Genomic DNA, 72,089 nt, shown 5'->3' with positions numbered 1-72,089 from the left:
CTCGGCCATGTTTTCCTGGACACTTATGAGTTACACATGCTGCAGGGTGTGCAGAGGGGAACATGAATTGCACTACTGGACATTACAAGAATAGTGACCCTGGACAGCACCATTCATGTTCCTCCCTGCACACCCTGCAGCATGCATAACTCATAAGTGTCCAGGAAAACATGCCCGAGGTGGCAACCCTAGCTGTAATACCGATCGATGGTACACTACTACTAGTGGGTCAGTGTGACTTCAGACTTTTTTGTTGTGCTATGCCTTAAGTTCCTGACACTGCTAGTGAAGTAGTCAGCGCTGCTTTAGCACACTCACTGGGCTGTAAGTTGCAGAGGCATGTGGGATAATGTGTGCGATTATCATTATGTACTTCCTGCCGCTCGCCCGAAACTGCTAGCTCATTTATGCGTCGGCACGCTGCAGGAAGTACATTTTGAGAATCACACACATTGTCCTACGTGCCTCTGTCTGCTTACAGCCCAGATGAGTGTGCTACAGCAGCGCTGACTACTTTTCTAGCAGTGTCAGGTCATGGTGTGAGCCGGTTATCTTGTTCACTCCCTGCTGGTTGTAACTGCTTCCTGGCTTCAGTACACTAGCCTTGCTGAATTTGCTGCTGTTAGTTTTCCTTTGGTGTGGTCAGGGGTCATAGTGCAATTATTTTCTTGATCTTGAGCAGTAGCTGTGTCTGCCTTTTATTAACAGATGTTTGTGGTGCACCTAGCCCTCCCTCCTCCCACTCACTTATCCACGCAGCAGCTGATTAACCCTCTAGAGGCAGGTTGGGACTCTGGCTTTCAACCTCTCTCTTCCTAAAGAACCATCATTACATTGTTTCACTGTGTGTGTTGTCCTAATAAAATGTTAACCCATTGGGCAAGATCACATTCCAGATGTCTCCTTAACAACTGTCAGTAATAAAAATATTTTTAGACTTAGTGAGTATTGTTGTTATGTGTACAACTGGAATGTGATGTTACCCATTTTGTTTACAGAACTGTATATATTTTGGTACCATGCTAATTCTTACAGATTGCTGTATTATTTGTATATAATATTGGGTTACATCATTTGAGTCCTATGGTGATTTTAAAATATACACATTTAATTATATGGTGATATAATAAAAATAAACAGATGTCATAAACATTTGCACAAATTGATGAATGTGTAAGCCCAGCACACTGCTTTTCCTCATAATCTCAGACAGTGCCACTGCTTACAACAGAGCTCCACCTCCTATGACTTGTTGTTCCTCAAGATAAGAGTGTTGATGTTCATATAAACAGAAGTATAAATGTATATATTTTTTATTTTAAATAACTGTCCCCAGACTCTCCACTGATAACTATTTATACTTGGTCCAATCTTAGGGTACCTGGTGGTGAACTGCTGCTCTAAATATCAATATATCTAACTACCTCAACTAGATTTAGTGTATGTGTGCATATGTGTTTGTATGCCTGTGTATGTGTGTATTTGTGTGTGTGTGTGCCTTTGTGTGTGTATGTATGTGTTTGTATGCCTGTGATGTGTATGTATTTGTGTGTGTACCTTTGTGTGTGTATGTATATGTGTGTATATGTGTGTCTGTGTGTGTGTAAGACTGCGTCTGTACATTTGTATATGTGTATGGGTGCATATGTCTTTATATCTGTATTTGTGTGACTGTATGTGTGTGTTTTATTTGCCTGTGTGTGTATTTGTTTATGTGACTGTGTGTATATGTATGTATGTATGTATATATATATATATAAAATGTCTCTCTCTCTCCCCCCCTCTGTCTCTCTCTGTCTCTCTCTCTCTCACCTATGTTTCTCTCTCTCTCCCCTCTGTCTCTCTCTCCTCTCCCCCCCCCCTCTCTCTCTCTCTCTCTCTCTCTCTCTTTCTCCCCCCTCTGTCTCATGTAGCTATAGTATTTCATTTAAACCAGTGATTCCTTAGGTGTAGGTTGGACAACAAATAACAATTTATTAATGCTCCCATTCATATGTGCTGTTCTTTTTCAGATATTTAAAATAGATTGTATACTATTGGCATTTGATAGTCACTTAAAATATTACTTAAAAATTCAGTGGTGTCTCCCCCCTTTCAGTGGTCCCTCTTCCCCCCTTGTGTGTCTCTCTATCCATCTCTCTTTCTCTATCCGTCTGTCTCTCTCTCTAGCTATCTCTCTATCCATCTCTCTCCCTGTCTCTTCCACTCCCTCTGTCTCTCTCCTTATATGTCATTCTCCCCTATGGTCTCTTTCTCTCTCTGTTTCTCTTCCTCCCCCTCTGACTCTCTCATCCCTTATGTATCTCTCTAACCCTCTGTGTGTGATTGTGTCTCTCTCTCTTTCTCTCTAATCCTCTGTGTCTCTCTCTCTCTCTTCCCCTGTCTCTCTCTCCCTCTCCCCCCGTCTCTCTCTCCCTCTCCCTCCGAGTGCTTTTCTGTGTTTCTGTCTACCTTTTATTTATTTAATTAATTAATTGGTGGTGCCATCTGAAGATGTGGCTTTATTTAAAGGGGTGGGGTCAAGCACCCCACCATCTTTAAATTTCACCAGCCGCCACTGGATCAAGACATTTTTATATTTACTGAATAATGAAGGAATCTATAAGCATAATTTGCAGCATTAAAGTAAAAAGTATGTTTTAAACATATTTTAATGGGCTTGGATTTCTAGATCTCATAATCAGAGCAAGCATTTTGTTATCTGGCAAGAGTTTCTGTTACAATCCTTTAGACTAAAATCAGATGTTTACTAAGTGTACCAGTTTTCCAAGACACCATTTAAAGGGACATGAAACCCATATGTTTTCTTTCATGATTTATAAAGAGCATGCAATTTTAAATAACTTTCCAATTTACATCTAATATCTAATTTTCTTCTTTCTTTTGATATCCTTTGTTGAAAATCATATCTAAATATGCTCAGTAGCTGCTGATTGGTGGCTGCACATAGATACCTCATGTGATTGGCTCACTCATGTGCATTGCTATTTCTTCAACAAAGGATATCTAAAGAATGAAGGCGTATCCTAGCCACTACCTCACCAGCCTCTGACGTCACCGCACGTCACTACGTGTGTGTGCCTGTGGGTATAACTGACTGTATTTGCTAATAAAAAAAAAGTCTGTGGACATATGTCTAAATAGGCACACTGAGAATCTACTTTTTATCAATTTACACAACGTCTGCAAAGGTGTACTAAGTGTTCTTGGTGGTTAGGTGGGGTAAATGTGACTTTTGAATCTTCCAGCTTTTTAATTTGGTGAAACATATCTACTGTTGATAGTTGAACATATAGATTTCAGACTGAAGAAAAGAAAACATACCTTAGTTTTTATTCTACTAAAATGTTTTTGTATGTTTGTGAGAGAGATCATTTGTATGTATAAGTATGAGAGCATGTGTGACTGACGAGTGTGTGTGTGTGTAAGATAGATCATGTATATGTGTAAGTATGATAGAGCACCTGTGTGTTGTGTGAGTTACAAAGCATGTGTGTGTGAGAGAGATAATTTGTATGTGTAAGTATGAGAGAGCATGTGTGTTTGTGCATATATATGTTTCTTGGGCGTATTATAGTCACTGCCTCACTAGCCTTTGACCTCACCGCAAGTCACCCATAAGGTAGACAAAGCTATTTCTATCTTGGCAAAATGTACAACAATTCCTCTGGGAGACAGTACTTCTTTCAAGGATCCAATGGATAGGAAATTAGTCCTACCATAGAAAGTTTTTTTAAATTCAGACCAGCTGTTAGTATTGCCTGTGTCGCAGCAGCCACTACTCTATGGTATGACAGTTTGTTTAAACAGATTTCAGACAACTCTATGAACGAGGAATTTCAACATTGCCTGGATCTGATTAGATCGGCTAATGCATTGATTTGTGATGCAATTGTTGACATTATCAGGATTTATAATACAGACCAATATGCAGGAATATATCCAAAGTGAACAGAGTTTTTAATGGAAACCGTCCCACAAATAAAAATAGTTCAAACAATGTTATTGAAAGGAAGAAACACATCATAGCATAATACTGTGTAAATCTTCACTCCCCAGATGGAAGGCAGACCAAGAATATCACATTAGTTAGAGCTTCAACAGCTCAAGATAATTAGCTCTATTGTGCAGACCCCAGGCAGACTGGATACAGACAATGATGCTTAAAGTAAATATACAATTTATTAAAAACAAAAGCCAAAGTTCTTTTAGATCACTAAGGGAAACTGGTACAAACATACAAGGATACTATGCATGCAATAGTTTGTTGTTACAGACTAAGGGTAACAGGTACAAACATACATAGATACTATGGCATCTATTTATCAAGCCGTCAACTTACTTGCATTCGACGGCACCAATACACTCACCTAAGATTGCCTAACATCGCTGTCGCGGACCTGAATACGTTCTCCAAAATGATCAAACAAGCTGTCAAAAAGCCATGCACCAAGTACGGTGCGATGGGCAGCGGACTGTTGTTAACTAACAGTTAGACATGTGCGATTCGGTTCGGAAATTCGGGAAATTCGGCAAATTCGGCGATTCAGATCGAACCGAATTTCCGAATTAAAATTTTGCCGAATTTTCCGAATCGAACCGAATCAATTTGTAAATTCGGTTGGCCATTGGATTACACTTGTATTATACAGTATGTTAGGTTAATACCTAATATACAGTATAATACTAGTCTGATCCCACCTAACACTTACCGAATTGCCGAATTTACGAACCGAATCCAGCCGAATTTCTTTGAATCCGAATGAATCCGAAACGAATCGATTCAAAATTTTCAGAATTCGAATCGATCCGAACCGAACTTCGAAAAATTCCGAATCGATCCGAACCGAACCAAATTTTTTCGCCATGCACATGTCTAGTAACAGTCATCGATCTCGCTGCTCTATGACTTTTTTACAGCTTTATTGTTACCCTGTCACTAAACACCGCCACTATACTATACTGTTTACCCCCTATACCACCACTCCCGGACCCCGCCGCAACTCTAATAAATCTATTAACCCCTAAACCGCTGCACACGGACCCCGCTGCAACTAAAGTGTTTAACCCCTAAACCGCTGCTCCCGCAGCCCACCGCCACCTACATTATACTTATTAACCCCTAATCTTCCGCCTCCTACACCGCTGCCACCTACATTAGATTTATTAACCCCTAATCTCCTGCCCCCTACACCGCTGCCACCTACATTATATTTATTAACCCCTAATCTGCCCCCCTACACCACCGCCACCTACATTATATTTATTAACTCCTAATCTGCCCCCCTACACCGCCGCCACCTACATTATATTTATTAACCCCTAATCTGCCGCCCCCTACACCGCCGCCACCTACATTATATTTATTAACCCCTAATCTTACCCCCTACACCGCCGCCACCACCTACATTTATTAACCCATAATCTGCCCCCCTACACCGCCGCAACCTACATTATATTTATTAACCCCTAATCTGCCCCCCCTACACCGCCGCCACCTACATTATATTTATTAACCCCTAATCTGCCCCCCCTACACTGCCGCCACCTACATTATATTTATTAACCCCTAATCTGCCCCCCCTACATCGCCGCTACCTACATTATATTTATTAACCCCTAATCTGCCCCCCCTACACCGCCGCCACCTTACCTACATTTATTAACCCCATATCTGCCCCCCTACACCGCCGCAACCTACATTATATTTATTAACCCCTAATCTGCCCCTCCTACACCGCCGCCACCTACATTATATTTATTAACCCCTAATATGCCCCCCTATACCGCCGCCACCTACATTATATTTATTAACCCCTAATCTGCCCCCCTACACCGCCGCAACCTACATTATATTTATTAACCCCTAATCTGCCCCCCCTACACCGCCGCCACCTACCTACATTTATTAACCCCTAATCTGCCCCCCTACACCACCACAACCTACATTATATTTATTAACCCCTAATCTGCCCCTCCTACACCGCCGCCACCTACATTATATTTATTAACCCCTAATATGCCCCCCTACACCGCCGCAACCTACATTATATTTATTTATGTTTGTAACAAATATACAAGGATATTATGCGTGTGATAGTCTGTTGTTACAGACTAATGGTAACAGGTACAAACATACATGGATACTATGCGTGTGATAGTCTGTTGTTACAGACTAAGGGTAACAGGTACAAACATACAAGGATACTATGCGTGTGATAGTCTGTTGCTACAGACTAAGGGTAACAGGTACAAGCATACAAGGATACTATGCGTGTGATAGTCTGTTGCTACAGACTAAGGGTAACAGGTAGAAACATACATGGATACTATGCGTGTGATAGTCTGTTGCTACAGACTAAAGGTAACAGGTACAAACATACAAGGATACTATGCGTGTGATAGTCAGTTGTTACAGACTAAGGGTAACAGGTACAAACATACATGGATACTATGCGTGTGATAGTCTGTTGTCACAGACTAAAGGAAACAGGTACAAACATATGAGGATATTATGCGTGTGATAGTCTGTTGTTATAGAATAAGGGTAACAGGTACAAACATACTATGTGTGTGATAGTCTGTTGTTACATACTAAGGGTAACAGGTACAAACATACTATGTGTGTGATAGTCTGTTGTTACAGACTAAAGGTAACAGTTACAAACATACAAGGATACTATGCGTGTGATAGTCTGTTGCAACAGACTAAAGGTAACAGGTACAAACATACAAACATACTATGTGTGTGATAGTCAGTTGTTACAGAATAAGGGTAACAGGTACAAACATACAAGGATACTATGCGTGTGATAGTCTGTTGCTACAGACTAAAGGTAACAGGTAAAAACATACAAGGATACTATGCGTGTGATAGTTTGTTGTTACAGAATAAGGGTAACAGGTACATACATACAAGGATACTATGTGTGTGATAGTCTGTTGTTACAAACTAAGGGTAACAGGTACAAACATACAAACATACTATGCGTGTGATAGTCAGTTGTTACAGACTAAAAGTAGCAGGTAAAAACATACAAGGATACTATGCGTGTGATAGTCTGTTGTTACAGACTAAAGGAAACAGTTACATACATAAAAGGATACTATGCGTGTGATAGTCTGTTCTTACAGAATAAGGGTAACAGGTACAAACATACAAGGATACTATGCGTGTGATAGTCTGTTGTTACAGACTAAGGGTAACAGGTACAAACAGACATGGATACTATGCGTGTGATAGTCAGTTGTTACAGACTAAAGGTAACAGGTAAAAACATACAAGGATACTATGCGTGTGATAGTCTGTTGTTACAGAATAAGGGTAACAGGTACAAACATACAAGGATACTATGCGTGTGATAGTTGTTACAGACTAAGGGTAACAGGTACAAACATACTATGCTTGTGATAGTCTGTTGCTACAGACTAAGGGTAACAGGTACAAACATACAAGGATAGTATGCGTGTGATAGTCTGTTGTTACAGACTAAAGGTAACAGGTACAAACATACAAGAATACTATGCGTGTGATAGTTTGTTGTTACAGACTAAGGATAACAGGTACAGACATACAAACATACTATGCGTGTGATAGTCTGTTGCTACAGACTAAGGGTAACAGGTACAAACATACAAGGACAGTATGCGTGTGATAGTCTGTTGTTACATACTAAGGGTAACAGGTACAAACATACAAGGATACTATGCGTGTGATAGTCTGTTATTACAGACCGCATGAAGCTACACACCGTATCTGTAGTCTTTCTGTACCAGTTAGGTACCCTTCCTTGTGACCAATGTGAACAATGCTTAAAAGACTAAAACTATTGTTTCACCAGCTACTGTTAGTTCATTCTACCAGATCTGTTTCCACCTCCTGGGCTTTTAAATGAGGCTTCAATAGAACAAATTTACAAGGCAGCAACATGGCCATCCCTATATACCTCTACTAAATTCTGCCATTTTCTTGTTTTTGATTCTTCAGAAACGGCTTTTGGTAGGAAAGTCCTCTAGACAGCAGTGTCTGGAAATTAGGTGCCTGCCTTTTTGTTCATGGGCTTGGGTATTAGTTTCTCAGAAGTAATGAACTTGTGGACTATCACAACCGTACAAAAGAAACCAACATTTATGCTTACCGGATAAATTAATTTCTTGTGAGGTGGTGAGAATCCTCTAGGCCTGCCCTATTTATTTTAATTTTAATTGTCTTCTGGATACAGTTCTAGGTTTGCACCTTATTTCCTTGTCTTCTGGTGACAGCTCTAGGTTTGCACCTCATTTCCTTGTCTTCTGGTGACAGTTCTAGTTTTGCACCTCATTTCCTTGTCTTCTGGTGACAGTTCTAGTTTTACACCTCATTTCTTTGTCTTCTGGGGACAGTTCGAGGTTTGTGCCTCATTTCCTTGTCTCTGGTGACAGTTCTAGTTTTGCACCTCATTTCCTTGTCTTCTGGGGACAGTTCTAGGTTTGCACCTCATTTCCTTGTCTTCTGGGGACAGTTCTAGGTTTGCACCTCATTTCCTTGTCTTCTGGGGACAGTTCTAGGTTTGCACCTCATTTCCTTGTCTTCTGGTGACAATTCTAGGTTTGCACCTCATTTCCTTGTCTTCTGGTGACAGTTCTAGGTTTGCACCTCATTTCCTTGTCTTCTGGGGACAGTTCTAGGTTTGCACCTCATTTCCTTGTCTTCTGGGGACAGTTCTAGGTTTGCACCTCATTTCCATGTCTTCTGGGGACAGTTCTAGGTTTGCACCTCATTTCCTTGTCTGCTCCTTTCCTACCTATCTACCTTTCATTACTTGGCTATACATATGACTGGCTTATCAGTGAGGTAGGAGGGATAGAATACTCTTATGGTTTTTCGGAATCTCAGTCAGATGTAATCAGGTGGTTGGCAGTAGAACAGGGATAGCATTAGGGTCAGTGGGTACCTACCTTACTATTTAGACTGCCTGCTATTTGCAGCTAAATGAAATTACAAGGCTGGCAGTATGACAATATCACAGGGGTGATATCCCATTAAAATAATTGTGTGTGACACCTTGGGCATGTGTGCAATAGGGTTACCACCCCTGCTTTTAGTATCAATGTACTAAACAAAATAATGCTTAGAACTGATCAGATAAAATTAGATTATCAATCCAATGCCTCTCTGTACCTACAGGCCTGTCAGTTCTGATTAGTCACAATATTTTATCCCTTATTTTATCTCATTATTACTGAGATTGCTTATACTAAGCAAACCTCAAGGGAGAGAGTCACCCACAGATGAAACCCCCAGGAGATACAATGTCAAGTCTTAGTGAATCTAGATGAATTATTGTATGTGTTCTCTCTTCTTACCGAGTCTTGTAATCCTGTTTATGTTTTTCCATGCCTTGTGTATGTTTAAATATTCTTTGTGCTAAATTATAAAACACAAATAATACATTTATCCCATTTCATCATCATATATGCACATGACTGGTCTTATTCATTGTGACATCTCAATTGTGCAAATGACAGAGATCCAGTTATTGACTTCTATGTTTTGAATAATAATGAAAAAATCAAAAGTTATTGAAGATTTCCTGGAACAAGTTTTAATCTAATTTATTAATAAATTGATTACACTTTATACAAAACACATTCTTATTAAAAAGCCCAGAAAATAAACTCTAATATTTAATAACGTTTACATATTTTGGTTTGCATGATGAGTCACATTATAGCTGAGATAAATGATGGTTTATGGAATCAGAAATTCCAACTCTTGGACATACATTTATAAATTAATTTGACATTTTAAAGGGAGAATAAAGTTGTTAGAAGTAGACTTTCATGATTCAGGTAGCGTACACAATTTTCATATTATGTTTATGTTCAAATTTGCTTTGTTTTCTTGGTATCCTTTGTTGAAGAATAAAGATTGGGACAGCAATGCAGTGGCTGAACACATCTGGTGGAATAATGACATTATATATATGTGTGTAGCGACCAATAACAAGCTAGCCCCCAGCAGTGCATTACTGCTCCTGAGCCTACCTAGGTATGCTCTTCAACAAAGGATACAAAATTCATTTTGATAATACAAGTAAATTGGAAAGTTGTTTAAAGGCATAGTAAAGTCACAATTAATCTTGCATGATTCAGATAGAGCATGTAACTTTAAGACACTTTTAAATTCACTTCCATTTTTAATATTACTTTGTTCTCTTGGTGCTAGTTGTTGAAAAAGAATATGTACATATCCTACACTATTGGGAGCTAGCCGGTGATTGGTGCCTGCACACATTTGTCTCTTCTGATTGGCTGACTAGACGTGTTCAGCTAGCTCCCAGAAATGCATTGCTGCTTTTTCAGCAACGGATTTCAAGAAAATAAAGCAAATTTGGTAAAAGAAGTAAATTGGAAAGTTGTTTCAAATTATATTTTCTCTCCGAATCATGAAGCAAAACATTTTTTGTTTCACGCCAATTTAAAAACTGCATGCTCTATCTGAATCATGATAGTTTCATTCAAAGTAAGTTGTCCCTTTAAGTATGTATTTTGTTTCACATCCAAAGAATTTTAGACAAAGGGCTAGATTACAAGTCAGGCGAAAATGTTTTTGCGCAAGCAAGATCATGTTTGCGCAATACGCTTTAATTGCGCTTATATTACAAGTTGAGAAAAATCACAATATGCTACAATTCTCACCGCAATCTCAGAGCTGTGGTTAACTGTTTTGTATCACAAAACACATCAAAAATACATTACAAAGTACAGTTAAACTCATAATAACAGCATCTAATAAAATTTATGTTTAAAAAAATATTGCACAAAAAAGTTATAAGGGGGTATATTTAACATAGTGCGAGCGGACATGATACGATGTAGCGTATCATGTCCGCTGCTGGTGCAATGCCGCCCCCTGCAGATTCGCGCCCGAATCGGCTGCTAGCAGGGGGTTGATTTCTGTCTGCGGCTTCAGAGCAGACGGATAAGTAATGGTGCAGCGGTCTTTAGATATGATATCTCGGGTGTTAGAAAAAAAAAAGCCTCCAAAGTACTTTAACATAGAGACACATACAGATACATTGCTAAAGATGTATATGTATGTGTGTGTGTATATATATATATATATATATATATATATGTTTAACTGTGTAATTACTGTAAATATTTCACATTCCAATGTTTTGCACATAGCAGAATATGTTCTATCTATCTATCTATAAATAGGTATAAATATATATTGTACCAAATAAACACCAGATATGTAGAAATATTTAATTATGAATAAATAGAACATATTCACTTATATTAATAATATTGGAATATGAAATATGAAATATTTTCATGTTGAGTTAGCGCAATTGCAAAACTGCGATCGTGTTTGCGCGATAGTCGTGTGTTCGTTTTTTTTCCCACTTTATTTTCTCCATTGACTTCTATGTGGGAATACGTGAATGTGCACACGATATTGTAAGTTCAGATTTTTGCGCTAGTTACTGCTTGCGCAATATATGTTTTTTTTAAACTTGTAATACGAATGAACCCCGACTAGCGCAAAAGCCTTAACGCTAGTGGAGTTTTTGCGATCGCGAAAATGCGATATACCGCGCCACTTGTAATCTAGTCCAAAGACTGGTATATGCCCATGCTGCTGAATATAACCAGCCATCTAAACAAGTGCTGAAATGTATCCAGACCGCTGCCTTACTTATATAAAATATACACAGGCATTTCCTATTATAGTCTATAGGTTTATTGAAAATTCTTTGAAATGCATCTAATCAGTTTAAATTCATATACCTAAGGCTTTGGGCTGCAGGCATTTACATATAAATGGGTTTTAACCATATCATCTGAAGACAACTATAAGATCTACATAACAGTACAAATTGCTTCAAATCATATCTGATGTGCGCAATATGTTAATCAGCAACCATCTCAGTATATGACAATGGAGATCTATGATAATACCTTAATATAAATAACTTCCCCCGTGCTGTATCCAAAACATATACAGGGATAAAGAAGGATAGTGAGGGTTTCAATAAATAAAGACAGGAATGGGACAAACTTGCTCTTTTTCTGTAGTGTTCTGTGCCACTGATGTTTAACTTTGTGGTCATCTATATTAATGCCACCAATTTTTATGGCCACTGTTTAGATATGCTTCTATTTTTATTAATTTGTCAACTGTACACAATCTCCTGCTTAAAGGGCCATGATACCCAAATGTTGAAACACTTGAAAGTGATGCAGCATAGCTGTAAAAGGCTGACTAGAAAATATCATCTGAGCATCTTTATGTAAAAAAGAAAGATATTTTACCTCAAAATATCCTGAGGCCTCTATTTATGATCAGGTCCGCAAGACCTCGCTGAATACGGAGAGCAATACGCTCTCTGTATTCAGTATTGCACCAGCAGCTCACAAGAGCTGCTGGTGCAATGCCACCCCCTGCAATCGGCCGCCAGCAGGGAGGTGTCAATCAACCCGATCGTATTCGATCGGGTTGAATTGCGGCGATTCCTGTCCGCCTGCTCAGAGCAGACGGACAGGGTTATGGAGCAGCAGTCTTTAGACCGCTGCTTCATAACTGCTGTTTCTGGCAAGTCTGGCAAGTCCATTCGGAGCTTGATAGATAGGCCCCTAAGTATTCACAACCCACTGTAAAGGACTTTAAGCAGCAAATCAGTATACCTGTCCTGGGACCGGCAAGGGAGTGAGCCTCATGCACACTCATGTTATTTCCCTATTCAGTTTAAGGAAGTTTACTATGAAATCTCATGAGAGTTAAATGAAATCTCATGAGATCACAGTAAAAGAGTTCATGACCTCAGCATTGTTGATGCTGATTGGCTGCTGTTAATTTCTTCATTTTTTTTTCACCTGCAGCTGGACAGCAGATGAGTATACCTTTTTACACAACACTTACTCTGGTGAGCTGAGGAAATTGTGAGGTAAAATATCTTCCTTTTTTACATAGAGATGTTCAGGTGATATTTTCCTGTCAGCTTTTTACAGTTATGATTCATCATTTTCAAGTGATTTAGCATATGCGTATTATGTCCCTTTAAGCCAGTGATATGCTAAACTGCACACCCAAAATATTAGTGACAGCCAAAAGATGAAGTGATAAAATTATTTCATTAAAACATATCTCCCTAAAGAATATTAAACTAATGTCAGGGTTGTCAGGTGTCTTGTATTTCAGTTGTCCGTCCAGTAAAATATATGTAAAACATCTGGACACTAAACTGATTGGTCCTGATGTGAGGATATAAATGACAGTGGCTTCAGAGTCAGTTGTCTTATTTGGGGGTGAATATGGGTATCTAATTTACAAGATATAGCAAGAATGCTTCTTCCAAACTGCCAGCTTGTAGTGTTGCTACCAGGATGCTTACACCAGATTGAAACTGCTTGCACTGAGGGTGAGTTCTAAACCATATTTGGGGGTAGCATATGTTGACCATAAGGCTAAATATCAGGGGCACAGGAGTGCTGGTGAGGGTCCTCATATTCTATTAATTATTTGTATCTTTACTTTTTTTATTTTCCTCTTTTAAAAGCACTTTTAGTGCAATGATACATGGAGGCCGAATTATCAAATGTCTGTCGGATCCAACAGACATCGCTGAATGCGGAGAGCAATACGCTCTCCGTATTCAATATTGCACCAGCAGCTCACAAGAGCCGCTCCCTGCAGACTCGTGGCCAATAGGCCGCCAGCAGGGGGTTGTCAATCATCCCGATCGGGTTGAATTGCGGCGATTCATGTCCGCCTGCTGAGAGCAGGCGGACAGGGTTATGGAGCAGCGGTCTTTAGACCGCTGCTTCATAACTGCTGTTTCTGGCGAGTCTGAAGACTCATGCCTCATGGTCTCATGGTCTAATGTGTTAAAGTTTTGCTTGGAAGCTGTAGTCATTGCAAGCTCCTAAACAAAACACAGCGACTGTTGCGGCTGATTGGCTGTGGTTCCCAAGTTAAACTTTAACTATGGATTTAATCCTTTTTTTCAGTGTTCCAGTGTTTCAGGGTCAGTAAAATAAATGCTATAACAAAAAGAGTATGCGAGTTTTGCTCTGCATAAAGCACTTAATAAACATACACTACTTTGCAAACTATGGGTAGGTGGTACTTTTAAAGGATATGAGTGCTACAGTAATAAATGCGGCTGCATATAATCTCCCAGGATCACTCCAGAACCACCACTACTTGCACTAAAGAAAGGGTCCATTTAAGTTTATTCATGGAATAAACTTCCACAAGAGGTGGTAATGACAAACACTGTGGGGACTTTAAGAATGCCTGGGATAAGCATAAGGCTATCCTATGTACTGATTAATACCTGGGAGAAGCATAAGGCTATCCTATGTACTGATTAATACCTGGGATAAGCATACGGCTATCCTATGTACTGATTAATACCTGGGAGAAGCATAAGGCTATCCTATGTACTGATTAATACCTGGGAGAAGCATAAGGCTATCCTATGTACTGATTAATACCTGGGAGAAGCATAAGGCTATCCTATGTACTGATTAATATCTGGGCGAAGCATAAGGCTATCCTATGTACTGATTAATACCTGGGAGAAGCATAAGGCTATCCTATGTACTGATTAATACCTGGGATAAGCATACGGCTATCCTATGTACTGATTAATACCTGGGAGAAGCATAAGGCTATCCTATGTACTGATTAATACCTGGGAGAAGCATAAGGCTATCCTATGTACTGATTAATACCTGGGATAAGCATACGGCTATCCTATGTACTGATTAATACCTGGGATAAGCATACGGCTATCCTATGTACTGATTAATACCTGGGAGAAGCATAAGGCTATCCTATGTACTGATTAATACCTGGGAGAAGCATACGGCTATCCTATGTACTGATTAATACCTGGGATAAGCATACGGCTATCCTATGTACTGATTAATACCTGGGAGAAGCATGCGGCTAGGCTATCCTATGTACTGATTAATACCTGGGAGAAGCATACGGCTATCCTATGTACTGATTAATACCTGGGAGAAGCATACGGCTATCCTATGTACTGATTAATACCTGGGAGAAGCATAAGGCTATCCTATGTACTGATTAATACCTGGGAGAAGCATACAGCTATCCTATGTACTGATTAATACCTGAGAGAATCATAAGGCTATCCTATGTACTGATTAATACCTGGGATAAGCATAAGGCTATCCTATGTACTGATTAATACCTGGGAGAAGCATACGGCTATCCTATGTACTGATTAATACCTGGGAGAAGCATACGGCTATCCTATGTACTGATTAATACCTGGGAGAAGCATAAGGCTATCCTATGTACTGATTAATACCTGGGAGAAGCATAAGGCTATCCTATGTACTGATTAATACCTGGGATAAGCATACGGCTATCCTATGTACTGATTAATACCTGGGAGAAGCATACGGCTAGGCTATCCTATGTACTGATTAATACCTGGGAGAAGCATACGGCTATCCTATGTACTGATTAATACCTGGGAGAAGCATACGGCTATCCTATGTACTGATTAATACCTGGGAGAAGCATAAGGCTATCCTATGTACTGATTAATACCTGGGAGAAGCATACAGCTATCCTATGTACTGATTAATACCTGAGAGAATCATAAGGCTATCCTATGTACTGATTAATACCTGGGATAAGCATAAGGCTATCCTATGTACTGATTAATACCTGGGAGAAGCATACGGCTATCCTATGTACTGATTAATACCTGGGAGAAGCATACGGCTATCCTATGTACTGATTAATACCTGGGAGAAGCATAAGGCTATCCTATGTACTGATTAATATCTGGGCGAAGCATAAGGCTATCCTATGTACTGATTAATACCTGGGAGAAGCATAAGGCTATCCTATGTACTGATTAATACCTGGGAGAAGCATAAGGCTATCCTATGTACTGATTAATACCTGGGAGAAGCATAAGGCTATCCTATGTACTGATTAATACCTGGGAGAAGCATAAGGCTATCCTATGTACTGATTAATACCTGGGAGAAGCATAAGGCTATCCTATGTACTCATTAATACGTGGGAGAAGCATAAGGCTATCCCATGTACTGATTAATACCTGGGAGAAGCATAAGGCTATCCTATGTACTGATTAATACCTGGGAGAATCATAAGGCTATCCTATGAACTAGATAAGTTTAGACTCTTAGGAAATATTGGGCAGACTTGTTGGGCCTATGGTTCTTATCTGCCATCAAAAAAGAGTTATTGAAATGTGGTCACAATATGGAAAACAGAGTTTGTTGACTAGAATTTACAATAAAGGGCCTTAAAATTAGTTTATACTCTATAATTTAGTGTCACTGATTTTCCCTGGTTTGTTCAAGGTAAACTTTCTTTTCTCCACTGCATTAAGGACCTTTTTTCTTGGTCCAAGTTGTATGTTGACACTCTGTAGATCTTCATTGGAGCACATCAGAAGCGCATCCAGATCAATCTTTTCCCTTGTAAGAGTATGAAATAATTCCAGCAAGCCATAGGAGGCCAAGAAGACCTGAAGAGGGGATGTTTCATCTTCACCATTCCATTTAATATCATCTTCATTCCAATCTGGGTTCATTTCATTGCCATTCTCGACCTCACCATCTGCAAACAACTCATCAGGAATATTGAAATCCATATTTTCTTGAAATGTTGATATGTCACCAAAGTCTCTGTTAACATCTGCAGCAAGATTCCTTCGGAAAACGATGTTTCCAAGCCCAGGACGGTTTAAGATGGATTCTTTTTCCTTTACTTCTGAGACATCATTATCCTTGAGGTCATCCTCTTCATTTTCATTGAAGACATCTGAAGCTTTGGGACGATGAGCATTGCTGTTTTCATCTTTGGCAAACATCACGTTACTTCCAGTATTTCTATCAATTGTGTTCTTATCTTTCTTTTTTAGTTTCAACTTCAACGTGTCCCTCAGACTTTTGGATAATGTACTTGGCTTTGAAAAACCAGCCCCAGTTGAGCTTGATAAGGTTCCTTTGGATGAGTTCACCGTCCCAAATTGATTTTTATTGTAGTTTTTAGTCATCTGCGTCTGATGTTTTTCCTGAAGCTTCTCGCAATCACGAATCTTCCTTTCAGCATCTTTTTGTGCTTGTTCTTTAAGTCTTGCTACCTTTTTTGGGTTAACAGCTGTTTGTTTGTTAGCGGCGCCATCCAGAATTTGTACACATTCTGCCCGTTCTTTTAAAACGGCCACATCCAGAGGAGTGCGGCATTTATTATCCAGGGCAAACAAGTTGGCACCAAAGTTAACCAGGAAAGATACACAGTTGGCATGACCATTCTCAGCAGCATGGTGCAGTGGTGTGTTGCCCCATATGTCACTTTTATCTGGATCTCCTCTGAAAGACAAATATTAAATAGATAATGAATGTCAAAGACATATACAAATATGGAAACCAAATAGTTAAACACTTTTAAAAGGGACATGAGTTAAAATAAAACTTCATTTTCAGCAGTTTTAATAACAATGTGCAATGTTAAAAACATTGTTGCAAACAATGCTGCCACTAGGTTATTAGTCATAGTAAGAATTTGCACCAGTTTTTAAAAATCAATATTAAAGGGATATGAAACCCAAAAATTGTTTTTCATGATTCAGATACAGCATGTGATTGTATACTTTCTAATTTACTTATATTATCAATTTTCTTTGTTCTCTTGGTGTCTTTTGTTGAAAAGTAGGGACGGATGCTTAGGAGCGTGCACATTTCTGGAGCACTACTGGCAGCATTTTTTCAAGAATGTTATCCATTTGCAAAAAACACTAGAGGGCAGCACTATTTCCTGCCATGTAGTGCTCCAGAGGCCTACCTAGGTATCTCTTCAACAAAGAATATTATTAAAACGAAGCAAATTTGATATAGAAATAAATTGGAAACCTTTGTAAAATGTTCTGATCTGTCTCAAACACAAAGGGAAATTTTGGGTTTCAAATCCCTTTAATAGCTGCAAATTTAAAGGGATATAAAACCCAAAACGTTATTTTGTGATTCAGGCAGAGAATACAATTTTATAAAAAGTTTCCTATTTACTTCTAAAGAGATATCTAGGTAGGGGTCCGGAGTCCTTTATGGAAGGAAGTGCTGTCATCTAGTGCATGCTCAAGACACGTGCATGTTCCTGAGTGTACATCCCTACTTTTCAAAAAAAGATACCAAGAGAACAAAGAAACATGATAATAGAATGTGCGTGAAGATGACTTTAGACCGCTGCTTCATAACTTCTGACGGCTCGTGCGGAAACAGGGGCATTAAGCTCCGAATGGAGAATATGAGCTTGTGTTTGTACAAGAGTAGGGTGTTTTTTCTACTTTTTATGCTCTATTGACTTCTATGGGGGAATACATTACCGTACACGCGATATCTTAATTCGGCTTTTTGTGCGCATCGGCATAGCGCGTGATCGAAAACGTTTTACTTTCAACTTCTAGCAGAGGTATCGCGCGAGCGTGAGTGTTAAGTACCGTTCTTCTTGAAATCTGGCCCTTAGTGATTTATTCTAGGGAAACAGTTGTTGTCTAATATGTGCATTGCATGGGCACAATTCATATTTTCTTTATTAGAAGTTGATGAAAAAGAATACTGCTTAATTAAAAGAGGTTTCATCACTCAGAGAATCAGTTAATCAATATTCCTCTTTCCCACATCAAGATTAAAGAGATAAGTCTGTTATGTGGTTTCAGATTTCACTGATATATTGCTGTAGTAGAAACTTCAGGAATAGATCATTATACACTCAACTTGGGTGATTATTAGCTTTGTTTTCTAGGGCCTTTCAAAGCATGAGAATATTTGCAATTCAAATTAATAAAAGAGATATGATACTCAAACATTTTATCTTTACCATCCGAAAAAGAATGTTTCAACATGTACAACAGGGCTGTTTTTTTTAAAAAAAAAGATCTTTCTTCACTAAAATTACCAGTTTTTCTGTGGGAGTTTTCCATATCAGTAAGTGAGTTATCAAGTCCCAGAATTCACTCCGACCCGATGATAAAAGCATAATAATAATAACAATATTTTAAAAAGGGATCCGTATTGCGAACGAGATTGGTTGTGGAATAGTTTTAAGACAGTCTTACCATGAGGTTTTTTGCTACACTTCTCTGTGGGGGCAATGCTTTTTGGCATTTAAAAAGCATTAACCATTTTTGGACAAGATGACACGTGGAACACTAAATTATCATGCGCCCGCAAACGGGTTACAAGTGGCTGGTTAATGCAAGATCGCAGAAGCAATGAGCGCTCCGAAAATTAAGCAGGGACCAGATCTCTGGTTAATTTTCTACAAATTCCCCAATTGCCCCCAAATTTAAGTGTAGTGTGGTTTTTAATTAATAAAGAAATTTAGACTAAAATGTAGCCTTTCAAAAATAAAAATAAAAAAAATACTGCACAAAGTAGTTTTTAGGGTTTAAATTGAGCGGGTATGAAAAGTGCCTTTACATTGTGGTCTATAGGGACTGTGTGTTCCCTGTACATATACATGTATATGCTTATGTATATTTTTTGTATGTGTTAATATGTGTATATATATACATATAAACACATACACATGTATGTTTATATTCATATACATATATATTTGTAGTTTGCTGCCAATCGCTGCGTGACTTAACCCCTTCGCAAGCTAGGTTATGTGCCATGAATGATGGCATCGGAACGAGGCTCCCATTGGAACCTATCGAAGCACGCTCTTGTAACATTTGCGTGCACTGGTATTACTGAGTGGAGCGCAAATATTGCGCTCACGAAAATGCAATTTTTAATAACTTTTACTAGAAGCATTTTTGTTAATAAAAGTATATTGCAAAAATTATTGTATGCACAGTTCAATTTTGACCTTTCAATTCCTTTAAGAAGAAGTTCCTGGGAGCCCCTATGTGTAAATCAAACTTTTCTTATTGTACCTAAATACCCTTTTTTATATGAGGATAACCTTTTCTTCTTTTGACTATAGAGTTCAGAAAAAAAAACACGATTTTTTACAACCTTGTTGATTAAAAATTCAATAAAAATATACATTTTTACCACACATTTTGTTGTAGAGTTCTCATATGTCATGATATATAAATACAATAATAGTGTAAGTTTGAATCTGCTGTGTTTGCTGACCTACAGTAGGGCTTAAATCTGAGCAGCATCTAAAAACTCCAAAGCAGCTGAGCAGAGGGGTGGAATGGTTAAGCAATTAAGGGGGTTAAACTCTGAAAATTGTAATATTTCTACTCCGCCAGGGAGACTGCAGTGCATTCTGTGCACACTCCTGCATGCTGCACATTGATTGGTTGATGTCCCTAACTAGCCACAGCAAATGAAGATAAATAACATTTAAGAATCTTTTCAAGGGGTTTTTCTTAGGGCTGCAAAACAATGTATATTTTTCTAACAAAATGACAGGTTTTAAAATGATTTTAAAGCATTAATTCAATATGCAGATTTCCTGCAATGCAGAGAATAATTTCCAATGTGTAAATAAAAAAATAATAATAATGTCATAATAATATACACAATCTAAACCCTTCCCACAAACACCTGTCCACACCTATTGCGCACCCTGCCACACCCTTTGGGGCCTCCATTATTTCATTGACTGGCACCCTGGTTCTACCTCATGTCTTAGGCTGAAAACTATTAAAAGTTGGGAGTGGTCTTAAAGGGACATGATACCTAAAATGTTTCTTTTGTAATTCAGATAGAACATGCAATTTCAGACAACTTTCTAATTTTGCTTTTTCATAAAAATGTCTTCGTTCTCTTGGTATCTTTAGTAGAAAGCATTAAAGGGACAGTCTAGGCCAAAATAAACTTTCATGATTCAGATAGAGCATGTAATTTTAAACAATTTTCCAATTTACTTTTATCACCAATTTTGCTTTGTTCTCTTGGTATTCTTAGTTGAAAGCTTAACCTAGGAGGTTCATATGCTAATTTCTTAGACCTTGAAGCCCACCTCTTTCAGATTGCATTTTAACAGTTTTTAACCACTAGAGGGTGTTAGTTCACATATTTTATATAGATAACACTGTGCTCGTGCACGTGAAGTAATCTGTGAGCAGGCACTGATTGGCTAAACTGCAAGTTTGTCAAAAGAACTGAAATAAGGGGCAGTCTGCAGAGGCTTAGATACAAGGTAATCACAGAGGTAAAAAGTACATTAATATTACTGTGTTGGTTATGCAATACTGGGAAATGGGTAATAAAGGGATTATCTATCTTTTAAAACAATAACAATTCTGGTGTAGACTGTCCCTTTAATGTAAGATCAGGAGCGTGCACGTGTCTGGAGCACTATATGGCAGTAGTTTTTCAAGAATGTTATCCATTTGCAAGAGCACTAGAGGGCAGCACTATTTTCTGCCGTGTAGTACTTCAGATGACTACCTAGGTATTTCTTCAACAAAGAATAACATGGGAACAAAGCAAATTTGATAATAGATGTAAATTGGAAACTTTCACCTAGATTGCGAGTTTTGCGTTAGAGGCTGTGCGGTGCTAACGAGCAGTTTATGCTCACCGCTCACTTACAGACAGCGCTGGTATTACGGGTTTTTACAAACCCGGCGTTAAACGCAAAAAAGTGAGCGAAGAGCAAAATTTTGCTCTACATCTCACCTCAATACCAGCGTTGCTTACGTTAGCGGTGAGCTGGCTAAACGTACTCGTGCATGATTTCCCCATAGGAATCAATGGGGGAGAGCCGGCTGAAAAAAAACCTAACACCTGCAAAAAAGCAGCGTAAAGCTCCTAACGCAGCATCATTGATTCCTATGGGGAAATAAAAGTTATGTCTACACCTAACACCCTAACATGAACCCTGAGTCTAAACACCCCTAATCTTACACTTATTAACCCCTAATCTGCCGCCCCCGACATCGCCGACACCTACATTATATTAGTAACCCCTAATCTGCCGCTCCGGACACCGCCGCCACCTACATTATACTTATTAACCCCTAATCTGCTGCCCCAACATCGCCGACACCTACATTATATTTATTAACCCCTAATCTGCCGCTCCGGACACCGCCGCCACCTACATTATACTTATGAACCCATAATCTGCCGCCCCCAACATCGCCGACACCTACATTATATTTATTAACCCCTAATCTGCCGCTCCGGACACCGCCGCCACCTACATTATACTTATTAAACCCTAATCTGCTGCCCCAACATCGCCGACACCTACATTATATTTATTAACCCCTAATCTGCCGCTCCGGACACCGCCGCCACCTACATTATACTTATGAACCCATAATCTGCCACCCCCAACATCGCCGACACCTACATTTTATTTATTAACCCCTCATCTGCCGCCCCAATGTTGCCGCAACCTAACTACATTTATTAACCCCTAATCTGCCGCCAAAACATCGCCACCACTATAATAAAGTTATTAACCCTAAACCTAAGTCTAACCCTAACCCTAACCCCCCTAACTTAAATATAATTTAAATAAATCTAAATAAAATTACTACAATTAACTAAATAATTCCTATTTAAAACTAAATACTTACCTATAAAATAAACCATAAGATAGCTACAATATAACTAATAGTTACATTGTATCTAGCTTAGGGTTTATTTTTATTTTACAGGCAACTTTGTATTTATTTTAACTAGGTACAATAGTTATTAAATAGTTATTAACTATTTAATAACTACATAGTTAAAATAAAGACAAATTTACCTGTAAAATAAAACCTAACCTAAGTTACAATTACACCTAACACTACACTATAATTAAATTAATTACCTAAATTAAATACAATTAATTACAATTTAATAAAATTATCTAAAGTACAAAAAACAACAACACTAAATTACAGAAAATAATAAATAAATTACAAGATTTTTAAACTAATTACACCTAATTTAATCCCCCTAACAAAATAAAAAAGCCCCCCCAAAAATATAAAAAAGCCCTACCCTACACTAAATTACAAATAGCCCTTAAAAGGGCCTTTTGCGGGGCATTGCCCCAAAGTAATCAGCTCTTTTACCTGAAAAAAAAATTACAATTCCCCCCAACATTAAAACCCACCACCCACACAACCAACCCTACTCTAAAACCCACCCAATCCCCCCTTAAAAAAACCTAACACTAACCCCCTGAAGATCACCTTACCGGGAGACGTCTTCACCCAACCGGGCTGAAGTCCTCAACGAAGCCGGCAGAAGTGGTCCTCCAGGATGTTTGCCTGCCACATACCTGATTTTATACCGCTTCAATAAATTTTTGTTTTTATCAGCCCTTCTCCCTGATGCTTTTCTAGTGTGGCTGTAATTTTTTTCTTTTTTTGTTATTTAAATTATATTTAAGTTAGAGGGTGTTAGTTTTAGACTTAGATTTAGGGGTTAATAACTTTAATATAGTGGCGGCGACGTTGGGGGCGGCAGATTAGGGGTTAATAAATGTAGGTAGGTGGCGGCGATGTTAGGGACGTCAGATTAGGGGTTAATAATATTTAACTAATGTTTGCGATGCGGGAGTGCTGCGGTTTAGGGGTTAATATATTTATTATAGTGGTGGCGATGTCCGGTTCGGCAGATTAGGGGTTAAAAATGTATTTTAGTGTTTGCGATGTGGGGGGGCCTCGGTTTAAGGGTTAATATGTAGTTTATGGGTGTTAGTGTACTTTTTAGCACTTTAGTTTAACTACTGACTTTAAAATGCAGTACCAGTCTTGACAGGAGAGGGCGGACCACTCACTTTTTGTCAGACTCATAATACTGGCGCTATGCAAGTCCCATTGAAAATATAGGATACGCAATTGACGTAAGTGGATTTGCGGTATTTCCGAGTCTGGCCAAAAAAGTGAGTGGTGAGCCTGTAGCTGTAAGACTCGTAATACCAGCGGGCGTTAAATAGCAGAGTTAGGACCTCTTAACGCTGCTTTTTAAGGCTAATGCAAAACTCTTAATCTAGGCCTTAGTTTTTCAAATTGCATCCTCTGCCTGTCTCACAAAATAAAGGTTTCATATTTCTTTTAATACTATCAATATAAATATACATATGACAACTTATGCACATCCATCCTCAGTGCAGACACTGATTGATGCATACCCTCCCTGCACACACATGTCAACAGAGGCGTAACTAGAAACCATAGGACCCAGGTGCAAGAATCTAAGTGTGTGTGTTAATATCTGTGTATAGACACATATAAACACATACATATGTATGTATAGTCATATACATAATATATTTATAATTTGCTGCCCATCGATGCACTACTTACACCCTTCGCTGCGCTAGGTTATGTGCAGTGTATGACAGCATCAGAATGAGGCTCCCATTGGATCCTATGGAAGCGCGCTCTCTGGAGCGCAATGCTTCTAAGTGCAAGACACAGATATCTGGATTTGCACACTGGTATCCGGTATGCAGGATTTTCTTTGATTAATGTTTTGCTTTGTTTTTAGTAAGTAAATTCGGCTAGATTACGAGTTTTTGTCGGTAAGGCTTGCGGGGCTAACGCTCTTTTTTTTCTTACCACTCCCTTAAGCCAACGCTGGTATTACAAGTATTCTGCAAGCCGGCGTTAGCCTCAGAAAAGTGAGCATTGAGCAAACTTTAGCTCCACATCTCACTGTAATACCAGCGTTGCTTACGGTAGCGGTAAGCTGGCTAAACGTGCTCTTGCACGATTTCCCCATAGGAAACAATGGGGCTGAGCTGGGTGAAAAAAAACCTAACACCTGCAAAAAAGCAGCGTTCAGCTCCTAACGCAGCCCCATTGTTTCCTATGGGGAAATACATTTTATGTCTGCACCTAACACCCTAACATGAACCCCGAGTCTAAACACCCCTAATATTACACTTATTAACCCCTAATCTTCCGCCCCCGACATCGCTGACACCTACATTATAATTATTAACCCCTAATCTGCCGCTCCGGACACCGCCACCACCTACATTATACTTATGAACCCCTAATCTGCTGCCCCCAACATCACCGACACCTACATTATATTTATTAACCCCTAATCTGCCGCCCCCAATGTCGCCGCCACCTACCTACAATTATTAACCCCTAATCTGCCGACCCCAACGTCGCCACTACTATAATACATTTATTAACCCCTAAACCTAAGTCTAACCCTAAATCTAACCCCCTCCTAATTTAAATATAATTTAAATTAAACAAAATTAATTTAACATAATTAAATAAATTAGTCCTATTTAAAACCAAATACTTACCGATAAAATAAACCCTAAGCTACAATATAACTAATAGTTACATTGTATCTATCTTAGAGTTTATTTTTATTTTACAGGCAAGTTTGTATTTTTTTTAACTAGGTACAATAGTTATTAAATAGTTATTAACTATTTAATAACTACCTAGCTAAAATAAGTACAAATTTACCTGTAAAATAAATCCTAACCTAAGTTACAAATACACCTACACTACACTATCATTACATAAATTACCTAAACTACCTACAATTAAATACAATAAAATAAAATAAACTAAATTACAGAAAAAAAAGAATTACAAGAATTGTAAACTAATTACACCTAATCTAATCCCCCTAATAAAATAAAAAAGCCCCCCAAAATAAAAAAATTCCCTATCCCATACTAAATTACAAATAGCCCTTAAAAGGGCCTTTTGCGGGGCATTGCACCAAAGTAATTAGCTCTTTTACCTGTAAAAAAAAAATACAATACCCCCCCAACATTACAACACACCACCCACACACCCAACCCTACTCTAAAATCCACCCAATCCCCCCTTAAAAAAACCTAACACTAACCCCCTGAAGATCACCCTACCTTGAGCCGTCTTCACCCAGCCGGGCACAAGTGGTCCTCCAGAGGGTCCGAAGTCTTCATCCGATCGGGGCAGAAGAGGTCCTCCAGACGGTAGAAATCTTCATCCAGACGGCATCTTCTATCTTCATCCTTCCGGAGCGGAGCAGGTCCATCTTCAATCCAGCCAAAACAAAGTCCTAACGAAGAATGAAGGTTCCTTTAAATGACGTCATCCAAGATAGCTTCCCTTGAATTCTGATTGGCTGATAGAATCCTATCAGGCAATCGGAATTAAGGTAGGAAAAATCCTATTGGCTGATGCTATCAGCCAATCGGATTGAAGTTCATTCCGATTGGCTGATCCAATCAGCCAATAGGATTGACCTTGCATTCTATTGGCTGATTGGAACAAAAATAAACCCTAAAAAAGCAACGTTGGGACCTCTGAACGCTGCTTTTTAATGCTAACGCCAAACTCGTAATCTAGGCGATTGATTTTTGTGATTTGAATTTCCTGTAATAAACCACCTTGATTTGGGGATGCGCAGTTTTCTTATGTTTTTGTAACAGATATTTCTTTGTTGCTTTTTTACACTAATAAATTCATAGCTGAAAACAGCTGAATGTCACTTCCCTCAGCAATACACATTTTTGCTAATGCCTTGACCCCATGAGTCGTCAAAATAACATCCCCTTTAAACTTGAATTAACTTACACTTTTCAAACCAATAAATAATACACTGAGGGGCCGAATTATCAAGCGCCTTCAGGCCGCTGCTCTATAACTAGTCCGCCTGTTCTGAGGCTGCGGACATCAATTCGCCCGATCCTATACGATCGGGCTGATTGACACCCACTGCTAGCGTCCAATTGGCCGCAAATCTGCAGGAGGCAGCATTGCACAAGCAGCTCACAAGAACTGCTTGTGCAATGATAAATGCCGACAGCGTATGCGGCAGATAATGATACGCTACATCATATCATGTCCACTCGCACTTTCATAAATCTGCCCCTGACACTCGTTCTTTGGTAAAAAAAACTTGGCCACAGCCTGTTTATTAAATAAATAAAATAAAATATTTAAATAAGAACAGATCCCACAAAAGAGTGAGTATGGTCAAATATGGAATGCTTTTATGCACTAATTTATGAGTATAAGAAATGGTATAAAGTTAAAATATTTCGAACCAAATAAAAAGGCAGTTAATAGTAGCAATTTCTTGCTGCTCACACACACATTTAAAAACACATCACCCGTGTAGTACTATTCTAATGTTGTATAGTAAATCAGTTGTGCAGTGACTAAAGTAATTGGTAGCTTGTTGTATAACAAGGGAAGGGATGCTGAGTAGATTATAGCAAAACAACACAATACTTTTACGTTTAATAAATGTGAGCGATAGCCTGACCAATGCTACAGGCTTGTTTCGATTAAATAAACTGAATTAAAGTACTGTGCTTTGCTACCGTATTCCTAAGGTACCGGTTAAGTAAATGCACCCCACCGTAACAGAGGGTACTTAGCAATAATTAGTCACTGTTACTATTACAACCTAATTGTGATATTAACAACAACAGGTGAGCTTTTAAAAAACAGAGAAATCCCCTGACGCGGTCACGTTTCACATACGCTTCCTCACTCTTTTGTGGTATCTGTTCTTATTTGAATAAATTACTTAAATGCTTAAGCACTACTTCTTATGCTGACCCATATATTTATTTACCAAGGTCAATAAGTAGAGACCTATCACTGATTTACTGTTCTTTTTCCTTTTCTTCTTATAAGTAAATAAATAACTCTTAGAATTGTATAAACTTTATTAAATAGGATGATCAACTATAACAGTACCAAAGATGCTACCCCCATCTTAATTCTTAATTTTTGTTGACCAGACCATATTTAGATTCACCTGGACTTAATTAAGTCTGTTACTTTTCCACCCAAAGCTCCAAGGAACCCCATGCCCAGGAAGCTAGTTAACCTGCTCTCCCATCCCCGTGGGGAGGATACCTATTTACTTATGGCCATAGTCCAATTATTGACGTGAGGGAACTAGCACCCGCCCCCAGCTGTGACAATTACACAAACCCTTCTAAAGCATGGGAGGGAGGAAAACTTGCTGCCTACTATTAAAATTGTTGTGTTAAGATGGCTGCCGCTCCTTTCCCTTTTATATGCCCCTTCTCTCAGACCCACCCAACTAATGCTAAGAGGGACCTAACTCCTCCCAGGGGTCAAAGGCCCCTCCCCCTACACTCTGCAGTGTCCTGGGGCTTGCTAAATGATTAATTCAGTAATCTTTGTAAATATACCCTGTATGATACATTGATAAAACATTGTTTGATTAAATATCTTATACTGTTCAAACGGTAGAGTAAAAAAACAAGTTTTAGTGTGGCCCATCAGTTGGAAATGTTTGGGCACCACTACATTAAAAGAAAAACAATCTAAAATTGATATTTTTTTATTTCTAAAGCATGAAAACTTAATGGATGCAACCTTTCTGTGTCGGGGGTCAAGTCCTGCAAAAAAAAAAGTGTGGGAACTCACCTTGACTTTATCCTATCTTGACTTTATCCTCCCTCACATAATTAATATTGTTTCATATATATATATATATATATATATATATATATATATATATACTGTATATATATATATATATATATATATATGTACACATACACATACACACACTGTATTTATATGTATATAATCTATAAACTTTTGTTAATGAAAGCAAATTAAATCCAATGAAGTGTTGAATGGTTGCCTTTGGGCCTGAGATGACTCCTCTGTCACAGAGTCTCACCCACTTAAGGTGCAATAGTTATATTTCTGCTAAGGGGAGCTAAATAACCCCAGAGCAAGCCACACTGAAATGTAAGCCCGCTGACAGTCTTACATTTAGTGTATTGTAGGAAGTGTTACTGTCCATTACTAGAGGATCTCGCTATCTCTCTAACCAGACTGTGGTCCAGCTCCTCCCACCAACAGCAGCAGTGTTTATTGAAGTGTTTCTGTTCTCTGTCCAGAGGGAACTTAGTTCCTCCTGCAAAAATAGTACAGGAACTCCGTTCCCATGCGTTTCCGCCCGACTTGACCTCTGTGCATCCCTTTAAATAAATATTATAGTGCACTGTATATACAGCAAGTTATATCCATGTACAGGAATATACAAAAATTGCTTCTTATAAATGAATTTAAAGGTACAGTAAAGTCAACATAAAATTTTGAGGATTCAGATAGAGCATGTCATTTTTAACAAATTTCCAATTTACTTCTATTATCAAATTTGCTTTGTTTTCTTAGTATTCTTGTTTCAAAAGCATACCTAGGAGGTTTAGGAGTAGCAATGCACTACTGGGAGCTAGCTGCTGACTGGTGGCTGCACATATATGCCTCTTGTCAATGGCTTACCAGATGTGCTTAGCTAGCTCTCAGTTGTGAATTGCTGTTCCTTCAAAAAAGACACCAAGAGAATGAAGCAAATTTGATAATAGAAGTAAACTGGAAAGTTATTTAAAATTGTATATTCTATCTGAATCATGAAAGGAAAATGTTGGGCTTCATGTCCCTTTAAATACCTTAATTTGTGCCGGTAATAGATAATAAAGCAATCATTTACTACTGATTTATACCAGTAACCTATAGAGCAGTAGTTTAATTCATTTGTGCCGGTAATACATAATAAAGCAATAATTTACTACTGATTTATACCAGTAACCTATAGAGCTGTAGTTTAATTCATTTGTGCCGGTAATACATAATAAAGCAATCATTTACTACTGATTTATACCAGTAACCTATAGAGCTGTAGTTTAATTCATTTGTGCTGGTAATACATAATAAAGCAATCATTTACTACTGATTTATACCAGTAACCTATAGAGCAGTAGTTTAATTCATTTGTGCCGGTAATACATAATAAAGCTATCATTTACTACTGATTTATACCAGTAACCTATAGAGCAGTAGTTTAATTCATTTGTGCCGGTAATACATAATAAAGCTACCATTTACTACTGATTTATACCAGTAACCTATAGAGCTGTAGTTTAATTCATTTGTGCCGGTAATACATAATAAAGCAATAATTTACTACCGATTTATACCAGTAACCTATAGAGCAGTAGTTTAATTCATTTGTGCCGTAATACATAATAAAGCTATCATTTACTACTGATTTATACCAGTAACCTATAGAGCTGTAGTTTAATTCATTTGTGCCGTAATACATAATAAAGCTATCATTTACTACTGATTTATACCAGTAACCTATAGAGCTGTAGTTTAATTTATTTGTGCCGTAATACATAATAAATCAATAAGTTACTACTGATTTATACCAGTAACCTATAGAGCAATAGTTTAATTCATTTGTGCCGGTAATACAAAATAAAGCAATCATTTACTACTGATTTATACCAGTAACCTATAGAGCAGTAGTTTAATTCATTTGTGCCGTAATACATAATAAAGCAATAATTTACTACTGATTTATACCAGTAACCTATAGAGCTGTAGTTTAATTCATTTGTGCCGGTAATATATAATAAAGCAATAAGTTACTACTGATTTATACCAGTAACCTATAGAGCAGTAGTTTAATTCATTTATGCCGGTAATACATAATAAAGCAATCATTTACTACTGATTTATACCAGTAACCTATAGAGCAGTAGTTTAATTCATTTGTGCCGGTAATACATAATAAAGCAATAATGTACTACTGATTTATACCAGTAACCTATAGAGCAGTAGTTAATTCATTTGTGCCGGTAATACATAATAAAGCAATAATGTACTACTGATTTATACCAGTAACCTATAGAGCTGTAGCTTAATTCATTTGTGCCGGTAATACATAATAAAGCAATGATTTACTACTGATTTATACCAGTAACCTATAGAGCAGTAGTTTAATTAATTTGTGCCGGTAATACATAATAAAGCAATCATTTACTACTGATTTATACCAGTAACCTATAGAGCAGTAGTTTAATTCATTTGTGCCGGTAATACATAATAAAGCAATAATGTACTACTGATTTATACCAGTAACCTATAGAGCAGTAGTTTAATTAATTTGTGCCGGTAATACATAGTAAAGCTATCATTTACTACTGATTTATACCAGTAACCTATAGAGCTGTAGTTTAATTCATTTGTGCCGGTAATACATAATAAAGCAATAATTTACTACTGATTTATACCAGTAACCTATAGAGCAGTAGTTTAATTCATTTGTGCCGTAATACATAATAAAGCTATCATTTACTACTGATTTATACCAGTAACCTATAGAGCTGTAGTTTAATTAATTTGTGCCGTAATATATAATAAAGCTATCATTTACTACTGATTTATACCTGTAACCTATAGAGCTGTAGTTTAATTCATTTGTGCCGGTAATACATAATAAAGCAATCATTTACTACTGATTTATACCAGTAACCTATAGAGCAGTAGTTTAATTCATTTGTGCCGGTAATACATAATAAAGCAATCATTTACTACTGATTTATACCAGTAACCTATAGAGCAGTAGTTTAATTCATTTGTGCCGGTAATACATAATAAAGCAATCATTTACTACTGATTTATACCAGTAACCTATAGAGCAGTAGTTTAATTCATTTGTGCCGGTAATACATAATAAAGCAATCATTTACTACTGATTTATACCAGTAACCTATAGAGCAGTAGTTTAATTCATTTGTGCTGGTAATACATAATAAAGCAATCATTTACTACTGATTTATACCAGTAACCTATAGAGCTGTAGTTTAATTCATTTGTGCCGGTAATACATAATAAAGAAATCATTTACTACTGATTTATACCAGTAACCTATAGAGCAGTAGTTTAATTCATTTGTGCCGGTAATATATAATAAAACAATAAGTTACTACTGATTTATACCAGTAACCTATAGAGCTGTAGTTTAATTTATTTGTGCCATAATACATAATAAAGCAATCATTTACTACTGATTTATACCAGTAACCTATAGAGCAGTAGTTTAATTCATTTGTGCCGGTAATATATAATAAAACAATAAGTTACTACTGATTTATACCAGTAACCTATAGAACAGTATTTTACCCCTCTTCATCAGTAACAAAGAACAGTCATTTAACCCCTATCTGCCCATAATAAATAAAGCAATAATGTAACCAATTAATGCCAGTAATTCATACAGCAGTGACTAAAACCATTTTATTCAAGGAACAAATAGAGCCATGGTTTAACTCTATGGGGCCGATTTATCAAGGGCCGAAGAGGCCCCTTAGGCCCCTGTTTCCGCGCGAGCTCCTTCAGTCTTAAGACCGCTGCTCCGTAACTGGTCCGCTCATTCTGAGGCTGTGGACATCAATCCGCCGATCCTATACGATCAGGTTGATTGACACTCCCTGCTTCTAGTCTCGGGGCATATCTGTCAAGCTCTGTATGGAGCTTGAGGGCCCGTGTTTCTGGCGAGCCTTCAGGACCGCTGCTCCATAACCTGTCCGCCTGCTCTGAGGAGGCGGACAGACATTGCCGCAATTCAACCCGATTGAATACGATCGGGTTAATTGACACCCCCTGCTAGCGGCCGATTGGCCGTGAATCTGCAGGGGGCGGCGTTGCACCAGCAGTTCACAAGAGCTGCAGGTGCAATACTGAATGCGGAGAGCGTATTGCTCTCCGCATTCAGCGAGGTCTGTCGGACATGATCCACAATGTCGGATCATGTCCGACAGGCCTTTCATAAATAGGCCCCTCAGAGTTTAATTTAGCATATTTGTAATTACTTTAAAGGCAAAACGTTCTATAAATATTATGCTGTGGCTATTTATATAATTTGTACTATAAAACACTTTTAAAATATTTTGTACGGGCAAATAAATGTCAATTTCTTTAGCTCTAATACTGATACAGCGTAAGAAGCCTAGAAAATGGCATATGCACTGTCACTGTGTAACAAACATCCTAAGCGATTCATTTCCTTTCCGTTATTATGGGATATGATGTCAAGATATACAAGAGTTGATTTATTGCATTCAATTACTTGTGTAGAGGTTTTCATATACCCAATAGGTAATACGCAGAACCTGGGGCTATTCTGCTTGTCAACACAGATGCAGGTAGATGATTTAGTACTGGTTCCAATAACTATTACTTTTGCAACCTAACAAGTTGGTTTGGGATTGAGAAATATTGCTTCTTTCATTCATATTGGAAAAATAAATGACATGAATATTATTTACAGTAGGGAGAACAGCAGATGCATTAATATGTTTGTATGAACTGCACAGAGATGAACACATTTTTATATTCAACAGATATACAGATCATCATATATATTTTGACGCTGTTTACAGTGAATGTATTAATTTCAGAAGAACAGCAGAAGAAGTCATCATATAAAAATATTTGTTTAATTTGCTTGATTAATTAAATGGATATTAAACTCAAAATTTCATTGCCCATAAAGCGCTAGATTAAGAGTGGAGCGCTATTTATTGCTTCCGCTCGTGCGTTACCTTTGCTAGAAGTAAGCTTTTTGCGTGTGTTGGGAAGGGTGCATATTACAAGTTGAAAGTAAAGTGTTCGCACGAGCACTAACCCGATGTGCGCAAAAAGCCGAACTTTGAATATCGCAACTGCATTAACGTATTCCCTCATAGGCTTCAATAGAGCACGAAAAGTGGAAAAACACCCATACTTGCACAGAAACCTGATCACATTTAAAGGGACAGTCAAGTCCAAAAAAAACTTTCATTTTTCAAATAGGGCATGTAATTTTAAACAACTTTCCAATTTACTGGTTATCAACAATTTTGCTTTGTTCTCTTGGTTTTCTAGTTGAAAGCAAACCTAGGAAGGCGCATATGATAATTTCTAAGCCCTTGAAGACTGCCTCTATTTTATTTACTTTTCACAACATGGGAGAGCAAGCTCATGTAGGCCATATAGATAGCATTGTGCTCACGCTCGTGGCTAGTGGCAGACACTGCACTAATTGGCTAAAATGCAAGTCAATAGATAATAACTAAAAGTCATGTGATTAGGGGCGGTCAGAAGATGCTTAGATACAAGTTAGTCACAGAAGTAAAAAGTGTATTAATATAACAGTGTTGGTTTTGAAAAACTGGGTAATGGGTAATAAAGGAATTTTCTATCTTTTTAAACAACAAAAATTCTGGTGTTGACTGTCCCTTTAACCAAGTGCGCTATCCTGTTATGAAATGAATATTTCACAATCCAATGTTCTTCACATATCAGAATATATTCTATTTATTCTTAAGTTCATATTTCTACATATAGCTGATGTTTTTTATGGTACAATATATATCTATACCTATATATATATATATACAGTATATATAGATAATTATATATAGGTATAGATATATAGATATATATAGGAATATCTATTTAAAAATACTTAGAAGTTAGAACGTGTTACCCTATGTGAAGAATATGTCAGTGTGAAATATTTACAGAACATACACAGGTTAACACTTTATTAAATATGAATATTGCATACATATTGAAGATTTCTCATGTTTTCAGCTACTTGACTGCAAATTGCTCCAATGGACTTCTAAATACATGAATACATATGTATATATATATAGAAATATGTATAATTTTATTTAGTGGCAGCAATGTCAGGGAGCGGCGCATTAGGGGTTAATAGCTTTTATTAGTGGCGGCGATGCCAGGGAGTGGCAGATTAGGGATTAATAGCCTTTATTAATGGCGGCAATGTCGGGGAGCAGCAGGTTAGGAGTTAATAGCTTTTATTAGTGGCGGCAATGTCGGGGAGCAGCAGATTAGGGGTTAATAGCTTTTATTAGTGGCTGCGATGTCGGGAAATGGCAGATTAGGGGTTAATAGCTTTTATTAGTGGCGACAATGTCAGAGAGCCGCGGATTAGGGGTTAATAGCATTTATTTAGTGTAGGCGATGTCGTGGGGTGTCGGATTAGGGGTGTTTAGACTTGTGGTTTATGTTAGGTTTTAACACACCATACCGCACAGCACAAGAAGGCTTTTCAGTAACTCGTAATTTCTATGGAGAGTGAAATAACGCAACTTTTTTGGCATTATGTTCGCACCCTGTTTAGCACAAATCTAGGCAATATTTAATAAAATGTTATATTGTGTATTTGCTGTAAATATTTCACATTACAATGTACTGCACATAGGGGAATATGTTCTAAGTATTAATAAATACATATTCCTAAATATATCTGTATATATCAATACCTATATATAATCATGTACTGTATATATATATATATATATATATATATATATATATATATATATATATATAGGTATAGATATACATTTTATCAAAATACCATCAGATTTATATAGAAATATATGTTTATGAATAAATAGAACATATTCTTCTATGTGAAGAACATTGTAATGTAAAATATTCATATTTCATGTTGGGTTAGCGCCCTTGAGAAAACGTGATTGGGTTTGCTGTAAGAAATCACTTGTTTATGTGACAATTCTTTACTTATCTTTAGTACTTTAGAAGTAGAACTGTGGTAATATGTTAATGTAACAAACTGGGAAATATGCTTGCTAGTAAGGAAGCATATAATCCTAATCTGTATTTATATTGCCTCAATAAGCTTCCAATATCAAAGAGTAATGAATACAGGAATGCTTTAGAGGCAGAACAAAGGATATATATTTCTCAAGACAGGAGCAGTAACTAGTTAAGGAAAATACCCTGATTAGTACTCATAGCATGTTTAATATGGCACACTGCAGGTGAGGAGTTAATATAACCATTTAGTAATGGTAGTGCTAGTAGCTTGCTGGCAGATTTATACAGTGTAACACATAGAGGAATGTCAATATTATGGCAAGCTTAAATATGGAAGTAGTGAGAGTAGCAGACTTAGAACACTACAAGTAAAAGCTTATACGGAACCTGATAACCTCATGTGTCGCTATACTTGTTGCAAGCTGAAGGCACTGTGAGTGCTTGAGATCCGGAAGGCTGTGTTAGAGCAGCTGGAAGTCTGTGCACGCTGTGAAGTTGGAACGCTGCCAGGCCTGAGCAGCGTGTGAGGAGTGAATGGCTTGCAGTGACGTCAGAGGAAGCCAGGTAGGAAGACAACAAGCAGCGCTTTTGCCAAGGTGTGCAAGTGAAGTAGTTTAAATGCAGCCGAGTACTTCCTTTCACCAGGATACAAGCTGGAGTTGTGAGTTAATCACTTCAATAAACCAGCAAAGAGTAATTAGACAGTGCAGGCTTTATAGGCAGGAGGAGACAATGTTAAGGTGGTATAGGCTTGATATGGCAAAGTATATATTAAGGTGGAATGTGTAAGATAGGACCATGACATACTCCCCCCCCAAGGAAACATCAAAGAGGTTTCAGGGAGAAGGACGATCCGGATGCCTCCGATGAAACAAAGAGACCAACCTATCTGCAGAGAGATTTGAAGCGGGTTCCCAAGAGTCCTCCGAAGAGTCGTACCCGGACCAATGAACCAGATACTGCAGTTCACCATGCCAACGTCTAGAGTCCAGAATGGCCTGGACCTCGTACTCAGGATCCGGGGTAGGAGAACCCAGGGAAGTGGCTGATAGAGGGGTAGAAGAGTAGCAAGGCTTGATGAGGGACACATGAAATGTCGGGTGAATGCGGTAAGTGGGAGGAAGCTGTAGAGTCACCGTAACCGGGTTTGGAAGAGCAATGATAGAAAAAGGACCAACAAAAAGTTTGTTAAACTTCTTGCAAGGAGTTGGAATCCTCAGATTCTTTGCCGATAACCAGACTTTTTGTCCTACAGCGTAGGTAGGATGAGGGCGATGGCGTAGGTCATAGAACCTCTTTTGGGTGGCCTGTGCTTGCTTGATGTTATCCTGTATGGCGACGTAAGTCTGCTTGATGGAATTGACGAGATCATTCACCTGAGGACAAGGTGAGTGTGTCATAGGCAATGGATGAAATCGGGGATGGTAGCCTGAATTGATATAAAAGGGAGAAAACCCCGTAGAAGTATTGGTGGTATTATTATATGCAAACTCAGCATGTGGGAGGTACGTGGCCCAAGATTCTTGTTTGTGGGAACAGTAGCAACGTAAAAATTGCTCCAGCCACTGGTTGGTTCTCTCACACTGTCCATTGGTCTGTGGGTGGTACGATGTGGTCAAACACTGATGTATGTCTAGTGAGCTACAAAGATGTCTCCAAAATTTTGAGGTGAATTGTGAGCCTCTGTCGCTGAGTACTGTAGTGGGTATTCCATGTAAACGAATAATCTCTCTAAGAAATAACTGAGCTGATTTTTGTGCACTGGGTAGAGTTTCGGTTGGAATGAAATGTGCCATCTTTGACATGAGATCCACAACAACAAAAATGACGGTGTAACCTTCAGATTTAGGCAAATCAACTACAAAGTCCATGGAGACAGAAGTCCACGGAAATTCGGGAATAGGGAGGTTCTGTAGTAAACCCAGAGGTGGTTGGTGTGAGGGCTTACAGGTTTGACAGGTAACGCAGAGTTTGATGTATTCTTTAACAGTGGTTCTCATAGAAGGCCACCAAAAATACCTCTGCAGAAGGTCAAGTGTCTTGTGTATACCCATATGACCTGCTAATAATGAATCATGGGCAATGGACACTGCCTGATCTCGCAGCGAGGGTGGAACATATAGCCTTGAATCCTTGTAGAGGATTCCAGCATTATCAGGGGTAAGCGTGTAAGCGGTCTTAGTAATGTCTTGTTGTTGATGTGTTTTTAGATCTGTGAGATCATTTGATAGAAGACCTACAAAAGAAGATTTTGGAATGAGGGTGGATGGAAATTGAGTAGACTCAGGCTTTTTATCCCTTCTAGATAAAGCATCTGCCTTTCCATTCCGTATGCCAGGACGGTAGGCAATGTGGAAGGAGAAACGAGAGAAGTAGAGGCTCCAGCGGAGCTGTCGAGCAGAAAGAGTTCTGTTTGTCTGGAGATACTGTAGATTCTTATGATCAGTAAATATCACTATAGGTTGCTCCGTACCCTCCAATAAATGCCTCCATTGGTCAAAGGATGACTTAATAGCCAACAACTCCTTTTCACCAACTGGATAATTCAGCTCAGCTGGTGTCAGGAGCCTAGAGAAATAAGACACAGGATGTAATGAGTCCTTAGGAGTGGATCTCTGGGATAACACGGAGCCAATGGCATATTCTGATGCGTCAACCTCTAATACGAATTGACACTTTGTGTTTGGTAGATGGAGTATCGGAGAGGTGGTAAAGAGATGCTTTAATTGGTCAAAGGCGGTTTGAGCCTCAGGTGTCCAACAAAATGGAGTCTTTCCCTTAGTCAGATTTGTCAGGGGTTTTGTGATGGCAGCAAAGTTTTGAATAAAGCGTCTATAAAAATTTGCGAAGCCCAAGAACCTTTGAACTTCTTTCACAGAAGAGGGTATAGGCCATGATGATATGGCTGAAATTTTGTTATCCTCCATCTTTATCTGACCCTTACTGATGTGATAACCCAAGAAAGACACCTCTGTGACGTGAAACAAACATTTTTCTAATTTAACATAGAGTCTATGTGTTTGTAGTCTAGACAACACAAGCCTGACATGTTGTATATGTTCTGTCAAAGAGGGTGAGTAAATAAGAATGTCGTCTAAGTAGACAACCAAAAACGTGTCAAGAACATCTCTAAAAATATCATTAATGAAGTTCTGGAATGTCGCCGGGGCATTGCACAGACCGAATGGCATAACCGTATACTCATAGAGACCATACCTAGTCCTAAATGCGGTCAGCCACTCGTCCCCGGCTCTTATTCTGACAAGGTTATAGGCACCCCTCAGATCTAGTTTAGTGAACACTGTGGCGCCACGTAACCTCTCAATCAGTTCTGGGATGAGAGGTAGTGGGTATCTGTTTTTTATTGTTATTTTGTTCAGCTCGCGATAATCTATTATCGGGCGTAAAGACCCATCCTTGTTCTTTACAAAAAACATAGCTGCTGCTGCAGGTGAGGTGGAGGGACGGATGAACCCTTTTTTTAAATTCTCAGTAATATAAGTTTTAAGGTGTTGTAACTCAGGTCTTGAGAGGGGATAAATATGACCATGAGGTATGGTTGCACCAGGCAGCAGATCTATGGGGCAATCATAGGCCCTATGGGGAGGCAATACCTCTGCCTCTTTTTTATCGAAAACGTTTGAAAAATCAGAATATTCAACTGGTATGACAGGAGTGGATGTGATCAAAATATGTTTCCTAGGGAAGCAAGTGTTAGAACAGTAAGAGGAGGGGAAGGAGAGAGAAAGAGTGGACCAATGCAGAGTGGGTTGGTGTAAACGAAGCCAAGAGATTCCCAGTACAATAGGGTAAATAGGAGAGGATATGATATCGAAAGTAATTGTTTCAGTGTGACCAGAGGGAGTTGTGACTAACAGAGGGACAGTTTGATGTGACACCGGACCAGAAGCTAAATGTGACCCGTCAATGACTTTGAGAGGCAGTGGAATGCTTTTTAACTGAAAAGGAATTTTATTAGAATGAACCAAACGAACATCAATGAAATTGGTACAAGCGCCTGTATCAACGATGGCGTTACTGCTGATCCTGTGCTGATCCCACTGTAATTGTAAAGGTAAGGTAAAGTAAGTTGATGTAGCTGACTTTGTGTGAAGACAGTTACTATTTGATTTTGTCTTACCTCGCTTTTGCTTCAGAAGCAGGGGACAATCCTTAACCACATGCTGCGTACCAGCACAATACATACACAGATTGAGATTACGGCGTCTGGTCTTTTCTTGCATAGTGAGAGGTCCTCTCAGAAAGCTAATGTCCATAGGCTGGTCAGGGGGAGCAGTAGCAGTAGGCGGAGTCGGGAGCAAGCGGCGTGTGGGGTGGCTAGAACTACCTTTTTCCTGCCTTCGCTCTCGGAGCCTGCGATCTATAGTAGTTGTTAAAGTATAGAAATCCTCTAGGCGATCTGGTATGCCAGTTCTGGAGAGTTCGTCCTTTACTTCCTCTGACAACCCCATTCGATACTGATTCTTGAGAGAGACCTCATTCCAGAGCGAATCTCTGGCCCAAATCTTGAAACGAGTAATATACTCCTCCACTGGAGCTTTTAACTGTTTGAGTCCTCTGAGTTTAGTCTCAGCAGTAATCTGACGATAAGGATCATCATAAAGGTTGGATAAAGCCTTTAAGAAGGCATCAAAAGAATTCAGAATTGGGTCCTGGGACTCATAAAATGAGTCAGCCCAGGCCCGAGGTTCCCCTCGCAGGTATGAGAGAACAGTTAATACTTTGGATCTGTCTGTAGGATAAGTTCTCGGTTTTAAATCGAATAACAACAGGCAGGCGTTTCTGAACTGGCGAAAAGTGGATCTATCACCAGTAAATTTCTCAGGGTAAGAAACCTGGGGCTCAGCCTGGTGGTCATTTCCAGCATTCCTATTGGCCAACACTTCTCTAAGACAGGCTTTGAGACTTTGGTTTTCCACCTGTATATCTCTAAATGCCTGAGTTAAGTTGTCCAGGCGCTGGTTTAAATTATGTAGCTGGGGGGCCACATCTGATGGCTCCATAGTTACAAATTTTTTTTTTTTTTTTTTTTTTTTAAGGCTGGTTTATTATGTAAGAAATCACTTGTTTATGTGACAATTCTTTACTTATCTTTAGTACTTTAGAAGTAGAACTGTGGTAATATGTTAATGTAACAAACTGGGAAATATGCTTGCTAGTAAGGAAGCATATAATCCTAATCTGTATTTATATTGCCTCAATAAGTTTCCAATATCAAAGAGTAATGAATACAGGAATGCTTTAGAGGCAGAACAAAGGATATATATTTCTCAAGACAGGAGCAGTAACTAGTTAAGGAAAATACCCTGATTAGTACTCATAGCATGTTTAATATGGCACACTGCAGGTGAGGAGTTAATATAACCATTTAGTAATGGTAGTGCTAGTAGCTTGCTGGCAGATTTATACAGTGTAACACATAGAGGAATGTCAATATTATGGCAAGCTTAAATATGGAAGTAGTGAGAGTAGCAGACTTAGAACACTACAAGTAAAAGCTTATACGGAACCTGATAACCTCATGTGTCGCTATACTTGTTGCAAGCTGAAGGCACTGTGAGTGCTTGAGATCCGGAAGGCTGTGTCAGAGCAGCTGGAAGTCTGTGCACGCTGTGAAGTTGGAACGCTGCCAGGCCTGAGCAGCGTGTGAGGAGTGAATGGCTTGCAGTGACGTCAGAGGAAGCCAGGTAGGAAGACAACAAGCAGCGCTTTTGCCAAGGTGTGCAAGTGAAGTAGTTTAAATGCAGCCGAGTACTTCCTTTCACCAGGATACAAGCTGGAGTTGTGAGTTAATCACTTCAATAAACCAGCAAAGAGTAATTAGACAGTGCAGGCTTTATAGGCAGGAGGAGACAATGTTAAGGTGGTATAGGCTTGATATGGCAAAGTATATATTAAGGTGGAATGTGTAAGATAGGACCATGACATTTGCGTAACTTGTTGGGTGTTATTTCCCCCACAGACACTTATAGCGAACGGGAACGCAAACTACCGCTCCACTTGTAATCTGACTCATAGTGTTTTCCCACCACCATTCTGTTTAGAAAATGCTCAGACTCTACCCACCCACGGACAAAACACCCTGGCCACACCGATGATAACAAGACCACACCCACAAGATATCCGCAACACACCAACAACTCCACCCTTCCGACAGTGGCTCCACTAACAATACACTGGTAGGGGTTAGGGAAATTTTGGGAATTATCTATTCATTTATTAAAGTGACCAGATTTTAGAAAAATAAAAGGGATTAATGGATGACACGCAACATACACAAAACAAAAAGGATGTATTTTTATTGTAGCATTTCAAACTATTCATTTTAAATTAAATAATGAATAAAAAAATAATAGCTGCCTCTATTATCACTGTTATTAATTAGCAACTTTGCATACAACAATAATGCTGAAATCATACAGATAACTATAAATATATATATATATATATATATATATATATATATATATCAGGCATAATCAACTGTAATTTCTACCAGTCGTAAATGCTGATTTTTTAAGTTGCTTTATTAACCACTTCACTGCTGGGCTGCTCACAAATCTTTTTTTGACTGTGCCAGGCCCGGACTGGCCGTAGGGCATACCGGGCAAAAGCTTATCTTATCTTAGCCCCGCCCACTATTTTTTGTGCATACCGAGTGAAAATGTTTATTATACTACTATAGTGTGTTAAATGTTAATGTGGCGGTGTGGCTGTCCGGGCTGCTCTGAATATTCTGCACTGACTGACTGTAAAACGGCCGCACCGCCTTATAAGGACAGCACGGCCGTGAGTGAGCAGGCGTCACTGTGCACCATCCTATGTGTTGTTTCTGGAGACACCATTGTTTTATTATTTGACAAACGTCTACAAATGTAAGAACTGCCATTCTGCTATAATTTAATACAAATATAGTACTTTTTTGGGGAATTCCTCTGACATTTTTGCCTCAGTCTTCCATATTTCCTCATATTTTTGTTTTCCTTATATCGGATGCAGCTGTAATGTAGTAAGTGTGTATTTTACAGGAATTCTGTGTTTTCTGTAGCACATAGTTTCTCAACCTGTGATTTTCTGTGGTAATTAGGTTATGAGCTATGACAAGTGGTCATTTTCCCATCTAGAAAAAATGACTAAATAATGGTGTGTTTGTATTCGTGATACCGTATCCCAGTGAGATTTTCATAGTAATAGTTACACTGTAAAATGCGATATGTTAAGTGTGGGTGAAATTATATGAAATGCAGCAGTGGTATTATAAATGGCTTAAGCCATGTTTATATAAAATATATAGTATAGGTACAAATCCTCAAATCCGATTAGAGCTGCGGAATCTGTTGGCTCTCTACAAATAACCGATAATAATTATAAAAATAATAATAAATCCAGAGTTCCAAAATTCAGACTTTTTCTTTCATATTTTATTAAAAATAAAATGATTAAAAATTTTTTTTTTTTTTTTTTTTTTTTTTTGTGTCTTACCGTTGAGTTATGAACATTACCTAATATATCATTTTTTTTCTCTTAAATTTGTTATTTTATTCATAGACCAGAATGTTCAGGACTAGGTAACAGGTGAAGTTAATATTTACATATAACTTTATTTGGTAGAACCAAGTTATATACGTTTTCTCGTGAAGATTTCAGGTAATATATTGGTACTAAATTATATTTGATGCAATTGATCATTGTTTTGACACTTGGGCCTCTATTTATCAAGGTCTGGCGGACCTGATCCGACAGTGTGTGCCAGACCTCGCTGAACACGGAGAGCAATACGTTCTCCGTATTCAGCATTGCACCAGCAGCTCACAAGCAGGGAGGTGTCAATCAACCCGATCGTACTCGATCGGGTTGATTTCCGGCGATGTCTGTCTGCCTGCTCAGAGCAGGCAGACAGGTTATGGAGCAGCAGTCTTTGTGACCACTGCTTCATAACTGCTGTTTCTGGCGAGTCTTCAGACTCGCCAGAAACACGGGCTGTCAAGCTCCTTTTGGAGCTTGATAGATAGGCCCCTTGGGGTCAATTTATTAAATGCTGTGCGGGTATTATTTGCTATAGCGAATCATGTCCGCCCAGCATCGCTAAATGCAGACAGCACATGCTGTCGGCATTTAACATTGCAGAATTGCCAATTAGCCGCTAGCAGGAGGTGTCAATCATCCTGATCAGATCGGCACGACCTCTGATTCTTAACTTAAGTTTCTGGCGAGCCGGAAACTTCGGCGGAAACAGCAACATTCGCTGTTTTGTTAAATCTAGCCCAAAGAATTGTCATATTATTTTTTGTTAAAACCAAATAAAGTTTTCTTTAAAAAAAATTAAATAAATGTATTAAAAATTACCATTTTCTCCACAAGTAAATCACAATGATCTCTGTCTGCATCTTTGGTTTATTTTTTTCTGATTTAAAATGCAATAGTCTATATTTTTTTAAACAGTAACTAATACCTTTATGATTACAATATTAGTTTCTGAAAGTACAAAAGTATTAAAGATTATATAAAACAAACTTTAGGTTTCATGTATAAACTGTTTTATGACATGCAAATATTTCATAAATGACATAAGATATTTTTGCTTACACTTGATCCATTCCCTCTGCAAATTGTCCATTTTATAGATACAAATATACAACTATTCCAAAATCCAAATTATTACAAAATCTAAACCTTTACCTGTCCAAGACAGTTTGGATAAAGGGTTTTCTACCTGTATAGTATATAATATATTGTATTAATTATTTTATGCTGACTAAAGTAGCCATGGTTTATTAAATTAAAAAAAATTATCTTTTGGCTTTTAGATGTGAAGCACATTTGTTATAAAATGTACTGGCAGCATCTAATCTCTATTCATTGGATGCAGTTTCAGATATTGGACTTTACCGTGCTGGAGTGGTTCTTTTTTCAAATTGTTGTTTTTTGTAGTAAGAAGATTTAATTTTTGTGATATTAATATGTCATAGAAAACAGTATCCACAACTTTACAGTTTTACATAACTGCATTTCTTTAACTTTACAATGTGAAAAATATTGCAGTTATGCAAAACTATAAAGTCATGGATACTGGCTTCTATAACATTAATTTCATGAAAAAGAAATCTTATTCCTAAAAAAAACACATGCAAAAAGAAAAATAATACCTTATTGAAATAATGTCAATACTAAGGGGCCTATTTAACAAACTGTCAACCGGCCACAATGCATCTGTTTCCGCGCGAGCCTTCAGGTTCACCGGAAACAGGAGTTAAGAAGCAGTGGTCCTTAACTCGTCCACCTGCTCTGAGCCGCGGACAGCAATCAACTCAATCAGAAAAGATTGGAGTTGATTGACACGCAAATCTGCAGGGGGAGGCATTGTACAAGTATGTGAAATGTAGTTAATGTACAGTGACACTAAGATTTCATTTGCATTATTTTAAGTCTTCTTACACAGTAACCATTTTTTGTTTCAGCGAACGCACAGTCTATCTTGTGTAGGACCACTTCAAATACAGCCCCACTCCGATATTGTAGATGAGTGGCAATGTCGGTAGACTTTTGCTTAAAGTGAAGATCAATTTTGATTAATTAGTGTCCGGTTTTTAATAATCCTATTAAAAACAAGGGCACTTTAATTCATCAAAATTGACATTTCACTCTTTTTCTTCAAAAACTTACCTTTTCATTCTGGCAGCCACTCCAGCGATTCCCACGGCCGTTGGAAGCCTCTGCAGACTTTAGAAATGACGAATCCGGCTTCCTCCAATCATGGCTTCACCCCCAGGGGAATCTTGGCCTGATGCAACGCCATGATTGGAGGAAGCCGGATTGGTCATTTTGGACCCGGGAAAATGGGTTGCGACGGGCGGAGGAATTGCTGGAGCGGCTGCCAGGATTAAAAGGTAAGTTTTTGAAGAAAACAAGTGAAATGTCAATTTTGATGAATTAAAGTGCCCTTGTTTTTAATAGGATTATTAAAAACCGTGCACTAATTCATCAAAATTGACCTTCACTTTAAGTTGAGACACATCACTACTCGTTGGCACAGAGAAGGTCAGCCCACATTTTTGCAAAATTGCCAGACCAATGGATTGCAAGACTGGTAATGCTAAAAAGGCAATTTCTTGTGGGTCTGATGATGTTTTGAATATCAGGGCCCTAATTTGCTATATGTATTCTGCAATAAATATGTGTGTAACAAGAGGCCATGAAAGCACCTGTTTATTAGGTCATAGTGTGAGGGAGTATTAATCCTGTATGTGAGAGATGCCAAAGTGAGCCTGTACTACATTATGGGCCAGATTACAAGTGGATCACTAAATATCGCTTTTGCGAAAGTGATATTAGTGCTCCGATGAGTAATACCAGCTCACGCAAATGTGCACTGGTATTACAAGTTCAGCGCAATGCTAGGAAGCATTGCACTCATAAGAGAGCGCTTCCATAGGCTTCAATGGGAGCCTCATTCTCATACCGTGACACATGGCATGAGAAATAGCGTAGCGAAGTGGGTAAGTAGTGCAGCGATGGCCAGCAAATATAAATATACAGTATATGTATATACGCCAAGGCCTGACTGGGACCAAAAATAAGCTTGAGCACTTTATGGCAAAGCAGCCCACTCCCCCCCATTTTTTATTTAACAGCCCATATACACACACTCATAGACACTCATAGACCCACTCACATGCACGCACACCGCACATACACCAACTCACATGCACGCACACACAACACACATACACATACTCACATGCATGCACACCACACACATACACCCACTCACATGCATGCACACACAACACACATACACATACTCACATGCATGCACACCACACACATACACCCACTCACATGCATGCACACAACCCACATACACCAACTCACATGCACGCACACCACACATACAACCACCCACTCACATGCACGCACGCACACCACACACATACACCCACTCACATGCATGCACACAACCCACATACACCAACTCACATGCACGCACACCACACATACACCCACCCACTCACATGCATGCACACCATACATACACTCACCCACTCACATGCACGCACACCACATATACACCCACTCACATGCAAGCACACCACACATACACCCACCCACATGCATGCACACACCACATACACCCACTCACAAGTACGCACACACCACACATAGACACACTTACACGCACGCACCACTCATACACACATTTACATGCAAGCACACACGCGCACACACCCCACACATACACACACTCACATGCACGCATACACCACACATACACCCACCCACTCACATGCACGCACACCACACATACATCAACCCACTCACAAGCATGCATACACCACATAATCCACTTATATGTACGCACACACCTCACACCTCACATACACACTCACATGTACACACACCACACATACACACTCACATGCACGCACACACCACACATACACACACTCACATGCACACCCATACACACACTCACATGCACGCACACTACACATCCACATACTCATATAGATGTAAAAAAATAATAATATACATACATTGTTTAAACTAGTTTGAGGACAGTGCAAGACTCATAATTGCTCAACATAGAAAAGTAGTTAAACCCTTGCAGACCCTGCCTGCCTCTCCCTGCTGTGCCTAAGCACGGCACTATACACATATCAGAAACAATTCATATAGGCCATATCAGTTTTTGTCCCTGACACTGAGCTTAGTGATTATTGTGTAGCATGTTGCAGGAGCGCAGCAGCAAAGTGTTCAATGTACATTCAAGTTTTTCAAAGGACAGTGAACAAAACGGTTAAATTTATATTTGGGAGGGAAAGACATGAGCACTTAAAGTACTAACATTGCCCACATTTATTAATACAAGTTTTTGTTTGCGAGTAGATAGAACAGCATCTGTTATAATGGAGTTTCATAACAAGCAGTGAAGAATTTAAAAAGTGACTATGCCAGATTAGCAGGAAGCTGCTGAAAATGATTAATAAAGCCTTACTTTAGAAACCTTATCTGTTACTTTAAAAAGCATAACATCTAGTTCAGCTCCGGGTGCACAATATGACTTATGCTACTATAGTTACTTACTACATGCTGGCTTGCTCAGTTTCCTCCTAGCAATTTACATCTGTGCTCACTCCAGCTGGCTGTAAGCAAGTGACATGCTGACTTCTGACACTGCGGCCGCCTACCCGTACTGCTTCACCGTCTGCTATGGTTCTCAGGGGATAATTTCCCTGAGTCCCTGAAGGCTCGCCCCACCCAAAGATCAGACCCAATGCCGGACTGTCTGAGACCAAAGGGCAAGGGCAACACAACAATAATAACTTGAATTATTATGGTCAGAGGACCTTTTCTGGTAGTAGGCCTGGCCGACTGACCTCTGCTCTCTGTCTCAGATGATCACTCTCAAGATAGGCATTGTGACCTATGGTTGAGCATCTTTCCTGACTGAGTCCTGTTCTACTGTACCTAATGGCTGTGTCACATGGATGGTATACACACAGTATGCGCGGCATTAGTGACTTAGGGGGCGATTTATCAAGCTGAGGCGTACATGGGCGCACATACGTGCCCCTGTCCAGCCGCAGCTCACCTCTGGCGGGCTGAATTCCCCTGGCGGAATTCAGCATTGCACACAGAGTGCTATTTTGCACTTGCGTACAATCCCACCCGCAGGAGCTGTCAATCTCCCCAGTCTGACTCGACCGCGGAGATTGAAATTCGCCACCTAAGAAGTGGCAAAAGGGTAGGGAAGCAACAGTCTGATGACCACTGCTTGTTAAATCACCCCCTTAGTGTGGGAGAAAAAAAAGAGCCACATAGCAGCCAGCCAGCCAGCCATACTACAGTAGTACCGCCGTGTGTCACCACCATCACCACTCAGAGAGATGTCACAATTCCCCACTGGTCTGTAGTCTGGACAGTGGTGTGCGGCGTGGCTGCCGGCCAGTATTATGGAAAGAGAGAGAGAGAGATGCACTCAGCTGAGACAGAACAAAAGCTGGAAAAACTTCCGTGCCTGTTCATTTTATTATAGTGTGTCACTCAGGGTGCATACTCTTTTAGCACACTATGCCCCTTCACAGAGAAAAAATATCCTGTAGCATATCAGTCTGACCCTGCCCAATGACAGTCCAGCGCCGAAATACCAGGCAATTCTTCTCTGAACAAGAGAAACAACAACCCCAGACGATCGTTTCGGCCTTCTGTGGGCCTCGTCAGTGAGGTGCAGTCGCATCTCTCTAAGGGCATGTGTGCAAGGAGTCCATGTCTGGTTTCCCCTTTTACTCTTAGGGAGACCCAAGAGCAATTTGCATAAATAAAAAGAGAGAGAGAGATGCACTCAGCTGAGACAGAACAAAAGCTGGAAAAACTTCCGTGCCTGTCCAGTATTATGGGTCATATCCAATGAATAAGATGTTGTTGCATAAACATAATAATGAATTATTATGAATTATTCATGGTAATGATTATATTTATGATTATGTAACATAATCATAAACGTAATCATTACAATGAATGAATAATTCAGAGAATTTTGTTTTGAACAAATAATTAATAAAAATAATGTGATTGCAGTGGGCAGGGCTAAACTACTGCACGGCCTACCGGGAATTTGCCCAATGTGCCCGATGTCTAGTCCCGGCCTGATATACGCATATACATATATATTTACATGGAACAAACAGTTCCCATAGACTGCAATGTAAATACACTTTGATTTATTAATAGCAGTGAGCAGAACTGAAGACAGTGAGATGGCCAAAAATCAGCACTACTTATTTAGCATGAGATGGCCAAAAATCAGTACTACTTATTTAGCATGAGATGGCCAAAAATCAGCACTACTTATTTAGCACGAGATGGCCAAAAATCAGCAATACTTATTTAGCACGAGATGGCCAAAAATCAGCAATACTTATTTAGCACGAGATGGCCAAAAATCAGCACTACTTATTTAGCACGAGATGGCCAAAAATCAGTACTACTTATTTAGCATGAGATGGCCAAAAATCAGCAATACTTATTTAGCACGAGATGGCCAAAAATCAGCACTACTTATTTAGCATGAGATGGCAAAAAATCAGCAATAATTATTTAGCACGAGATGGCCAAAAATCAGCACTACTTATTTAGCACGAGATGGCCAAAAATCAGTACTACTTATTTAGCATGAGATGGCCAAAAATCAGCACTACTTATTTAGCACGAGATGGCCAAAAATCAGCACTACTTATTTAGCACGAGATGGCCAAAAATCAGCACTACTTATTTAGCATGAGATGGCCAAAAATCAGCAATACTTATTTAGCACGAGATGGCCAAAAATCAGCACTACTTATTTAGCACGAGATGGCCAAAAATCAGCACTACTTATTTAGCATGAGATGGCCAAAAATCAGCAATACTTATTTAGCACGAGATGGCCAAAAATCAGCAATACTTATTTAGCACGAGATGGCCAAAAAACAGCACTACTTATTTAGCACGAGATGGCCAAAAATCAGCACTACTTATTTAGCACGAGATGGCCAAAAATCAGCACTACTTATTTAGCACGAGATGGCCAAAAATCAGCAATACTTATTTAGCATGAGATGGCCAAAAATCAGCACTACTTATTTAGCACAAGATGGCCAAAAATCAGCACTACTTATTTAGCATGGGATGGCCAAAAATCAGCACTACTTATTTAGCACAAGATGGCCAAAAATCAGCAATACTTATTTAGCACGAGATGGCCAAAAATCAGCAATACTTATTTAGCACGAGATGGCCAAAAATCAGCACTACTTATTTAGCACGAGATGGCCAAAAATCAGCACTACTTATTTAGCACAAGATGGCCAAAAATCAGCACTACTTATTTAGCATGAGATGGCCAAAAATCAGCACTACTTATTTAGCACGAGATGGCCAAAAATCAGCACTACTTATTTAGCATGAGATGGCCAAAAATCAGCACTACTTATTTAGCACGAGATGGCCAAAAATCAGCACTACTTATTTAGCATGAGATGGCCAAAAATCAGTACTACTTATTTAGCACGAGATGGCCAAAAAACAGCACTACTTATTTAGCACGAGATGGCCAAAAATCAGCACTACTTATTTAGCATGGGATGGCCAAAAATCAGCAATACTTATTTAGCACGAGATGGCCAAAAATCAGCAATACTTATTTAGCACGAGATGGCCAAAAATCACCAATACTTATTTAGCACGAGATGGCCAAAAATCAGCACTACTTATTTAGCACGAGATGGCCAAAAATCAGCACTACTTATTTAGCACGAGATGGCCAAAAATCAGCAATACTTATTTAGCACGAGATGGCCAAAAAACAGCAATACTTATTTAGCACGAGATGGCCAAAAATCAGCACTACTTATTTAGTACGAGATGGCCAAAAATCAGCAATACTTATTTAGCACGAGATGGCCAAAAATCAGCACTACTTATTTAGCATGAGATGGCCAAAAATCAGCACTACTTATTTAGCATGAGATGGCCAAAAATCAGCAATACTTATTTAGCACGAGATGGCCAAAAATCAGTACTACTTATTTAGCACGAGATGGCCAAAAATCAGCAATACTTATTTAGCACGAGATGGCCAAAAATCAGCAATACTTATTTAGCACGAGATGGCCAAAAATCAGCACTACTTATTTAGCATGAGATGGCCAAAAATCAGCAATACTTATTTAGCATGGGATGGCCAAAAATCAGCAATACTTATTTAGCACGAGATGGCCAAAAATCAGCAATACTTATTTAGCACGAGATGGCCAAAAATCAGCACTACTTATTTAGCACGAGATGGCCAAAAATCAGCACTACTTATTTAGCATGAGATGGCCAAAAATCAGCAATACTTATTTAGCACGAGATGGCCAAAAATCAGCAATACTTATTTAGCACGAGATGGCCAAAAATCAGCACTACTTATTTAGCATGAGATGGCCAAAAATCAGCAATACTTATTTAGCACGAGATGGCCAAAAATCAGCAATACTTATTTAGCACGAGATGGCCAAAAAACAGCACTACTTATTTAGCACGAGATGGCCAAAAATCAGCACTACTTATTTAGCACGAGATGGCCAAAAATCAGCACTACTTATTTAGCACGAGATGGCCAAAAATCAGCAATACTTATTTAGCATGAGATGGCCAAAAATCAGCACTACTTATTTAGCACAAGATGGCCAAAAATCAGCACTACTTATTTAGCATGGGATGGCCAAAAATCAGCACTACTTATTTAGCACGAGATGGCCAAAAATCAGCAATACTTATTTAGCACGAGATGGCCAAAAATCAGCAATACTTATTTAGCACGAGATGGCCAAAAATCAGCACTACTTATTTAGCACGAGATGGCCAAAAATCAGCACTACTTATTTAGCACGAGATGGCCAAAAATCAGCACTACTTATTTAGCATGAGATGGCCAAAAATCAGCACTACTTATTTAGCACGAGATGGCCAAAAATCAGCACTACTTATTTAGCATGAGATGGCCAAAAATCAGCACTACTTATTTAGCACGAGATGGCCAAAAATCAGCACTACTTATTTAGCATGAGATGGCCAAAAATCAGTACTACTTATTTAGCACGAGATGGCCAAAAAACAGCACTACTTATTTAGCACGAGATGGCCAAAAATCAGCACTACTTATTTAGCATGGGATGGCCAAAAATCAGCACTACTTATTTAGCACGAGATGGCCAAAAATCAGCAATACTTATTTAGCACGAGATGGCCAAAAATCAGCAATACTTATTTAGCACGAGATGGCCAAAAATCAGCAATACTTATTTAGCACGAGATGGCCAAAAATCAGCACTACTTATTTAGCATGAGATGGCCAAAAATCAGCAATACTTATTTAGCATGGGATGGCCAAAAATCAGCAATACTTATTTAGCACGAGATGGCCAAAAATCAGCAATTCTTATTTAGCACGAGATGGCCAAAAATCAGCAATACTTATTTAGCACGAGATGGCCAAAAATCAGCACTACTTATTTAGCATGAGATGGCCAAAAATCAGCAATACTTATTTAGCACGAGATGGCCAAAAATCAGCACTACTTATTTAGCATGAGATCGCCAAAAATCAGCAATACTTATTTAGCATGAGATGGCCAAAAATCAGCACTACTTATTTAGCACGAGATGGCCAAAAAACAGCAATACTTATTTAGCACGAGATGGCCAAAAATCAGCACTACTTATTTAGCACAAGATGGCCAAAAATCAGCACTACTTATTTAGCATGGGATGGCCAAAAATCAGCACTACTTATTTAGCACAAGATGGCCAAAAATCAGCAATACTTATTTAGCACGAGATGGCCAAAAATCAGCAATACTTATTTAGCACGAGATGGCCAAAAATCAGCACTACTTATTTAGCACGAGATGGCCAAAAATCAGCACTACTTATTTAGCACGAGATGGCCAAAAATCAGCACTACTTATTTAGCATGAGATGGCCAAAAATCAGCACTACTTATTTAGCACGAGATGGCCAAAAATCAGCACTACTTATTTAGCATGAGATGGCCAAAAATCAGCACTACTTATTTAGCACGAGATGGCCAAAAATCAGCACTACTTATTTAGCATGAGATGGCCAAAAATCAGTACTACTTATTTAGCACGAGATGGCCAAAAAACAGCACTACTTATTTAGCACGAGATGGCCAAAAATCAGCACTACTTATTTAGCATGGGATGGCCAAAAATCAGCACTACTTATTTAGCACGAGATGGCCAAAAATCAGCAATACTTATTTAGCACGAGATGGCCAAAAATCAGCAATACTTATTTAGCACGAGATGGCCAAAAATCAGCAATACTTATTTAGCACGAGATGGCCAAAAATCAGCACTACTTATTTAGCATGAGATGGCCAAAAATCAGCAATACTTATTTAGCATGGGATGGCCAAAAATCAGCAATACTTATTTAGCACGAGATGGCCAAAAATCAGCAATTCTTATTTAGCACGAGATGGCCAAAAATCAGCAATACTTATTTAGCACGAGATGGCCAAAAATCAGCACTACTTATTTAGCATGAGATGGCCAAAAATCAGCAATACTTATTTAGCACGAGATGGCCAAAAATCAGCACTACTTATTTAGCATGAGATCGCCAAAAATCAGCAATACTTATTTAGCACGAGATGGTCAAAAATCAGCAATACTTATTTAGCACGAGATGGCCAAAAATCAGCACTACTTATTTAGCATGAGATCGCCAAAAATCAGCAATACTTATTTAGCACGAGATGGCCAAAAATCAGCACTACTTATTTAGCATGAGATCGCCAAAAATCAGCAATACTTATTTAGCACGAGATGGTCAAAAATCAGCAATACTTATTTAGCACGAGATGGCCAAAAATCAGCACTACTTATTTAGCATGAGATCGCCAAAAATCAGCAATACTTATTTAGCACGAGATGGCCAAAAATCAGCAATACTTATTTAGCACGAGATGGCCAAAAATCAGCACTACTTATTTAGCATGAGATGGCCAAAAATCAGTACTACTTATTTAGCATGAGATGGCCAAAAAACAGCAATACTAATTTAGCACGGGATGGCCAAAAATCAGCACTACTTATTTAGCACGAGATGGCCAAAAATCAGCAATACTTATTTACCACGAGATGGCCAAAAATCAGCAATACTTATTTAGCACGAGATGGCCAAAAATCAGCACTACTTATTTAGCACGAGATGGCCAAAAATCAGCACTACTTATTTAGCACGAGATGACCAAAAATCAGCAATACTTATTTAGCACGAGATGGCCAAAAATCAGCAATACTTATTTAGCACGAGATGGCCAAAAATCAGCACTACTTATTTAGCACGAGATGGCCAAAAATCAGCACTACTTATTTAGCACGAGATGGCCAAAAAACAGCAATACTTATTTAGCACGAGATGGCCAAAAATCAGCACTACTTATTTAGCACGAGATGGCCAAAAATCAGCAATACTTATTTAGCACGAGATGGCCAAAAATCAGCACTACTTATTTAGCATGAGATGGCCAAAAATCAGCACTACTTATTTAGCATGAGATGGCCAAAAATCAGCAATACTTATTTAGCACGAGATGGCCAAAAATCAGTACTACTTATTTAGCACGAGATGGCCAAAAATCAGCAATACTTATTTAGCACGAGATGGCCAAAAATCAGCAATACTTATTTAGCACGAGATGGCCAAAAATCAGCACTACTTATTTAGCATGAGATGGCCAAAAATCAGCAATACTTATTTAGCATGAGATGGCCAAAAATCAGCACTACTTATTTAGCACAAGATGGCCAAAAATCAGCAATACTTATTTAGCACGAGATGGCCAAAAATCAGCAATACTTATTTAGCACGAGATGGCCAAAAATCAGCACTACTTATTTAGCACGAGATGGCCAAAAATCAGCACTACTTATTTAGCACGAGATGGCCAAAAATCAGCACTACTTATTTAGCATGAGATGGCCAAAAATCAGCACTACTTATTTAGCACGAGATGGCCAAAAATCAGCACTACTTATTTAGCATGAGATGGCCAAAAATCAGCACTACTTATTTAGCACGAGATGGCCAAAAATCAGCACTACTTATTTAGCATGAGATGGCCAAAAATCAGTACTACTTATTTAGCACGAGATGGCCAAAAAACAGCACTACTTATTTAGCACGAGATGGCCAAAAATCAGCACTACTTATTTAGCATGGGATGGCCAAAAATCAGCACTACTTATTTAGCACGAGATGGCCAAAAATCAGCAATACTTATTTAGCACGAGATGGCCAAAAATCAGCAATACTTATTTAGCACGAGATGGCCAAAAATCAGCACTACTTATTTAGCACGAGATGGCCAAAAATCAGCACTACTTATTTAGCACGAGATGGCCAAAAATCAGCAATACTTATTTAGCACGAGATGGCCAAAAAACAGCAATACTTATTTAGCACGAGATGGCCAAAAATCAGCACTACTTATTTAGCACGAGATGGCCAAAAATCAGCAATACTTATTTAGCACGAGATGGCCAAAAATCAGCACTACTTATTTAGCATGAGATGGCCAAAAATCAGCACTACTTATTTAGCATGAGATGGCCAAAAATCAGCACTACTTATTTAGCATGAGATGGCCAAAAATCAGCACTACTTATTTAGCATGAGATGGCCAAAAATCAGCACTACTTATTTAGCATGAGATGGCCAAAAATCAGCAATACTTATTTAGCACGAGATGGCCAAAAATCAGTACTACTTATTTAGCACGAGATGGCCAAAAATCAGCAATACTTATTTAGCACGAGATGGCCAAAAATCAGCAATACTTATTTAGCACGAGATGGCCAAAAATCAGCACTACTTATTTAGCATGAGATGGCCAAAAATCAGCAATACTTATTTAGCATGAGATGGCCAAAAATCAGCACTACTTATTTAGCACGAGATGGCCAAAAAACAGCAATACTTATTTAGCACGAGATGGCCAAAAATCAGCACTACTTATTTAGCATGAGATGGCCAAAAATCAGCACTACTTATTTAGCATGAGATGGCCAAAAATCAGCACTACTTATTTAGCATGAGATGGCCAAAAATCAGCACTACTTATTTAGCATGAGATGGCCAAAAATCAGCACTACTTATTTAGCATGAGATGGCCAAAAATCAGCAATACTTATTTAGCACGAGATGGCCAAAAATCAGTACTACTTATTTAGCACGAGATGGCCAAAAATCAGCAATACTTATTTAGCACGAGATGGCCAAAAATCAGCAATACTTATTTAGCACGAGATGGCCAAAAATCAGCACTACTTATTTAGCATGAGATGGCCAAAAATCAGCAATACTTATTTAGCATGAGATGGCCAAAAATCAGCACTACTTATTTAGCACGAGATGGCCAAAAAACAGCAATACTTATTTAGCACGAGATGGCCAAAAATCAGCACTACTTATTTAGCACGAGATGGCCAAAAATCAGCAATACTTATTTAGCACGAGATGGCCAAAAATCAGCACTACTTATTTAGCATGAGATGGCCAAAAATCAGCACTACTTATTTAGCATGAGATGGCCAAAAATCAGCAATACTTATTTAGCACGAGATGGCCAAAAATCAGTACTACTTATTTAGCACGAGATGGCCAAAAATCAGCAATACTTATTTACCACGAGATGGCCAAAAATCAGCAATACTTATTTAGCACGAGATGGCCAAAAATCAGCACTACTTATTTAGCATGAGATGGCCAAAAATCAGCAATACTTATTTAGCATGGGATGGCCAAAAATCAGCAATACTTATTTAGCATGAGATGGCCAAAAAGCAGCACTACTTATTTAGCATGAGATGGCCAAAAATCAGCACTACTTATTTAGCATGAGATGGCCAAAAATCAGCAATACTTATTTAGCACGAGATGGCCAAAAATCAGCAATACTTATTTAGCACGAGATGGCCAAAAATCAGCAATACTTATTTAGCATGAGATGGCCAAAAATCAGCAATACTTATTTAGCATGAGATGGCCAAAAATCAGCAATACTTATTTAGCACGAGATGGCCAAAAATCAGCAATACTTATTTAGCACGAGATGGCCAAAAATCAGCAATACTTATTTAGCATGAGATGGCCAAAAATCAGTACTACTTATTTAGCATGAGATGGCCAAAAAGCAGCACTACTTATTTAGCATGAGATGGCCAAAAACCAGCAATACTTATTTAGCATGGGATGGCCAAAAATCAGCAATACTTATTTAGCATGAGATGGCCAAAAATCAGCACTACTTATTTAGCATGAGATGGCCAAAAATCAGCACTACTTATTTAGCACGAGATGGCCAAAAATCAGCAATACTTATTTAGCATGAGATGGCCAAAAATCAGCAATACTTATTTAGCACGAGATGGCCAAAAATCAGCAATACTTATTTAGCACAAGATGGTTCCAAAATAAGCACTACATATTTAGCTCGCAAAATCACTATTCCCTATAAGGTGTGAGCATAGGAATAGGGATTTCTCACTCTAAATAAGTAGCGCTCATTTCGGGTCATCTCATGCTAAATAAGCAGCGCAACACCCTGCAAGGCAAATTCTGGAGAATCTTAGGCACCTGAAAAATTAGGGTCAGACTTCCTAAATTCTGGACTGTCCCAGAATAATCAGGACATCTGGTCACCATAGTTAAAGTAAAGGTTATGTTTTAACATTTGCAAGACATCAATGCATTTCTTACTACTGGATAAAGTTAATCGCTAAGTTTTTTTCTACAAAATTTTGTTTTATCTCTATTTTTTCTATAACTCTAACTACCTACCGTTGCGATGTCCTACTCCTCCCACACACTACTTCTTGCTTTTCTTAGGTTTGACGTATAGAACGGTCCCACCCGCTTTCTACGTCTGCCTAAAGCGCGATCACGAGGCTCCGTGAAACAGTGCATGCGCCAATCGGCAATTTCACTATCTTTTGCGCACGCGCTAATCAGCAAAGCCAATTACAAATTAAAACTTAATTGATCATTTCTAAAAACAATTTTTTTGCAGGACAGCATTACTAACATACATTGAACTCTTTCAGAAGACAAGTGATGCGATTCTCCGTATCGGATAAGTTGCTAACAAGGTGATGATGTCTGATGGGGGATTCTTAGTTTGTGCCAATATGCATGCGCAAATTGTGAGCACGCATGGATGCCGAGATGAAGGCTCACACAATAGTGCATGCGCACATGGTCAAGTAGGCGGATGACGTACACTGGCGGACACCTAACGGCCAGAATTTCGGTTGGCTGATCTAGAAACGTGATAGACAGCCAAAAAAAATTATTTTTTTACGGGTTGTAATTAGTGTACATTCACAAATGGATGAATAATATTATTAATAATAATATTTTTCATTATATTTATAACAAATCACGAATGAAACTCATATTGATTTTGAAAAACGAGTGAGATAATGGATCGACTTTAAGGTAAGTTTACTTTCACTTTAAAGGGCCTTTATAGTTGAAAAATGACATAGTTCATTAGAGTATGGCAACTAGAGACCCTGTAATGCTATTCTATACCCTATTTTTTTTAAATAGCCATTATTGTAAAAAAATGACATTCTCTAATTTGTTAGCATTAAATTATAAAACTAGTGGCAATGTAATGCTATGTGTTTAACCCCCACAAAGGGATTAAGCACATATTTAAAGCACTGCTTGCGAGCTGGTGAGAACTGCTGGTCCTAAGCAGAAACTGCTGCTGACTTAATCAGCAGTGCTACTTGCACGACCCAGCTGTCATTGCAGTAACCAGCAGGCAGCTCACACATGTGTAGGGCGCTTCTGCTCCCCACACACCTCTGCCCATAAACACAGTAACTGTGCCAATGTAGCCCCTTCATTACACTGGTAGTAAGAAGATATCACAGCACGTGGCACTTGGGGGCCCAATGTTATATATTTATCTACTCACCCTCTGTGACACACAATCTCCAGGACCTCCAGGTGCCCATGGTATGCAGCCAAAAGAGTGGGCGTCATGCCCTCCCCATCAGTAGTGTTCAGGTCTTTTTTTGTCGCTTCTTTCAGGATGTCCTGGTAGCCATCCACGGCAGCCTGGTGATACCTGGTAGACATTCTTCTGGCTGGTCTCCTTGGTGTGAACGCAGCACAGGACCCGGCTAAGCCCTCTGTTAAACCAATACCATAAACTCAATTAATTATTACAGGCAAAAATGTCAGTGAGGTAGGATTAGGTGCAAAGTCCTTGTTAATTACTTTAGCACAGGAGGAAGCCTAGCAACTGCAGACAGTTGTCATCATAAGGGAAAAGCTTGAATGAATCATTACTCTGAAGATAAGAGAATGATTTGGTTTCAAAGTTCCTCTGTTACTTTGTGTATGTGGCCAGGAATTAGCAGTGCAATTTGTGTATATGTCTGATAATGTTATATAATCAAAGTACTGTACTAAAACTCTGCACTCCCAACAAAAACATGTTGTATGTAACTGCCAGGGCGTGTGTAGGATAATGTTCATACAGTCTCCACAGTTACAGGACTTAAAGGGATATGAAACCCAACAGACAGAACATACCATTTAAACAAAAGTTTCCAATTTACTTCTATTATTAAATTTGCTTTGTTCTCATGGTATTCTTTGTTAAAGAGATACGCAGGTAGGTGTCTGGAGCACTAAATGGCAGGAAATAGTGATGCCATCTAGAGCTCATGGAATGGATAACATTCTTGCAAAGATGCTGCAATATAGTGCTCCAGAGACGTGCACGCTCCTGAGCTTACGTCCCTGCTTTTCAATAAAAGATACAAAGAGAACAAAAGGCCTTTGATAATATAAGTATATTAGAAAGCTGTTTAAAATTGTATGCTCCATCTGAATCATGAATTATACAAAATAAATTAGATATTTTTACACTTTCCTCAGATGAAACATTACAATAGATCCATTATTTTGTCTAGCGAGTGCTGTAACTTTGGAGACTATAGACAGAAAGTTAAATGGATAGATAGATAAAGTGTGTGTGTAACAGTTAATGCATGCTCCTAATAACTTCTCTTATCAAACTTACTTTATTCTCTTGGTATCCTTTATTGAAAAGCATATATACATATCCTCAGTATAACAAATGCACTACTTGGAGCTAGCTGGTAATTGGTGGCTTGTCATTGACTCGCCAGCTAGTTCACAGTAGTGCATTTGCATTGCTGCTCTGAAGCGGACTTTGACTATGTGTTTAATTTGCTTGCAGGGGTTAAAAGCATAGTTATTCGCAAGCACCAGTGCAATAATAAAATGCTCTGACATATTAGCATATTATCTTATTTGTGTACTTTTATATCTCTTTAAACAATACTTTGCAAGGGAGTGTCGTATTCCTGAGTGCAGATACAGAACATAACACACAGAGAAACCTATATTCTTCCATAAACAAACATAAAATAGAGATAAAAGATACATTTCAATATAGAGTAAACATAAAGGGCTAGATTACAAGTGGAGCGCAAAGTTAACGTGCGCCAGTAAAGGGACAAATTTGTCTGTTTACATTCGCACGTTAAGTAACCAGCCATAATAAGTGGCTTGTTAATGATCCTGCGAGCTCGCAGTAGCACTTTGCGCTCTAATTCATTAACCAGAGATCAGATCTCTGGTTAATGAAAAAAATGTCCTGCAATTGCCCCCCCCCAAAAAAAAAAAAAGTGTGAGCTTTCTTCATTACAATAAAAAATATGAGCATCTTTATTTATTTTTTAAATAATTGTAAAAAGCAGTTATAAGGGGTTAAAGTGAGGGGATGTGGGTTGTTAGATAAAAACATCACTAAAAAGTGCCTTTACATTGCAGTCTATGGGAAACTTTGTGTTCCCTGTAAATATAACTTCCCATTAACTCTACAAACGCTGCCAAAGTCAGATCACAGGGACAGTTAACAAGACTAGGGACAGTTGCTGTGCTATCTGTAACTGGCATGTATATGAGTTAAGCATAGCATATAATATATGTATGATTGATATATATATATATATATATATATATATATATTTGGATCTATATGTGTGTTTCTAGGGAGTATCAGCCAGTGCCTCACCAGCCTCTGACCTCACCACACGTCACTGCTCTCCACTACAGCCCCAGTCCGCTTGTGAGCCCGATTGTAGTGCTCCTGGGCCTCGTCTGTGGGGTTACGCAACAGCGTAATGAGCAAAAGCCGGCTCATGTAACCCGAATCACCTATAAATAATGAACATAACAAAATGTCAAATATCTTAAAAATTATTATATTAAAATACATTTCAATAAGATACATTGCATTTGTGTACACAAAAATCGCATAAACTAGACATTTGCTAAAAGAGAAATAAATGGTTAAATTGCATCCTATAGCTGCACATTTAAGGTAGAACATGCTACATATCTGTTTGGAGCTAAAACTAGACATTTGCAGAAAGACAACTAAACGGTTAAATCGCATCCTATGAGGCCTATTTATTAAAGGTCTCCGTATTCAGCATTGCACCAGCAGCTCTTGTGAGCTGCTGGTGCAACGCCACCCCCTGTAGATTCGCTGCCAATCGGCCGCCAGCAGGGGGTGTCAATCAACCCGATCGAACTCGATAGGGTTGAATTGTGGCAAGCTCTGTCCGGCTGCTCAGAGCAGGTGGACAGGGTTATGGAGCGGCGGTCCTTAGACCGCTGCTTCATAACTGGTATTTCTGGCTCCTGCTCCATTCGGAGCTTGATAAATGGGCCTCTATATCTGCACATTTAAGCTAGGACATGCTACATATGCGTTTTTCGCATAAACTATACATTTGCTAAAAGAGAAATAAATGGTTAAATTGCATCCTATAGCTGCACATTTAAGGTAGGGCATGCTACATATCTGTTTGGAGCTAAAACTAGACATTTGCAGAAAGACAACTAAATGGTTAAATCGCATCCTATATCTGCACATTTAAGCTAGGACATGCTACATATGTGTTTTTCGCATAAACTAGACATTTGCTAAAAAAGAAATAAATGGTTAATTTGCATCCTATAGCTGCACATTTAAGGTAGTACATGCTACATATCTGATTGGAGCTAAAACTAGACATTTGCAGAAAGACAACTAAATGGTTAAATCGCATCCTATATCTGCACATTTAAGCTAGGACATGCTACATATGTGTTTTTCGCATAAACTAGACATTTGCTAAAAGAGAAATAAATGGTTAAATTGCATCCTATAGCTGCACATTTAAGCTATGACCTGCTACATATCCTTTTGGGAGCTAAAAATAAACATTTGCTGAAAGACAATTAAATGGTTAAAGCGCATCCTATAGCTGCACATTTTGCACATTACACAAACACAACTGTTTATGAACATTACAGTGGCAATTGTCTAAATTCTGAACCATGCTGTGCACAAGTACTCACTAACGAGCCACCCATGAGGAAACGGTCTGCTCTCAAACTGCCTGTGACTGCCTGAGGATATGGGCATCATGACAAGCCCCGCTGAAATTCATGCACACATTCATAGTCTGCATCTGTGCATCACAGACAAACAGCACCTTGAGACTATGAAAATGTTTACGATTTCGGAAGGGCTGGTCATTTTTTGGAGCACATAGCGCAATGTGGGTGCAATCTATTGCTCCCAATACATTGGGCATCCGAGCTATTGCATAGAATTCCCTCTTCAGGCTCCTCCAATCGCCATCATTTTGAGGAAATCCTAGGTAAACCTTACAAACTCATACAATGGCGTACAGAAAATTGTCAAAAACCACAGAGAAGGTACCCTGAGACAGCCCATGCATGTACCTCTCTCCGGATTGAAAACTTCCAGAGGCCAGGACATGTATGCAACTTAGCATCTTGGTCATGCCAGGGATGGCAGTCCGCATAGGTTTATGTGGCTCCAGATGAGGTTTAAGTACTTCGTAAAGGCTAATGAGCTGCTCGCGATTGAGCCTATACTTGTCCTAAACCTTGACATCGCTCATGTTATCCAAGGAAGGCCTCGCCCTGTGAACAGGAGGACCTCTAATCAGATGAGCCCTATGTCTCTCTTGGAGACACCGAGCACGCCTGATTCTGTTGTACACAATTCATGCAACAGCACCAGCTAACTGCGGATCATCCATATTTGCAAAGCCAAGCAGCACAAAGCTAAACAGCAGAGCAAACACACAAGGAGTAACAAGGTATGCAAACACACAGAAGCGATTTGATACAATGTCGATCACAAGGGACACTTTGGCCATGTTATTTGGGGGATTTATAGTGCAATATGTCCAATGGTAGCGTGTTCGTAATGATTGCTGATTGTATACACTTGATTGTATGTGATTGGCGTGAATGCTTTCAAATTGGGCGGATTTACTTTTGTTTGATTAAATTTATTTCCCCCCTAATGATTCGTAATGTGAAAGTGTAAAATCTAACATATACAGTGCACCTTCGTAATGTTTGTTCATATGCGTAATAAATACTTATTATAGTAAAAAGCACACATCCACGCTAACATGAATGAAAGTGCATACTTGTGTATAATGTGTGCATAGACATGGCATATAATCTGATTGATCAATGTTGCTGCAATATTCTTTCAAAACGATAAAGTAACGGGTGACATCTATAATATTGTACATATTAGTGATTGGTGAGATATCAATATTTTACGTGTCCCTTTGAAATCGCAATAATAATGAAGATCTTCCACCCTCTCATTTACGTATATGTAATATTGTAGTATTGAGTGAGAAACTGCTGAAAGGGGCGGCACAGTCCTAATGCTGTAATCTGTATGGTTGAAGCTTGGAATGATGTCATCATATTAGCAACATGCCTGTCTAGTTTGAAAATCTTCGTTCTGTTGTTGTAGTTTGCAACATTCTTGTTGTGTGATGATTAAAAAGATAAATGTCTGCTTTGTTGTTGTGTGATGCGTGTTATGTACATATACGTATGTATTGTGATTCTCTCCCACATAAGTTAATTTATATAAAGCAGTATAGCATTATTGTTCCTTCCAAAATAGCGACAACTCTAATATTTTCTAATGATATCTTATTATTGTACGTAATTTCTAATGGTATATTATAAGTGAATTGTGATGTTAAAGGGACACTAAATCCATAATTGATCTTTCGTGATTCCAAGAGAGAATCCAATGTTAACCAACCTTCCAATGTAGTTGTATGATGAAAATGTGTTTATTGTTTATATCTGTTTTTTTGCTGAATAGCAATGCACATGTATGAGTCAATGCCAAAAGGCATGTATGTGCATCCATCAATCATCATCTGGTGAGCCTATGTAGATATGCTGTTCATCCAAGCATATGAGTTGAATAAATGGAATGCTATAATATACTTAAATGAGATGTGTTTACAATTGGCTACTATTTGTGAATAATGAAATGTTAAAAAATAGTTTTCTGCATGTTTAAATATGATTTAATTTTTTAAACCGATTTCATATTGGTGATGATAGAATTGATGGTGATTTCTAGTTGATGTAATGTAATTTCATAAAAGATTTTGATGTTGTAGTGATGTTCACACAAGTAAAAGCCATAACTCCATAGGGAAATAGTAATTTCTAGATCTATTTGTCATAGCGGGACTAACGCAAGAATGAATGAACGCCACAATTCTAACGCTGGTATTACGAGTTTTAAAGACTAAAAATTTTGCGTGCGTTAGGTAAATCTTCCGGTCGCGTGCACGAGCACGTATTCCCCATAGAAGTCAATGGAGGAGAGAAATTTCAAGAGAAATAAAACCCAACACTTGCGTTGAGCGTAAAGTGAGTAACGTCATGTTCTTCTGTGAAAAAGTAGCTAAATCGTGTTAATTTAATAATAAAAATATGTTTTGTGTAGGTAATGGGCTGTATATTGTTTGTATGTATCTAATTCTGTATGTATGTGATAATATTTGTAGTTAGATGTAGCTAGATGAGTGTATCTTCCCGTATGTCTATGTAAGTCAATGTAAAATGGGTTTCTGTGCATTTTTTTTCAAACACCCGAGCTCTTGTAACTTTGATCCATTATATTTTGACATGAAAATTTTTAATTTAAAAAATAAATATTGTAGAGTGTTTGTATGAGTGTAAGTGTACTTTGTGTAATGTTTTTGAAGTGATTCATGGATGTTTTTGTTATCGGTATATCATTAACTACTGGGTCTGGGTGAGCGTTATGTATTTGAGTGTAGATGGTGATATTTGTGGCGCTACGGAAACTTGTAATAGCAGCGGTAGGGAAAATGAAGCGCTATGGCCCATAACGATGATATTTGAGTCATAACGCACAACTCGTAATCTAGCTGTTAGTTATTGTTTTCATTAGTTCTAACCTGATAATCATTAATTCATTGTAATGATGTATGTTTATTGATTTGCTTTATTCAAATATTGCTTATTATTTCTAATAATTTATTTAATAAACTATCAGCTAGATTACGAGTTTTGTGTTATGAGTGGCTCAGTATAGCTTGCAAGTTATTGTCACTGCTCATCTTTAATAGCGCTACTATTACAGGTTTGCAAAAACCCGGCGATATGGCTGCATTGAGCGCCATACCGCACACAAATACCAGCGCTGCTTTGAGTTGGTTTGACGTGCTTGTGCACGATTTCCCCATAGACATCAGCAGGGCCGCCACTAGAAATTTTGGGGCCCCTGACTTAATCATCGATCAGACACCCCCCCTCCTTTGACATGTGCAATTTTTGACCAAGTGACTAAAACACATATGCACTTTATTCTTAAGTGTCTATTTAAACTTGGAAATGTTGTAAAGGTAGTAACATACACACACACACAGACACACTCATACACTGAAACACACACACACTCACACATAAGCATTCACATATAGACACTCTAGCAGACACGCAAAGAAACAAACTCAGGCACAGACACCCAAACAGACACTCAACACTTGTTTACATTGACCTGACAAGTAATGAGGTAAACTACAGTTTTGTAAAAAAAGGAGATTTAGAAAACAAAATATGGAGTTCTAATTATTATTTTTCTAAAGGAAGATGCCAACTAAATGATGACAACAGCATGCAGTGGATGAAAGGAAGGGCCCTGAACTGCCTAAACAATAATTTAAAGGTTAAATTGTGAATATAGTGTACAAATGGTGGAACCATAAGCTGTGGTACTCATACCATTAGATCTGGTTAAATGCCGGATTTAGGCTTGTTGGTATGTATTTCAAAATTAAGTCAGCTGTACTGTAAACTGAACAGTTTTAAATTAACCTGTCTCATTTTAAACACTGAGCAATCTTAGTCTGAGAGTATAACATTTTATGCAGATGTAAAAATCTTAGATAAAATGCCTCCTAGCATCTGGAAAGTCCTTGCATAAAGAGGCAGCAAACTGGAATGTAAATATATATATATATATATATATATATATATATATATATATATATATATAAAATGCATATCTGCAAAAAGGGCACCTACCATTTGGGTATTGAGGAGGAAACATTTCTGCATGGTTTTTAATATAGAATTTATACAGCATTGTCAAATAATCATAAATACACTGCTGCTAAAAAAATGTGGCCCTACCATACAACTACTTCCACACTGAAGTTACAATCTGAAATTGCACAAAAAAATAAAAAACATTTGCTAAGTAAGTCCTACCTCCTCTGCAAATGAAAGTGATCTGCCGTCGGACTCAGGCACACACTGTACAAAGTGCCAAGTCTGTCTCACACTGTGCATAGTGGTTTAGTACACACTCAGAAATCCTCTCAAATGCTAATACTTTACTCCTTGTAATAACATTTCCCATGCTCAATTAGCACTCTGCTGTAGTACCCACTGGTGGCTGCCAAATTTTTTTTATTTTTTTTTTAGTTCTTGCTTCATGGGGCCCCCTTGGCCCATTGGGCCCCTGACAGGAGTCACCCCTGTCACCCCCTGATGGCGGCCCTGGACATCAATGGGGAGAGCCAGCAAAAAAGCCTAACACCTGCAATAACAGAGCGTAAAGCTCCGTAACACAGCCCCATTGATGTCTATGGGGAAACAAAAGTTATGTTTACACCCTAACATAAACCCTGAGTTGAAACAACCCTAATATGCCGCCCCCGACATTACACTTATTAACCCCTAATCTGCCGCCCCTACATACATTTATTAACCCCTAATCTGCTGCCCCCAACATCACCGCAGCCACTATACTAAAGTTATTAACCCCTAAACCTCTGGCCTCCCACATCACTAACAATAAATAAATATATTAACCCCTAAACCTAACCCTAATTCTAACCCTAACCCTAACACCCCTAACTTTAATATAATTAAAATAAATCTAAATAAAAATTACTATCATTACCTAAATAATTCCTATTTAAAACTAAATACCTGTAAAATAAACCCTAAGATAGCTACAATATAACTAATAGTTACATTGTAGCTATCTTAGGTTTTATTTTTATTTCACAGCTAAGTTTGTATTTATTTTAACTAGGTAGACTAGTTAGTAAATAGTTATTAACTATTTACTAAATACCTAGTAAAAATAAATACAAATTTACCTGTGAAATAAAACTTAACCTGTCTTACAGTTAAACCTAATATTATACTAAAATTAAATAAATTACATTCATTAAATACAATTAACTAAATTACAAAAAATAATAAACACTAAATTACACAAAATAAAAAAAGAAATTATCAAAAATAAAAATGAATTACTCCTAATCTAATAGCCCTATCAAAATAAAAAAGCCCCCCCCCCCCCCCAAATAAAAAAACCCTAGCCTACACTAAACTGCCAATAGCCCTGAAAAGGGCCTTTTGCGGGGCATTGCCCCAAAGAAATCAGCTCTTTTACCTGTAAAAAAAAAAATACAATCCAACAGTAAAAGGGCATTTGGATGGGCATTGCCCTTAAAAGGGCATTTAGCTCTTTTACGTTGGCCAAAGTTCCTAATCTAAAAATAAAACCCACCCAATAAACCCTTAATAAAACCTAACACTAACCCCCGAAGACCCACTTACAGTTTTTGAAGACCGGACATCCATCCTCATCCAGCCGGGAGAAGTCTTCATCCAAGCGGGCAGAAGTCATCCTCCAGGTGGCGTCCCTTGAATTCCGATTGGCTGAATGAATCTATTGGCTGATTGGAACAGCCAATAGAATGCAACCTCAATATTAAATTGCACACATTGCCCCTGCAAAGTTGGTAACTGCTATTATATATATATATTGAGTTACATTAACAGAATGATATCGATGTTTCATAATATTTATTGTGTCTTAACACATAATACACTTTGCAGGTACACTACTGAAATAATAATAAGGATAATATTCACAACAGCTTTATCTTACTTTCCTTTCTAATATCTTCTAGAGCAGGGTTCTTCAAAAAATGTTCCCAGGACCGAGTGCCATGATACCTAATACCATTGCGACCCTATTTTATGCTTTGCCTAAACATTTCTGAAGTAATATACAAGTTAGTTGCGTTTTTTGGCAAAGATACTAGAATGTGTGTGCGTGTGTGCTGTGCTATATTCTTGATTGCAGTCAAACTTGAAAGTGTTGTTAAAGGTAATAACACACACACACTCTCCTACAACACACAGGCTCTCTTATACAAGCACAACCATTATTTAATTTTACTTTTTTACATTTTGGCAGCCACCAGAGGCCGCTACAGCAGAGTGCTATTAAGCATGGGAAATGTCATTACAAGGTGTAAAGCATTGGCATTTGAAAGGATTTCTGAGTGTGCACTAAACCACTATGCAGTGTGAGACAGACTTGGCACTTCCGTTTGTACAGTTTGTGCCTGAGTCAGGCAGCAGATCACTTTCATTTGTAGAGTAGGTAGGACTTACTTAGTAAATGTTTTGTATTTATTTGTGCAATTTCAGATTGTAACTTCAGTGTGGTAGTTGTGTGGTGGGGCCAGGGGTCCATTAAAACACATTTTTTAAGCAATATGCAACAGTGTATTTATGATTTGACAATGCTGTAGAAATTCTATATTTAAAACCATGCAGAAATGTGCCCTCCTCAATACACAAATGGTAGGTGCCCTTTTAGCAGATATGATTGGTTTACACTACAGCTGACTTAATTTTGAAATACATACAAACAAGCCTAAATCCTGCATTTAACTAGATTTAATGGTATGAGACCTAGTGCCACAGCTTATGGTTTCACACAGACCATATAGAGTACAGTATTTTCAAAATCCATAAGTACAGCTGCCAGATGGGAACATTTGTACACCAGATTTGAAGTGGTGCTCTTGGTTGGGGAAAATGGAGTAGGGGAACCCCAAACATATGTCAACCTTTCAAAAGTATTTTTCTTCATCTACCCATTCTGACAGATCAATAATGTACAATTTTGAATTCACAAAAGTATTTTTGTTTGCACATTTACAAATATGATTCTTTAAAAAGTTATCTCTTAATTTCTGCTATTTTTTTTTATCATGCATGTCACACATTGTTGATTTAGGGGATGACAATGTGCAGACATTTTACCTCCTGTGAGTGTTTTTGTGGGTGTCTGTGTTTATGTCTTTGTGCTTTTGTTGGTGTCTCTATGAGTGTGTATGTATTTTTTTCTGTGGATCTCTCTGTAAGGGTTTGTGTGCATTTTCTGTGGATGTCTCTGTGAAGGTGTATGTATGTCTTTGTGTGTTTTCGGAGGCTGTCTCTGTGGGTGTTTTCTTTGGGTGTATGTGCAAGTTTGTGTTTGAGTTGGTGTGTGTGTTTGCCCATTGTCTGTTGCTTTTTAGGACATTTTGACCTTACTACTGATTATTCACATGTTTCTACAGACTTTGAGACTAATGAGACCTTTCTGGAAATCACCAATCCACCAATCAACCTTCAAATTATTGTTTAGGCAGTTCAGGGCCCTTCCTTTCAGGCACTTCATGCTGGTGTCATCATATAGTTGTCATCTTCCTTAGTGATGTCGCGAACTGTTTGCCGGAGAACAGTTCCCGGCAATCTTAGCTTGTTCGCGTTTGCCGCGGCGGGCAAACATATGCGATGTTCGATCCGCCCCCTATTTGTCATCATTGAGGAAACTTTGACCTGCAGACACATTTGAGCCAATCAGCAGCAGACACTCCCTCACAGACCCTCACAGCTCCTGGGCAGCAGCCATTTTAGATTCATTACGATCTTGCATTGTTAGTGAGAGGAGGTTTAGTGCTGCTGCTGATATTATAGGAAAATAGATAGCTAGGCTAGTGTATTTAGTGTCCACTACAGTCCTGAAGGACTCATCTAATCTCTGCTGTAAGGACAGCACCCAAAAAGCCCTTTTTAGGGCTAGAACTTCAGCCCAAAAAGCCCTTTTTAGGGCTAGCACTTCAGTCGTTTTTTTATTTTTTTATTTGTAATTTTATTTGCATTTGCCTGGCTGTCAGCCTGTATGTGAGGCTCACAGCATATACTGTGATTAGTGCCACCACTGATATCTGCTTAACATTAGCGTAAATTTAAAAAAAAATACTTTTAAATCATTTTGCTACTGTAATCTAATTTCATTTTCTATCAGGCCTGTGTGTCAGGCTCACACAGCATATACGGTGGTTAATTGCTCTGTGCCACCACTGATATCTGCTTAACAATCATTAGTGTAAATTTAAACAAAAAAACTTTTAAATCATTTTGCTACTGTAATCTAATTTCATTTTCTATCAGGCCTGTGTGTCAGGCTCACACAGCATATACTGTGGTTAATTGCTGTGCTAGCCACCACTCATATCTGCTTAACATTATTGTAAATTAAAAAAAACAAACTTTTAAATCATTTTGCTAGTGTAATCTAATTTCATTTTCTATCAGGCCTGTGTGTCAGGCTCACACAGCATATACTGTGGTTAATTGCTCTGTGCCACCACTGATATCTGCTTAACAATCAATAGTGTAAATTTAAACAAAAAAACTTTTAAATCATTTTGCTAGTGTAATCTAATTTCATTTTCTATCAGGCCTGTGTGTCAGGCTCACACAGCATATACTGTGGTTAATTGCTGTGCCAGCCACCACTCATATATGCTTAACATTATTGTAATGATATCTGGTTAACATTATTTTAAATTTAAAAAAAAAAATAAATTTACATCATTTTGCTAGTGTAATCTAATTTCATTTTCCATCAGGCCTGTGTGTCAGGCCCACATCATATACTGTGATTAATAGCTCTGTTTTCCACCACTTATATCTGGTGTAACATTAGTGTCAATTTTAAAAATTTTTTTTTTTTACATCAGTCCTCTTCTAGTGTTATTTAATTTTAGTTGCCAGGCCAGCCTGCCACTATTACCAGCCTGTGTGTCAGGCTGCCAGCACATACTGTGCCTACTTCTATCCTGAGTGCCACCACTCCTATCTGTTGTAACATTAGTGTAACTTTTTAAAATTTAATTGCAGTTAATTGTGTTATTTAATTGCAGTTGCCTGTCTGCCATCGTGTGTGCCAGGCCCACTTTCCAACTAGTGCCACAAATCATATTTGTTATAACAGTAGTGTAAATATTTAAAATAAAAACTTTTTTGACTGTGAATCATCAGTCTGCTAGTGCAATTGAATTGCAGTTGCCTGCCTGCCAGCGTGTGTGCCAGGCCCACTTGCCAACTAGTGCCACCAATCATATTTGTTATAACAGTATTGTAAATATTTAAAATAAAAACTTTTTTGACTGTGAAACATCAGTCATCTAGTGTAATCTAATTGCAGTTGCCTTCCTCCCAGTGTGTGTGCCAGGCCCACTTGCCAACTAGTGCCACCAACATATTTGTTATAACAGTAGTGTAAATATTTAAAATAAAATCTTTTTTGACTGTGAATCATCAGTCTGCTAGTGCAATTGAATTGCAGTTGCCTGCCTGCCTGCCAGTGTGTGTGCCAGGCCCACTTGCCAACTAGTGCCACCAACATATTTGTTATAACAGTAGTGTAAATATTTAAAATAAAATCTTTTTTGACTGTGAATCATCAGTCTGCTAGTGTAATTGAATAGCAGTTGCCTGCCTGCCAGCGTGTGTGCCAGGCCACTAGCCAACTAGTGCCACCAATCATATTTCTTATAACAG

General features: G+C 38.4%; 1 protein-coding gene across 1 annotated transcript; it reads right to left on the bottom strand.

Annotated features, from left to right (window-relative positions):
* Positions 1 to 16,207: 16,207 nt before the first annotated feature.
* On the bottom strand, positions 16,208 to 59,096 carry ANKS4B (ankyrin repeat and sterile alpha motif domain containing 4B). The gene is made up of 2 exons (XM_053695070.1): positions 58,933 to 59,096; positions 16,208 to 17,379 (listed from the first exon to the last, which is right to left on the bottom strand). Exons 1-2 carry the CDS (start codon positions 59,094 to 59,096, stop codon positions 16,326 to 16,328), a joined length of 1,218 nt encoding a protein of 405 aa, XP_053551045.1. The 3' UTR covers positions 16,208 to 16,325.
* Positions 59,097 to 72,089: the final 12,993 nt, after the last annotated feature.

This window comes from Bombina bombina, chromosome 11, assembly GCF_027579735.1.
Source record: "Bombina bombina isolate aBomBom1 chromosome 11, aBomBom1.pri, whole genome shotgun sequence".
Classification (NCBI taxonomy): Eukaryota; Metazoa; Chordata; class Amphibia; order Anura; family Bombinatoridae; genus Bombina; species Bombina bombina.
Note: the sequence above shows the minus strand (reverse complement) of the source record. Positions and strands in the feature narration are given on the sequence as shown.

Bases quoted from the DNA above. Each gene is read 5' to 3' on its own strand.
- ANKS4B (XM_053695070.1), bottom strand. From the start codon at position 59,096: ATGTCTACCAGGTATCACCAGGCTGCCGTGGATGGCTACCAGGACATC. The intron at 17,380-58,932 runs GTGAGTAGATAA...TTTGTCTTTCAG, and splicing joins GAGATTGTGTGTCACAGAGG to AGGAGATCCAGATAAAAGTG.